Source organism: Papio anubis, chromosome 12 (assembly GCF_008728515.1).
Source record: "Papio anubis isolate 15944 chromosome 12, Panubis1.0, whole genome shotgun sequence".
Lineage (NCBI taxonomy): Eukaryota > Metazoa > Chordata > Mammalia > Primates > Cercopithecidae > Papio > Papio anubis.
Genome location: NC_044987.1, coordinates 82,863,358 through 82,935,446, shown reverse-complemented (window position 1 = coordinate 82,935,446; position 72,089 = coordinate 82,863,358).

Sequence of the window (72,089 nt, the reverse complement as noted above, 5' to 3'; positions counted from 1 at the left end):
ATTATGATTTTGTTTCTTATGGTTTCTTTCCAATTTGTTCTTGATGTCTTTCTGTCAAGAATGACCATAAGCCAAGGTAGCCACTATCTAGGAGAGCCCTGATTGGGGGAAATTTGGGTTCAGCTGAGACACAATGAGGAGTTAAAAATGCATAAAATAGCTTATGTTTGTTACTTACGGATCCCAGAGAGGATAGGAGTGCCAGTAGAGGGCCGACAGGAAATCTGCAGGAGGCTGAGAGCTCAACCAGTGGGTGGAAAGCATGAGAGAGAAAAGACCTGTACAAGTATGTCTTTATTAAGGTACATGGCATTATCCCTTAAGCTTTCTCAAGGGGGTTAAGGATAGGTTTGTTTAAAAAAAAAGTGCAGGGGTGGATACTTAATTTACATGACTCTGGCATAAACCATTAGGTTTTACCATGGTCAACACCTGTGAGATCTGTTGGGCTTTTGGTCTGTGGGTTAAGGAACAAGTGGGTTATATGTCAATCACACCACATGGGGAGAGGAAGTTTTAACTAGACCAAAGATGATAGGGTATGACTAAGTTTCAGACAACTCATGTTAGGCCTAAAAATGAATGTTGAGGCAGGAAATATATTAAACAAATTCAGGAGAATGAGATAATTCATATTTTGTTGATGGAAACGCTAATTTAAAACTTGACTGGCTTGAAATACACAATAAGGAAGTAAATTCGTGTGTTTGCCTTTGTTGCTTCTCTCTTGGCACCTCCCAAGCTTAATATTGCTTTGTACTTGGTAGTTTTACTCATGCAAATAGTGTTGTTAAGAAATGAAACCAGATACTTCATATTTAGAAATATGTTAAATATACACATAAATGGAGAAAAGATTCAGTGGTGTGACCTTGAAAAAGAGACAACCATTTGTATGGTCAGCCAGAAAATGAGTAGTACAGAAAAGCAATCGATCTATGGGCATGCCCTTGATTCATTGACCTTAAAAAAAAAAAAAAAAAAAAAAAAACTTACAAACTCAGGATTAAACTAAAGGAGATAATTGTGAGGCTTTGTGTAATGTTTCTCTGCTTAGCACCTGTCATACTTCGAAATCATTTGACTTAGGGTTTAATTGCATAGCACCCGTCATCATCACAAGCCATTTAATTGTGACTATAATTAATTTGCCCTTAATAAGGCTACATAGAAATAGATATTTCTCTGTCTACTGTCTTATTCTGTCTCTCCAAGTTTGTCACACCTTTTTTTCTCTTTATGATAATTATGGATCCTATTTAAAGGGAACTTCCAAAATGTCAATATTAGATCTGCTGTCTTCTATAATCAGATTGGTAGAGGAATGCTAGGAAATACTTTTAGGATCTAAGTAGAATGACATATATCAATTGTTGTAGTCAAGTAGTATTTATGAGAATGTTATGTATCTTTCTAATTGACTAAAATGTATTTTTAAAATATGTGAACAATGTTCCTGGCTGAGTTTTAATATGCTGATACTATCATAACTTTAAAGGATTAAATTAAAATTAGATAGCTAATGAAAATTTTCTTAGATGATATTTCAAAGCAGTTACCTTGAGGTAAGTCAAAGCATCACATGGAGCTAATTAACATGCTTTTGTAGAAATGGATATAAATTTGAGTTAGAAAAAGGGCAGCAGTCAAGGAAAGCAGAGAATGCAGTCAAATTAGAGGACTGTAGGTGGTGTCTCTATAGGAAAAAAAGTTGAGAGGCTTTTAGGAATAAAGATTGCTAAAACTAAATTTTATCATTTTATGGCTGTAATATGTAATAATATATTGCTTCTGTTGACTCAAACTGTTGATATAGGCTTCTGCCTAGCTCACAAACTTGGAATGGAAGAGACAGTTGTTTAAGAAGTCAGATACCAGGCAGATATCAAGACTATATCGGAAGTGAAAAATTATAGAAAATACAGACCTCTTCAAAATGTCAAGGTATACTAGAAACATTGTCCCGCTTTCTATTATTTAAGTGCAAAAGTCTTAAGAATAATTGCACTAAAAATTATACTTTGGGTGAGCCAAACAGTCTGAAGGAAATGGAGATGTCCAGGTAAATGGTAAATGACATTTTTTTTTTCCTTCTTTTTTGGGAGACAGGATCTCATTCTCATGCCCAAGCTGGAGTGCAATGGCGTGATCTTGTCTCACTGCAACATCTGACTTCCGGGTTCAAGTGATTCTTGTGCCTAAGCCTCCCCAGTAGCTGGGATTACAAGTGTGTACTACCACGCCTGGCTAATTTTTGTATTTTTTGGTAAAGGTTGAGTTTCACCATGCTAGCCAAGCTGATCTTGAACTCCTGACCTCAAGTGATGCCCCTGCCTTGGCTTTCCAAAGTACTGGGATTACAGGCATGAGCCACCGTGTCCAGCCGGGGTAACTGACTTCTAATGAAGATTCAGGATAGAATCTTCTCCTTAATTAGCTTCTTTGTCCTTACTCCACTCATTCTGAATTATTGGGTTTCTAGGTCTGTGGATTATTTTTTACAACTGGCTTATTTGATTAGTGATTTGCATGTAATCTAATAGACAACAGAATACCAATGAAAACCTTTGAAACACAGGGAATCACATGTACTATTTGCATTTAACTTGCTAGAATTTTCAGGGTAAAATCAGGACACGCTTTACTGAATGTTTTGATTACAGAAAAACATATTAATTAATAAGTAAAACATTTGAGAGACAAATTCATTTTTTTCACTTTCTAGTAGCGTGAAAAGACATATAGCACAATCTTTGTCACAAAGCTAAAATTGTCATTTTCTATTGAATGAGATGCCGTGACTATAAAGGGAAACTGCCATTTCCCTGGTATGGAAATTAAGTTTACAAGACAATTTCCCCTATGTCAGAGAATTTGTGGTAGAGTTAGGGCAGCGATAAGGGGAAATGGTTCAGGTCTCCCACTAGATGGTGGGAGAGAAGGCAGTTGTTCTTCATCTTTATGTGGTAAATATTCTGTGTTAAAAAAAAGTTGGTAAGGGAATTCAATAATAAGGTAATTTGTATTTAAGAAAGTTATTGATACTTGAGAAGTAGATATATATTAACTTTCTTCCTTTAATACTCTATTAATATACACTGAAATAGATTGAATGCCATTTTTAAAAGACAACAACAACTTCAATGGGGAATACAATAATTGATTCAAATAAGACTCCACTATTGGTCTATAATCCTTTAGTTCCCCTTTCCAGATCAAAATTTTAAATGAGTGGCATATTTTATACAGTGAACCTGATTAAATAATTTCTTCATATAATAGAGATTAAGTCATATGTGAAACCATCTTTCTTGTGTCTATGGCAAACTGATATTGAATAGTCTCTTCCAATCATTAACCAGACATTGTTCTTTCTTGTGAACTTTACCTACACAATCTATAAAATAGCACTATCAATCCACAGTCCCACGGTTCACTTGTTTGGCCTCAGTTTTAGCTTAGAAGGACAATGATAGCCTCTGTCTTTGGGTAGTCAAAACTTACTCCATTTCTTTTGTTCTTCGTAGTGTACATCTTACTCTAATTCTAGGTTCTCTCAATCCATCTTAATAATATTTTTGCTTATAGACATCTATGTTTAGTTAATATTCATAATACTTTTTTATCAGATATATATGAATATACATATGTGTGTGTGTGTGTGTATTCTTATTCATAGCCACAGGAAGCAATCAGCTTAAAATTAATAAATACTTTTATTCTGTAATTTTAAGGTATTCCCAAGGATCCCTCCTTGTGGAGATATACACACACACACACACACACACACATATATATATATATATATATATATATATATATTCCCACATGGCTTATATTTTAAGTCATATTGTTGTAACCCATAGTCCCTAAGTTTTTGGTTACACACTGTGAAAAAGTACCCACTTGTAATTATTACATCTTGAGTTCTTATTTCCAAGCTCGGCCTTTTCCAAGCTCACCCATGGAAAAACAAAAATTGGTCAGATCCAGAGATGCCTGAGTTGGAAATGAACTTTGGTGAACTCTCCTGATTACCATATTAAAAACCTCACCCAGGGAGGAGCTGGTTTGCCATTTTCAATACATGGGATGTATGTTGAAGCATGATCAATGACAGCACCTTCACTGCCTTCACTCCACCTCTACATACAATGACTCAGTTAATCAGCCCAATAGTATCCCTGCTTTCTTCTTGGTGTGGGGAGTCACTGCTTTGGGGACTACCCCTGGTGTCCTCCTGACTTGTTGTAAGTAATCAAATCCCCTTATTAAATCCTCCTTGGCTGTGGTCATTGGAGTGACACCCACCAAGGGATCAAATCTACCTGTTGTGTGGATAACACCATCCCAAACCTATTCTCACAACTTAGTTAGGTAACTAAACACCCAGTTTGGCTGGTTAATACAGCAATTTACACATAAAGATGAAAACATGATTTTCCTTATAGATAAAATTATTTGAGTCTGATGTCATAGGTAGGTAACACAATTTCTCCTACCATGTAGTAGTTTCAAGGGACAGACATAACATGACAAGGTGACTTTATATGCAGTAGAACACCATATGCCTATTTGAGAATAAACATTGTATGAGATGTTGGGTTTTCTCTCAGATTCTGAAAAACTTATTTAAAAGGCAGGAGTGGTGGGCTATTAAGATAAAAAAGATTAAAAGTAAAAAAAGAAAAAATGTTCTACTAAAATAGCTTAAACTATTTTGGGGGACTAATAGCTCTAAACCATGAGCGATAGCTCAGTCTTTAAATAATCACAGTAGGAGTATGAACCAAGGTAGTAATTTTCACTTAAATTGCCAGCTATATGCAGTGCTAATGCCAATTACCACAGCGGTGGTCATGGAAACCTTTGACTTCAAAATTATAGCACTTTCCACTGCAAAACGTGTGAGCATAATTTGCTTTTGCTGCTTTACTTGCTCACATCCTTTCACTTTTTAAATCCTTCCTATCTGTTTCCAACCTGATATCACTTCACAAGTACCCATCTTGAATAACACTGCCCATCTTACCAAATTTGGATGACTTTTCAACAATTCAGTTGAGCACATACATGCTTGAATACCCTTTATGTCCTAACGGCTCTGACTACATAAGTTTGCAGGGCAACAATTATTGCCCTTGAAAGACTCCTAGTGAATACTGAAAGACAGAATTACATGAATATTTACAACAATTTGAGAATGGCCACAGTGATATAAAACACTAAGGTTCTAGAGGAGAAATAGACAAGCACTGTAAGAAAAGATATGGGGGGGGGGGGGATAGCATTAGGAGAAATACCTAATGTAGATGATGGGTTGATGGGTCCAGCAAACCACCATGGCATGTGTATACCTATTAACAAACCTACATGTTCTGCACATGTATCCCAGAACTTATAGTATAATGAATTTTTTTTTTTTTTTTTTTAAAGAAAGGATTTGGAAAGTTTCACTGAAGATTTAAAACACAAGCGATGCTTTGAGAAATCTCATCCTTTTGGCAGGTGTGAGGCAGAGAAAGCTTCAGAAACTAATGGGCCAAAAACTTTACTAACTAATCTTACTAATCAACAAAACAAAACAAAATCTGTTTCAACTAACCACAGCAATGTGGTTGAGGGAAGATTTCTAGGCCATGGTTTGAAGAATTTCATTTGTTTTCCTGGCCTATTTATCAGATCTGTTTTCTGCATTTCCAATCTAAAGATTAGGCAATGCACATGTTTATATATCCTTGAGGTGTGGTTTGGGAGGGAAATTGGAAGAATTGTACGTATTCTTAAATAAATGAAATTGCTAGAAGGATGAAAAATGTTGGAGTGATTATGTATACCTACCTATTTCTGTTAATCCCTTGTCAATTTTGTGAATTTCTGGATTAATGGTTCCTAATAATAAGGGCTTCATAAAAAGGAGTGGATCCAGATTTAATGAGTTAAATTTTGCAAAATACTTGAGTTGAGAATCCAACTGAATGTCTGTTTAAAATTAGAAAGTAAGTAGAAAAAAGTCAAACAAGCAACCCAAAAATGCACCTTTAAGAACTAGAAAAGCAGGAACAAATCAAATCCAAAATTAATAGAAGGAAAGACATAATAAAGATTAGACTCAAACTAAATGGAATACTAATACTAATCATTAGGAAAATGCAAATTGAAACCACAATGAGATACTATCTCACCCTATTAAAATGACTGTTATCAAAAAGACAAAAAATAACAAATGCTTGAAAGAACTCAAAGAAAGGGGAACTATTATATGCTGTTGGTAGGAAGGTAAATTAGTACAGCCATTATGGAAAATGGTATGGAGGTTTCTCAAAAAACTAAAAATGGAACTACAATAAAATCCAGCAATCTAATGAATGGATATTTAATCAAAGGAACGGAAATTGGTATATCAATGAGATAGATGAACTACCTGTACCCCCATATTTACTTCAGCTTTATTCACAGTAGCCAAGTCATGAAATCAATCTACATGTTTATCAACAGATAAACAGATAAAGAAAAAGTGGTGTGTACATGCGCACACACACACACACACACACACAGAGTAGAATACTATTCAACCACAGAAGATGAAATCATGTTATTCATGATAATATGGATGAGCCCTGCTGGATGACATTATGTTAAGTGAAATAAGTCAGGCATAGGAAAGACAAATAGCACATATTCTTACTCATATGAGGGAGCTAAAACAATGAGCTCAAAGAAGTAAAAAGTGGAATTGTGGTTATTGGAGGCTTAGAAGGGTCATGGGAGGGAAGGATAGGGAGAGGTTGGCCAGTAGGAGAAATAAAGTCTAATATTCTGTAGCACTATAGGGTAAAAGTGGATAATAACAATTTATTACATATTTTCAAACAGCTAAAAGAGAGGATTTTGAATACTCACAACAAACAGAAATGATAAATCTTTGGGGTGACAAATGTGCTAATTACTCTGATTTTATCATTACACATTATATACATGTATGGAAATACCACTCTGTATCCATAAATATGTATAATTATTACATGTCCACTAAAAATAAAAAGAAAAAATTATAAAGGAAATCAAACAAATTAAAAATTAGTAAAACGTAAAATCACTACAAATCCCATGCAATTCAGAAAAAAAAAAACACATTATTAGCCATGCCTCACGTTTCTATAATACATTTACATGTATTATTTAACTGTATAGTTTGATTAGCTCCTCAATGACAAAAGTTCAAGAAAATTGTTTTCTATAGGTCTTACATAAAAGTAAATTTTTCTTTTACATGGTTTATTAAAACAAGATTTTATTATTAATCGTATGGATATTTTTAACCTTGAATTTGGTAATGTGAAGTAACTTTGGAGATTGTTTTCAAATTTGGGAATATTTCTGTCAAATTTCTTTCATGTATGAGCTATGAATTTGAATAAGCTTTCCAAAGAGTAAGTTCTGGTTGTCTGTATTTCAAACCTCATCCCTACTCGAGTGCTCACTTCAAGTGCTAATCCCTGTGGTACATGTTCATACTACAGCACAGCCCTTTGAGCCCTTTGGCCCCACACTTTCATGTCAGTTTTCCAGGTGAGTGTCAGATGAAGAGTGGAGAGAATCTCCAAAGTCATTTCTACACCAAGATGATTTTTAAAAACTCATCTGTACATAGATCTTACTGCAGCCCCAAAATTATGTCTTTCCATATTGAAGATGTATTCTTACCTACTCTTAATAATGAATAAAAACAAAACTAAGAAAAATTAAATACTTGGCTTAAGTTCTCAATGAATAAGTGATGAAGCTGAGAATTTTACAGAGAACTCTAGTTCCTAAACTCATGATCATCCTTCCCGTCCTAACTGAAACTTACAGTTGGTATACCAAATGGCTTATTCAACTTGGGGAGCCATAACAAATTAACATAGCCTGAGTGCCTTAAATAACCTAAATTTATTTTCTTACCGTTCTTGAGACAACAAGTCCAAGATCAAGGTGCCAGTAGGTCCCGAGTCCGGTGAGGGCTCTCTCCACAAAGTTGCAGATGGATGCCTTCTCACTCCATCCTAGCATGGCCTTTCCTTTGTGCTTGCACAGAGAGAGAGCTCTGGTGTCTCATTCTTTTCTTATATGTGGACTTTTCCCATCATGAGGGCACTGCAATCATGACCTCATCCAAACCTAATTATTTCTCAAAGACCCCATTTTCAAGTAAATTCACATTGGGGTTAAGGGCCTCAATATATGAATTTAGCGCTGGGAAGGGGGTATAATTTAGTATCTAGCACCAAGAAAATCCATCATGTCTTTAAACCTGTGTTAAATATACCCTTTCTTACTTAGGCTACTAATACAATGACTTATAACTGAATTTGCACCTTTTGACTGTGCATTTTATTTTTTAAAAGGGCTTCTTACTTTAAGACTCCAAATATTAATTTTGGAGAAAATGCACTCGGCAAGGAATATATCTCTATTTTACTTCAAATCTTATGGACTTTTAAATCACAGACTGAGATACATTATTTTACTTGGAAAGAATAAGTGCAAGGTGAAAACAGAAGATTAAAAGTTGAGCAGAGAGGAGTGAGAAGGGCTGAAAGCTGCTAAAGAGGGAAGGTATTGTACTCAGAGTATCGGCAAGAAAGAACATAAAGGGCGCTGATGAAAGACGGTCTAGAGAAGTTTGATAACAGTCATAGATATTTAGAGATTTTCCTAAAACCAATAACAAATGTAACATATCTACATAAAGTTATAGACAGTGCTCAAAATGTTTTCTTTCGAACTACTGAGAATAGCAACTGGAAAATGGAAGAGATAAAATGAAGCATGTGTTTCTTAAGAGAAAGCGAATTATTTGCCATAAAATAAAGATCACACTGCATCACTAATCAAAAAGGCAGGTGAAGCCTGGGAATCTCAAGGATAGAGCAGAACTGCAGCTGAGCTTATGTGTGCCTGTCTGCTGAATTCTCACTCACAGGACTTTCATTCAAGGAAGTAAAGGACCAGAGCCATCATTGACTGGTAATCTATAGTACTGCTGGAGAAACTGAGGTCCAGTGTCTTTTCTTCCCACTGAACTGTAAGGGTTTGTGAATATGTTTAAATTTACCTTATGCTCGGTGTAATTAAAACATACACACACACAAACACACACACATACTATATATATATATATACACACACACACATCATTTTTAAGAAAAAAGAAAGATGGTATTTCATTGGATGAAATTGATCTTACTAATTAGTTATTCTGACTTTACAGGCAAAACTCAAAGAGCATGAGGGCAAGGTAGGTATCCTAAGTATAAAATAAACTCTAACTAAATTGCATTTTGTCTGTTTCCTCCAAGCTATGCTGCTTATTGAATAATGAGTTGCAACCTTTTCCTAGCAGCCTGATAGCCCCAAAGTAGAGTAAATTAGAATAAACTACATCAATAAGCAATGACAGGATGGGCACTATCTTGTGCTACCTCATGATATTTATGATGCTGTTTGTATGCATTTTATTAAAAACTGCTATAAATTATTTTAGGAAATAGGTGGAATATAAATTATGATTTAATACAAAGGCCTGTATGATTTAATACAAAGTCAGAGACTCCGTATCACAGCTTTGTATCTACTTGCTGTGTAACATTTGGTTACTGCTTCGTATCTCTCAGTTTGTAAAATCAGTAACTGAAATAGAACATAGAACATTGAACATGCAAGGTAGACATATTGTAAATGATAGAGAATGTATTTAAAAAGATACTTGACAACTTTCTGTACGTTTATAGTAATTTGGAAAGTTCCTTTTCTCAATGCCCAATCCCTCAGTAGGTCCCTCAAATTTTATTACTCCAGGTATCTCCCTACCTCCAAGCAGGAACAAATGTTGCAGACTTTCTTCTACTACATAAATATAGTTTATGCAGGAAACTTACAATATTTGTTTGCCTTTGTTCCGTTTTAATAGCTTTTTTGGGGGATCCGTGAGTAGATGGATCAAAACTGCTTACCTGGCCAAATAACAATCTATATTTCCACGCCAGTCTTAAAGGCCTTTAGGGGAATCTGTTTCTATTTATTGTAAAGCTATTTAAACAAAGGTCCTTATCATCCCCCTTGACAATCTTGTCAAACAATAGTAAAATATGTTGTATTTAATCATTAGGAAATAGTAGATACATGCCTAGGGAACCATAAATAAAATTTATTGTTAGCAAGAATTTGTAAAGGGCTATATCCTGGGCTTTATTATTTATTTTTACAAAATACTAAATCCAATCTCTGTTTGGAAAATATCTGAAGGTGAGTCCCATTATTTTGACTTTTTAAAATGAAGGTTAAGTGTACATCTCTTCTTATACACTAATGCTTCTAAAATCCAATACAAATTTATTGGAAATTTAATATGCTCAGACATTATGCTAGCCACCAAAAATAGGGATAATTAAGGCAGACTCTATTTTAATTTAAGTAGATAGCTGGCAACTTGTAGTTAAAGAGGGAGGAAGGTATATAAACAGGATTTTTCCAGAAATAATTAGGGCCAGAATACAGCACAAGATGACTCTAAGAACAGAAAGAAGGGATAAATTAACTCTGCTTGGGAGAGACAAAGAAGTATCTTTGAAAAGGAAGAAGTCTTGAATGAGGGTAAATTTTTTTCCTGGATAGTGAAAGTGCTCTAGGAGGGAAAGGTAAACAGGGCATTCCAATCAGAGCAAATAACCATTGCAGAGATGTGGAGGAGGAGAGTTGATAGAAAATTTAGAGAATGATGGCAACTTGGTACTGTTAGAATAAAAGGTTGCTCAACGGGGAGGTGACAAGCAAAAAGCTTATAAGTGTACTGGAACAATCTTATAAAAAGGCTTATATATAAACCTAAGGATTTGAGCAATGCTGACCCTGCTTAGAACTTAGCCTCAGACTAATTTTTAAGAAGATTTAGTAGACATATTTTGATTTTGCCTACTCAACATCTGTCCCCTACTCTGCCTTTTTTCTCCCAATAATTGCACTACAATTATCCTTTGGAGATATGGTTCAGGAGAAGATATCTCCGGATTTTTGATCCAAGAGTAGGCAAGTGAACTATACCTGTAAGCCCAAAGATTACAACCAGGTGATAATGGTGACTGGTTGAGAGACAAATAAAAATAACTTAGGATTTTCCAATGAAAATTTGGTATATGGATCAGTGAACATAACCAAAAGCTAGAGAAAGACTTAATAGTGACTGAATTCATTACTCCAAAATCCAGAATACACTTGATATTTTTAGTATAAGTTTAGTTTCTTTCATGTGCAACCAAAAAATAAATCTTAAAAAAAATTGTGTGTGTGTGTGTGTGTATAACATATATATTTTGTATAGATCACCATTGCTTTGATATTAGCAGGATAGATTGCTATGATAGAGAAAGCAGAGAAAAGGACATCAAATAAACACATTAGTAGGAAAATGATGAGGGACAAAATTAAGGCAATGTTCCTGAGATTGGAAGATGAAGGCCTTGTCCATTGTGTTATTTCCTTTAGAATTCTAGTCTCCAGATAAGGTCCTACCCATATATAGTACTCAAAATTTACTGAATGAATGGCCAGTGTATGAAATCATGATGGAGACATTCACAAGAGGTATGAGTAATGGTGCAAGAAAATGAGGAATTGAGTACGAGGCTTATATTTCTAGTGAGGACAACTGGGTAGATGGTAATGTCATTATTTAAGTGAGAGGATAACGAAGGTGCTTTAAAAAAGAATAGACAACAGGCTCTTCAGGGAAAAACATGGATGCTAGGGCAGCATATTTTACAGTAACAAATATGGTGGCTTTGGATATAGTTTAAGGCTAAAGTTTACTATTAAAAATTAAAAAGTAATATATAAGTATAATGAACTTCTTTTTGAAGACGTTGCTTATTAGTAAGATTCTCATAATTTCCAAAGCCTTCAGATGTTATTTTTAAAACAAATATTTGATAAGTGCCTTCAATTGCCACACATATTTCTATGCATTGGTAGTAGTGGGTAGATAGTAGTGACATTGTTAATGCTAGAAAATGAGGATAAAAAGCTAATAAAGGTAGGGTGGGATAACGGAAAACAAAAATACAAATTGTGTATTTGAGATAATTGTTAACTTTTGACTTTTAATTTATGTTAATATTTATGTTATTATTCTTTGCCATGTGCTTAGTGTTTCAAGATAGTAGAACTCCATATACACTCACTAAAATTTTCCTGACACTTTCAGCTATATCCCAAGGCAATTCCATTTATGGAATTTTACCCAAAGTTTTAGTCTCAATTAATATTTTATTTGAAGTTATTTAATATTATATAATGATATATTTTACTGCATTCCTCATACGTCTATTTGCTTCATATCCAACAGTTTTATTTCCTGTACAACCATAGTTCCTTAAGTTAAAGAGGTATGCTTTATTTCTCTTGACATCTTTCAGGGAATTTTACCCAAAGTTTTAGTCTCAACTAATATTTTTATTTGAAGTTATTTAATATTATATAATCATATATTTTACTGCATTCCTCATAAGTCTATTTGTTTCATATCCAACAGTTTTATTTCCTGTACAACCATAGTTCCTTAAGTTGAAGAATTATGCTTTATTTCTCTTGACATCTTCCAGGGTTTCTAGAAATACGCATGGCAATTGAAGATACTTACCAAATACCTGTTTTTAAAATGGCATTTAGGAGGTAAAGCAAGATAGTGGAAGAGAAGTCTCCACTGATCATCTCCACCCATCCCCCCAAACAAGGACACCAATTTAATAACTATCTACCAAAAAAAAAAAAAAAAGCACACCTTCGTAGATCCTGCAAGCCTTGCCATGATGGGCTAAAGGGCTCCAGAGCTCTAAATAAATTCAAAAAGCAGTCTAGACCACAAGGACTGCAACTTCTAGATGAATTCTAGTGTGGAACTGGACCCAGAGATAGTGAAATAGGGGGCATGTGACCCACTGAGACACCAGCTGGGGCGGGTAAGGGAGTGCTTGCATCATCCCTCCTCTAGCCCCAGGCTGCACAATTTGTAGCTCCAAAAGAGACCACTTCCTTCTACCCAAGCAGCAGAGGCAGAAGGCTGAGGAGGACTTTGTCTCGCGTCTTTGATGCCAGTTCAGCCACAGCCAGATAGGGCGTCATTCAGAGTCCTGAGGCTCCATTTCCAGGCCCTAGCTCCTGAAAAACAATACCAGACACACTTTGAGCCAGAAGGAAAGCTGCTACCTTGAAAGAAAGAACCCAGTCCTAGCTGCACTCATCACCTGCTAACTGAAGAGCCCTCAGGCCATGAATAACCAGAAGCAATATCCAGGTACTATGTTAACGGCTTTGGGTAAGACTTTGAGACTTGCTGGCTTTAAGTCTCTGCTCAGTCACAAGGAGGTAGGGCACTAAGCAGGCTCTTGGGTATTCAGAATCTAGGACATGACTCTTAGACAGCATTTCTAGACCTTCCCTGGGCCAGAATGGAGCCCAGTGCCCAGAAGGGTGAGTCCCAGGCCAGGCAGCATTCACCACAAGCTGACTGAAAAGCCCTTTGGCCTTAAGGCAGTAGTCTAACAGTACTTCTCATGAGCCTGTGGTGGCAGTGGCCATAGACTGAGGTTCCCCAGCCTTTGGTGAAGAAAGGGAAGAATGAAAAGAAGTTTCTCTAGAGCTTCAAGTGCCAGCTCAGCTGCAGTATAGTAGGACACCATGGTAGACTTCTAAGGTTTTTAAATCTAGTCTCTGGCTCCTGAAAAGCACCTCTGGACCTGCCTGGGCCTGGAAGAACTCATTACACTGAAAGGAAGGACACAGGCCTACCTGGCTTTGCCATCTGCTAACTGTAGAATCCCAAGGCCTTGAGCAAACATAAACAGTAGCCAGGGAGTAGTTACAGCAGGCCTTGTGCGAGACTCAGTGCTGTGCTGGCTTCAGGTCTGATCCAGTGAAGTAATACTGGTGGTGGCCACCAGGGTGCTTGTGTCTCCCCACCACCAGGCTCAGGTGGCTCAGAGAAAAGAGAGAGACAGAGACTCAATTTCTTTGAGAGAAAGTAAGGGAAGAGAACAAAAATCTCTGTCTGGTAATCCAGAGAATTTCCCTGGATCTTGTCCAAGACTGTCAAGGCGGTACCTCTATGAATCTGCAAGAACCACAGAGTTACTTGGATTGGGGTGCTCCCTAAAGCAAATACAGCTTAGATCACAAGACTCAAGTTTTTAATATGAGAAATATCTGGAAATAAGCCCAGAGTGCAAAGACTACGACAAATACCTAACTCTTTAATGCAAAGACACAGATGAACATCTACAACTGTCAAGACAATCCAGGAAAACATGATCTCACTAACAAACTAAGTAAGTCACCAGGGACAAATCCTGAAGAAACAGAAATATCTGACCTTTCAGACAGAGGATTCAAACTAGCTGTCTTCGGGAAACTCAAAATAATTCAAGGTAACACAGAGAGGAAATTCAGAATTCTATCAGATAAATTTCACAAGAAGATGGAAACAATTAAAAAGAATCAAGTAGATATTTTGGACCTAAAAATGCAATAAGCATATTGAAGAATGCATTAGAGTCTTTCAGTAATGGAATTAATCGAGTAGAAGAATTAGTGGGCTTGAAGCAGGCTCTTTGAAAATGCACAGTCAGAGGAGACAACAGTACAAAGAGTAAAAAGCAATGAAACACGCCTATGGGATCTAGAAAATAGCCTCAAAAGGGCCAATACAAGAGTTATTGGCCTTAAAGAGGAGGTAGAAAATGTGATAGGGGTAGAAAGTTTACTCTAGGGGATAATAACAGAGAATTTCCCAAACCTAGAGAAAGATATCAATATCCAAGTATAAGAAGGTCATAAAATTCCAAACATTTAACCCAAAAGACACTACCTCAAGGCATTTAACAATCAAACTCCCAAAGGTCAAGAATAAAGAAAGAACCCTAAAACCAACAAGAGAAAAGAAACAAATAACATGCAATGGAGTTCCAATATGTCTGATAACAGACTTTTCAGTGGAAATGTTACAGACCAGAAGAGAGTACCATGACATACTTAAGTACTGAAATAAAATAACTTCTATCCTATAATAGTATATGCAGCAAACATATTCTTCAAACTTGAAGGAGAACTAGAGACTTTCCCAGACAAAAAGAAGTTAAGAGATTTCATCAATATCAGAACTGTCCTATAAAAAATGCTAAAGGGTATACTTCAATCAGAAAGAAAAAGAACTTAATGAATTATAAAATGTATGAAACTGAAAAATTCCTATTTTATTCATTGAGCTATTCCAAGTAGCTAGAATGAATATCAGTACCCAGTAAACAGTAATACTTGTAGAATAAATTAATCAACTGAATATCATTTAGTTATTTTATTGTTGGTCTGAAGTTACTAAATTTGCCACATTATCTACCTCCAGAGGGCACCATCTATGCTGTAGTTTATATGAAGAGCATTCCCTGGAGTTGTACAGGGAATGGCTGTCAGGGTTCTGGGACAATGTTCTGCCCCGTTGAAACATTATAAGCTCCATGAATATAGAAATGTGGGGCTGTTTTTTCCTTTACTATATCCTCAAACCTTGGAACCCTTTCTGAAACATAGTATGCACTTATTAAACTATTATTTAGTAAATAAATGAAAGAAAATTCGAATTTAAAAACTCCATTAAAAACAGAAGAGGTTTGCAATTTCCGTGTGAGCCTGAGCTATTTTTAAGTGTGTGACTAACTGCCATAAACGGAGTGAAACATGTGACAAAAGTCACTTGTCTAATTTAAGTCAAATAATAGTGAAGATCAATACAGCACAAAATAAAAATTTATGATTTGGTTGAAAGAGTGAACATCAAGAACACCCACCTATAAATTTAATGTTCTTTTATCCTCATTCACTGAAAATATATTTAATCAACTCTAGCAGTATTGGAAGAATGGTGAAAGAAAAAAGAAGATATAATTTATAAAATGCCTATTGCTCAGCAGAGATGGAGATCAAAAGAAATTTCATGAGCTAAAGCCACAAGAAACAGTATAAAAAATAGATATCTATTATATGGTGGGTCTTTGATATACTCTAGTTCTAGCCAAAGAAAGCTCCAGGTAAGACTGCCACTTTGATTTCGTCTCTCAACAGTAATAATAAACACAGTAAAGCCTTAGGTATGTGGTATGGTTTGGCTGTGTCCCTACACAAATCTCAGCTTGAATTGTATCTCCCAGAATTCCCACATATTCTAGGAGGGGCCTAGGGGGAGGTAATTGAATCATTGGGGCCAGTCTCTCCCATGCTATTCTTATGGTAGTGAATAAGTCTCATGAGATCTGATGGATTTATCAGGGATTCCTACTTTTGCTTCTTCCACATTCTCCCTTGCCACTGCCATGTAAGAAGTGCCTTTTGCCCTCCTGCATGACTCTGAGGCTTCCCCAGCCATGTGGAACTGTCAGTCCAATTAAACCTCTTTTTCTTCCCAGTCTTGGGTATGTCTTCATCAGCAGGGTGAATATGGACTCATACAGTATTACAAATAAAAATTTCTAGAAAGGAAAAGGAATATACTATGCAATAGAAACCATAATATACATGTGTGTGTTCGCACACCCACTCCCCTCCCACACACACAGAGTGAAAAACCTAAATTTTGAATAAGAAGAGGGCCTTTAGATTTATCTTCATGCTTATTTGTGATCAGGTTGCACATTCGCAAACGGTTTGCAGTTAGTGAAGAAGGGTTACGTGGGCCTCAAGTTTCTAATTCTGCATCTAATTAGATGCTAGGGAAAATAATTCTGCTTTTCAGCTTTTTACTCCATATCACTAACAGGTAAAGCTTGATGTCACATAATATCACATTGATTTTTCAGTGCTTGAACATCAGCCAATCACTCAGCCTCTTTTCAAGCTATGATTCGGTCCATTATCCTCCCATAGCAAATGGCACTTTAAATGTCAAGGATTTTTATAGGAAAATTTCCAGCATTCCCACATTAAGCAGAATGGCTCCCCAAAAATTTCCATACCTTAATTCCTGGAACCTGTGAATATGTTACAATACATGGCAAAGGGACTTTCTAGATGTAATTAAAATTATGAACCTCAAATTAGAGAAACTGTCATGGATTAGCCTGGTAAGGCTAATGAGCCTTTAAAACTTTCTCCTACTAGGTAGAAATGATGCAGCACAAAATACAAGTCAAAGAGATTAGAAACATGAGAATAACTCGACAAACATGCCCTGCTTAGGGACAGCATGATAAAGAATGGAAATGGCTTACAGAGCTGAGGAAGGCTCCAGGCAACCAGACAGTCAGAGAACAGGAACCTAAGTCCCACAATGCAAGAGGATGAATGCTGCTAACAATCTGAATGAGTCTGGATGTAAATTCTTTCTTAGAGCCTCAAGTTAGGTGCCCATACCAGCCAACATCTAGATTCTGCCCTTGTGAGAAACAGAGCAAAATAAATACTTAAGACTCCTGGATTTCTGAGATGTATTAATACAACTGTGACAAAATAAATATGTGTAGTTTTAAGTTACTATTGTTTTTGCAGTTCAATATAACAGCTATAGTAAATTAACACAATCCTCAAAATAATGAGGAGAAGAAAACCTCTTCTGCTTTAGTGAACAGACAATAGTCACTGCCTTAGAGGAGCTTATCTTCTAATTGGAGTAGTGTCTTTGTTATTTGTGCTGCTGTAACAGAAAACCACAAAACTGCATAATCTATAAATAATAGATATTTATTTCTCACAGTTCTAGAGGCTGGGAAGTCCAAGATTAAGGCACCAACAGATTTGGTGGCTGATAAGGGCCCAATTTTTACTTCTAAAATGGTGCCTGATTGTTGCATCCTCTGGAGGATAACCTGTTTCTCACTTGGCAGAAGAGCAGAAGAGAGTGGGTCCCCTCCCACAAGCCTTTTTTATATTGGCATTCATTCATTCATGAGAGCTGTCAGGACTTAAACACCCCATTAGGCCCCACCTCCCAACACCATTGCATTGATAATTAAATTTTAACCTATTAATTTTTACCTAGAAACATATAAACCATAGCAAATAGACAGAAAATAAATAATAAGAAAAACAAGTAAATTATATAGATGCTTTTAAAAACCAACAAGTAAGGAACTTCTGGTATTGGGAAAATGGAGTAAATACAGTCTTCCCTATATGCTCTATAAGTAAAACTAAAAATCTAGAACTGTATATAGAAACAAATATATGAGGATACTATTATAAACTACTTAAATTTTATTTTTTGTCACATATATCACAAAAGCCAGCAACCCAGAAATATTAATGACTTCAGACAAAAAAAACAGCTTGATATCATCCTGCCCTCTCCAGTCAATGGAACCATTAGGGTCAGAATAGCAAGACAGAATATTTTTAGTCATTAATCAACCTTCTGCAGTAAAACACCGTGGAAGATCTATGGCTGGACACACCATGACAACAGTGGAAACTGTATGGGGAGCATGGACTTTCACATTCATCTGGCAATAACAAGGCATTCCTCCCACTCCCAACTGAACATGCCTAAGGGAGGGTCAGAACTTTCATCACTACCTAGGGTTAATAAGATCATCCCTTGCTGCCTATGATATTAGTAGAGGTAACATAGCAGTAACTTATATTACATAAGGAGCAGGCATTCCTACATGAGGGGCCGGAATTTATAATCTCACCCAACAGTAACAAGGAGTCCTTACCTCAGGTATCAACTAAGGCCAGGAGGAGAAGCTGATCTTCTACCTCTGTCTGGTAATAAAGATACAGTGCCCTCCCCTTCCTTTGCTGGGAGGAAACTGGCTAAAATAGGTTTAAATAAAATTCAGAGACTCATTACATAATATCTAAAATATCCAGGTTTCAACAGAAATTATCTTGTCAAATCAAGAACCTGGAAAATTACCAATGAATGAAAAAAGACAATACATGACAGTACTGAGATGACAGAGATTAGTTAGTCAGCAAATATTTTAGAGAAGCCATCATAAAAATGATTCAACAAACAATTGTGAATGTGTGGAACAAATGAAAACATTGTCTCAGGAAAAAAAAAAAAACAACCTCCAACAAATAAATACAAGATTGTAATTTAAAAACAGGTAGAAACAATAAAACTGAAAAAAATGCAATAATGGTATTTTTAAAAGAAAAAAAAAAACCTTTAATGAACCTTATGTCTTAACCCCATAATGGAGATGAAAGAGGAAATAATCAATAAATTGGAAGTGAATAACAGAGAGAACATTCACAAAAAAATAAATAAGCAGACTCAAATAACTTTGGGAACATAGTAAATAATCTAAAATTCATGTCATCAGAGTCTCAGGAAGAGGGAAGAAAGAAGACAAAGCTGAACAAATGCTGAAGGAAATTCCCAATGAAACCTTCACAAGTTTGGAAAAAATTATAGACCTGCAGGTTCAAAACACTGACAGAATCGCAAACAAGACAAACCCCAAAAAATCCACATCACAACACATCATAGTCAAACTTCTGAAAACGACAGTAAAAAAAAATTAAAAGCAGTGACAGAGACATAAAACTTTAAGATAAAAGCAATTCTAGTCATAGCAGGTTACACATTAAAAAACAAACAAAAACACACATACACACACACAGAAGACCAGCTGAGCGCTGTGGCTCAGGCCTCTATTACTTGAGGTCAAGAGTTCCAGCCCAGACTGGCCAACATGGTGAAACTCTGTCTCTACTAAAAAATTAAAATAAAACTAGCCAGACGTGGTGGCAGGCGTCTGTAATCCCAGCTTCTCAGGCGGCTGAGGCAGGAGAACCGATTGAACCCAGGTAGCAGAGGTTGCAGTGAGCCAAGATCACACCACCACAATCCAGCCCGGTAAACAGAGCTAGACTCTATCTCAAAACAAAACAAAATACAATAAAACAAATAAGATGGAAACAAAAATAAAGTGAAAAGACATTTTTCAAGTGCTGAAACAAAAGAATTGTCAATCTAAAATTGTATATCCAACCAAAATGCTTTTAAGTATGAAACAAAAATTAAGAGATTCAAAATAAACAAAAATCTAAATAAAATTTTCTTAAGCAGACCTATCTTAGAGACTGATTAAGCACAGTTCTGTAAACAAAAAGAAACAATGAAAGAAGACACTTTGGAATTTCAGGAATGGAGAAAGAATGTTAAGAATGACCAAAGAACATAGTCAGTCAATAAATAAAACAGGCGTTCCCCAATTTCTAAAAAATATTTGAGAGTTGAAGCAAAAATGATAACACTGTCTGATGTGGATTTTAAGGTAGATAAATAAAATATTTATGAAAATTATATGATAATGGAATAGGGTAAAAGGTATAAAAGCAGGTAATGTTTCTACATTCAACTCTTACAACATCATTATACTATGGTAAATTCTGTATATATAATATAATAACTGAGAAGCCAATGAAAAAGCTATACAAAAGTTACTAAAAAGCAAATTCGAGAAAAAAATTTCAAATAACTCACGGGAAGACAGGAGAAAATAGTAAAATCAAAACAAAATAAACATAAAACAAAGAATTAAATACAATGAAAGCTTAAGCCTTATTCAATAAATATGTAATTTATAAATGGCCTAAAAACACCAATAAACGAAGAGAGATAGGCAGACTTGAATAAAAACCAAACTGCTTATTTGTGTCTACAAAAAACTAACTCCAAATATAATGATATATACTGGTTGAAAGCAAAAGGATGGAAAAATATACGTTGTGCAAACAATCCACATAAGACAAGAGATAAAGATACAGAGATAAAGGGATAAAGATACAGAGATAAAGATAAAGTACCAGAGATAAAGTGTTACATTATATATGATAACAGTTTTAATTCACCAGGAAGATATAAAAATCCTAAATGTATAAACAACAAACAGCAGAGTTGTAAAATAATGAAAAGCAAAAATACATACAAATAAAAGAAAAAATAGGCAAATACACGCTTATAGTTGGAGACTTCCTTACCCTTCTCTCAACAATAAATAAAACAATTAGAAAAAAAATTAGCAAAATATAAAGGATTTCAAACATCATCAACAAACAGAATCTAATTGACATCTGTAGAATACTACACTCCACCATAGCAGAATGCACATTCTTTTCTACTATACGCAAGGTATACATAAAGACAGACTATTGAGTCATAAGAAAATTAACATTGATTTTGGAAAATTAGTAACATGCACATTGTTTTCTCTATCCACAATGGACTGAAACTGAATATCAGTTACAGAAAGATAATAAACATTTCAAAACTAAACAATATATTTTTAAATAATTCATTGGTCAAAAGATATTCTCAAGGGAAATCAACAAATACATTGAACTGAAGGAAATACAAATGCAACTTATCAAAGTTTTCGGACACAGCAAAGTTTTGTTTAGAGGAAAATTTCGAGTACTGATGTGTACATTATAGAAGAAAAAATGTCTAATCAATACGCTGTGTTCACATCTCAAGAAACTAGAAAAAGTAGAGCAAGATAAACTCAAAGCAAAAATAAAAAAGGAATAATAAAGATAAGAACAGAAATTTATCAAATTGAAAAGAGAAAATAAAACAGAGAGGTGTTAAAAAGATTAATAAAATTGACAAACTTCTAATAAGACTCAGAAAAAAATACAGATTACAAAAATTACCAACAAAAATGAGAGAGAATATTATCAGAGAGTCTAAAGGCACTAAAATGATAGTAAGTGAATACAATGAACATTTCTACACACCTATATTTAACAACTTAGATGTAATGAACCATTCACTGGAAAACACAAAGAACTACAACTCACTCAATATGCAATAGGTAATAGATACCTCTCTACTTATCAAGAAAGTTTATTGTACTTAAAAACTCTCCCAAAAAGAAATTTTTAAGCACAGATGAATTTAGTGGAGAACTCTAGCAAACATTTAAAAAAGAATTAGCACAAAATCAACGATCTTATCCAGAAAATAGAAAAGAATGGAGCAATGCTTAGTTTATTTCATGAAGCTAGGATTACCCTGATAATAAAATCAGTTGAAGATACTACAAAGAAAGGAAACTACAGATCAATATTCCACACGTACAGATATAAAACCCCTGAACAAATACTAACTGCTAAGAAGTTAGCGATATATAAAAAGAAATATACATAATGACCAGATAGGGTTTATTTCAGATATTCAAAGAAATTTTAATATTTAAAAACTAATCAATGTCAATATGTAAAAACTACTACAATGTTACCATATCAATAAACTAATAAAGAAAATGCACACAATTATATAATTTAATGCAGAAAAAAATTGGCAAGATTTAACATCCCTTTATGAATAAAATTCTCAGAAACCTAAAATAGAGTGAGATTTCTTCAACTTAGTAAACAGCACCTGCAAAAACCCTACAACTAACATCGTACCTAGTAATTAAACTGAGTGTTTTTTCCCTAAGATTAGAAACATTACTATAATGCTAGTTTTCACTACTCTTATTCAAAACAGTGGTGGATATTCTACCCAATTTATAAGGCAAGAAAAGCAAATAAAGAGCCTACAAATTGGAAAGAAGGAAATACAGCTGCTCCTATTTTTAAATGAAAATATTTTTTGTTTTTGTGTTATACAAGATAAACATATAAAATTCAGTTGTATTACTATAACAGCAATGGATGTGTAAATATAGACGATAAAAATATAATACCATTTACAATCACTTAAAAAACAAAATAGAAATCTTACATAATGTGTATAAGACTTGAAAGCCAAAAACCCTGGAACACTGATGAAAGAAGTCAAATAATATCTAAATAAATAAAGAGACATACCATTTACATGGATTGGAGACTCAGCATAGTAAAGATGTCAGTTACACCTCAGTTGATATACAAGTTTAATAATGTTTCACCACATTCCAAGAAGGTGTTTTTTTAAATATATATACATATAGTCAAGCTTATTCTTAAATTTATATCAAAAAGCTGAGGCTTGAGAAAAGAAAATAATTTTGAAAATAGCATAAAAAGTGGTATACCTGAATCTATTTAATTTCCAGAATAATTGTATTGCTGCCATAATTAAGACTGTGTGGTACTGTCTGAAGACAGATCAAAAAAATAGGAAAATCACAAAATAGGGATCCAAGAAGTAGACACAAACAAATATGCCCAGCTGATTTTTGACAAAGATGTAAAAGGAATTCAATAGAAGAAAGAGAGCCACTTAAAAAATGGTTCTAGAACTTTTGGTCATTCATAGGCAAAACAAAACAAAAGTCTCAACACACATCTTATATCTCATAAAATGAATTCAAAATAGATCATATTTAGTAAAAAATAGGATAAAATCTTTTAGATTTTGGGTTAAGAGTCATTAAATTTAACGCCAAAGACATAATGCATAAAAAAATTAAAAATTGGCCTTTGTCAAATTTTAAAATTTTACTCTATGAAAGACTTTGTTAAGAAAATAAAAAGATAAGCTATAGACTGGAAGAAAATATTTTCAAACTACATATCCAAAAATGATGGGAATGGGAATATTCTAGAAAGAGAAATTACACATTCTTTGTTTTTGTTTTTTATATGCAGCCTCCTGAAAATATGATGTTTTAAAAATTACTTCTTTGTGTTTAGAACAATCTGCCCTAATCAAGAATGTTGCTAATTTCCTTAAAGAAAAAATGCTAAAGAGAATGGGGTTTGAATGTTTGTGCTCTTTTGTTCTGTTTGTACTTTTTATAAAACTTTACTTTCTAATGAATTAAATAACAATTTCAAAGGCAGCCTATAAAAAGACATGATACAATTGTTACATCATGTGGTATTTTTTATATGGCAGCAAAATGGTGAAATATTGATGGACTTTAAAAAAAACTGAGTTCATGAATATCTGGTATGGAACTGAAAGGAGATCAGCCCTATGAAAGCTGGAGCTAAGGGCTGGTGAAAAGTTTTTCAATGGGAAACATCTAGTGTACTCTAGGAGACAGGTGAAAGAAAGGAGGATAGTATTAGTCTGAGTGGAGATATTTAAAGTTAGAATATCATTTTACATCTGAGATATACAATATTGATATCCACTGTTCAAATAACAAAAATTAGATATCTGGCAAACACAAGGATGACAGTCATTGTTCTAATAATACAAATCAGAAAATGAATAGTTTAAGATATGTCCAAAAATAAAGAATCCCAAGTTTACAAAATGGAAAACTTTAAAAAAAAAGAGCTTTCTTAATCAATTAGATGAACATGGAAATAAATTATTTGATTAGGAGCTGTCAAAATTTATTGCATCTTCCTACTCTTAATTCCTTACAATAATAAGAAAAGTTATAATTTATCATTTTACATACCACAAAATTACACAGCAGTGACTGAAATATGTGCAGCAAGATGTGATCAAGATTTTCTTGTGAGAGAAAGAAAATGTAAAAATTTTAAAAACGTGGTTTTTAAATCATTCATACACATTTAGCATAGTGAATTATTATTGATTATTTTAATGTAGGCAACTAAATGGATAAGAAAGGCAGTAATATAATACATGTTTGAAATGTGTCATTTTGAAGACTTGATTTCCAACAATGGATTACAATTGAGTATACTTAAGTAATTTTCTGCAATTATCAGCAAAGCTAAATGTTCATTTCATTTTCTTCTTTGTAGTTGAGATAGCAGTAGAGTATTTCATGGTATTAAGATAATACAATCATATGTGAAACTGAAGGACTTTAAATTCTATTCTTACAGTTTGTCTACTCTGTGACGTCAGTGAAGTTAATTGAGCTCTCAACTGTAGTTTTCTCATGTATAAAATAGGCATGGTAATAGCATATGCCTTCTAAGGTTGTTGTGAAGATTAACTGAGGTAATTAACTGAGACAATCCAAGAAGAATGATTAAGACAGTGCCTTGAACATTGAAAATCTCAAAAATGTTAACTTTTATCATCATCTGCTCTCTTTTCTACTTTGCATACGTCTCATCTGTGCCAGTAATATTAAGATAATATTGTACCTCATGTTTTGCATTATCCTGTATGAGCAACATTGCTTTATAATAAAAAACCCTGAATGCAAATGTACAGGTTTTTAATTATAGATCTTGCATTTATACAGGATAAGGCTGAGAAAGTTGTTTAGCCTCATCTTCGTTTTCTTATTTATTTATTTATTTAATAGACTATTTTTAGGGAAGTTTTGGATTTATAGAAAAATTGAACAAATACAATATGATTTTCTGTTTTTGCCTGTCTCTCTAAATTTAGAGGCAGTTTACCTTGTGTCCTCAATTCTCCAATGAATCTAAGAAGAATTGTTGTCTTTCAATTTGTTCAGATTTTTTATTTTTGTGAGAGTGAGAGTGATGACATCCAAGCTCCTTATATTTTTTCAGAGGAAACTGGAAATCTCTCATTTGTCTTAACCTGTTAGAGTTCTCTGCCACTATTCATAGATCTGAAGCCCACTCCTTAGGTATCATTTACACAAAGGGACTCACGCTGGGGGCCATTTTCAATGCCTACCATGCTGAGTAGTAGCAAAGATCCATGGAATCTACCAGAACTAATAATACCTAAGCCCCACTCTGTCAGGATCTCCAGGAAACCAAGGGAATTTATCTTTGTGTAACTGTGTCCTACTTTCTCAATTTACATAACAGATATGCGAGTCCAGAAAGATGTAGCCTCAGAATCCTTTTCAACCCGGTACTCTGAGGAGTCACTATCAAACCATTTGCACTGGCTCAGGAGATTGAACTAGTTCTCCATTTCTCCTTAAGACAATACAAGGAAACCTATATTAAAATAGGGATTCTTTCCTCACAATGTTACACTCTGGCTCAGGTAACAAATTGAACACAATAAGAGTACAATGCAAAGCAGTTGTTTTACTTAGGAAAACACTAGACTCTGGAAGAGACAGACCTCTAAATCTCAATAGCTTAATATAAAAGAAGTTTATCTTTTTATTCATGTAAAGTCAGGATTATGCATTCCTAAGCAGTGGGAACTCTTTATCCAGCATGTTTTAAAAATCCAGGTTTCTTCCCTGAAGTGGTTCTTTCATCTTCCAAAATAAGTTGTTTATCGGCAACGAGAGAATAAAAAAGAGTGTGGAAGATCACATTTGGGAGAGTTCTGGGTACAGATGAATTGGACCTAAAAATTAGCTATACTTATTATATAACCTGTATGGCTTTTACCTAGCTATTTAAGTTTTCTGAATCTATTTTGGTTCTAAAGTTGATGCAATGATACCCAACTTTCAAAGATTATAGCTAAAATTAAAGAACGTGGCTAAAGCCCCTAACAAGTAAGGGTTAAACACTTACTAAATAAGCATTAAATTAACACTAGTATTATTTCCCTTCTTTTTTAAAAAATAGGTTTTTACTAGATTGTGTAGACTATGTATAAATAAATATATGTGTATACAAACATCCACACAAACATACATGTAGGTAACTTTCTATATGTAGTTTAATTTAGAGCTTTTTGTATCATTACTTAATAGCTTTCTAAAGCACTTTCAAATCCCTTGAATCTCAGAAAAGTAAAGAAGATAATAGGTGATGTGTTCATAGCAAGTATATTAAATTGAAACAAATTATTATTTTTAAGTCAAAAATAGTTGTTAGCATTTTTGCACAGTTCAACCTAGTCGATCACATTATAATTAGGGAAGGTTATAGAGAAAGAAGCTGTACTGGTTTCGAAGGATGGATAAGATCAAGATACACAACACTTGAAAGGAAACATCTTTATACAGGCCAGAAATATTCTTTGTTCACAGCAGAAACATTTGAAATAAAATAAGCCAGTTGCAGGTTGCTCGGTATTGCCCAAGATAGAGGCAAAAATACACCCTCATTGCTCATCAAATATATTCAAACTTTATAAAAGGAAATGACTTGATACGTATCAGTAGCTGCTTTAATTACTTTTATTCATTCTGGTTCACTTGTGAGCAGCTCTCAGGATACTTGAAAGGACAGTATAAAGTCAATGAGTTCCTGCTCTTCATGAATAATCTTTTTATTCTCTAAACAGTCATTTTATAAAGGAAGACCCATATGAGTACAGTGCTTAATTCCAATCAAGTTGTCCACTTTAATTTGGGAGGTGTGAAGTGTGCTCAAGCACTGATGTAGGACTATTCACCATGCCTCTTATGTCTCCAATAGAATTATATGGTGTATAATTTAAATCCCATGATGCAAATGACAAAAAGCCTTATATCCAGGTCTGATGTTTAAAGTTAATGAGGAAGTCTGCTATACAAGGGAGAATTTTCATGCTAAGAATATACTGTGACAGAGCACATGTAACATAGACTTTGGACTAGAACCTTTCAGAGTGAAAACTGCTCTCTTATATATTAACTTGGACATTTAACCCCTTGCCTTGCTTTCCTCATCTATAAAACACATGTATACAGGTATTTGATGTAAAGCTGAATGAATTTATTGGAACCCCAATTAAATAATATTCATAAATATTCCTTATAAGTGGTAAAGTACATTGACATATAAGCTTCATTTGGTAAATGTCATGCACGTACCAGTGAAGAGACCACCAGACAGGCTTTGTGTGAGCAACAAGACTGTTTATTTCACCTGGGTGCAGGTGAGCTGAGTCCGAAAAGAGAGTCAGCAAAGGGTGGTGGGATTATCATTAGTTCTTATAGGTTTTGGGATAGGTGGTGGAGTTAGGAGCAATGCTTTACTGGCAGGGGGTGGATTTCTCAAAGTACATTCTCAAGGGTGGGTAGAATTACAAAGAACCTTCTTAAGGGTGGGGGAGATTACAAAGAAACTTCTTAAGGGTGGGGGTGATTACAAAGTACATTGTTCAGTTAGTGTGAGGCAGAAACAAATCACAGTGGTGGAATATCATCAGTTGAGGCTATTTTTACTTCTTTTGTGGATCTTCAGTTGCTTCAAGCCATCTGGATGTATACCTGCAGGTCACAGGGGATATGATGGCTTGGCTTGGGCTCAGAGGCCTGACAGTAAACAGATACTAAGTACTTACTAGGTACCAGGCAGTATGTCTAAACCTGGAGACACAAGAATAAATCTTAATGAGAGACAGGACTAGCTGAATTTCCTAGCCCGACTAAGAATCCCTAAACCTAGCTGGGAAGGTAACTGCTTCCACTTTTAAACACGGGGCTTGCAACTTAGGTCACACCCTACCAATCAGATAGTAAAGATAGCTCACTAAAATGCTAATTAGACAAAAACAGGAGGTAAAGAAATAGCCAATCATCTGTTGCCTGAGAGCACAGCAGGAGGGACAATGATTGGGATATAAACCCAGGCATTCAAGCTGGCAACCGCTACCTTCTTTGGGTCCCCTGCCTTTGTATGGGAGCTCTGTTTTCACTCTACTTCACTCTATTAAATCTTGCAACTGCACTCTTCTGGTCCATGTTTGTTATGGCTCGAGCTGAGCTTTCGCTTGCTCGAAAGCTCATTTACTGCCTTCGGAGACCTGCCGCGGACTCCCATTCCTCCGGATCTGGCAGGGTGTCCGCTGTGCTCCTGATCCAGTGAGGCGCCCGTTGCCACTCCCCATCAGGCTAAGGGCTTGCCATTGTTCCTGCAAGGCTAAGTTCCCGGGTTCCTCCTAATCAAGCTGAACACTGGTCACTGCGTTCCACAGTTCTCTTCCATGACGCACGGCTCCTCATAGAGCTATAACTCTCACCACATGGCCCAAGATTCCATTCCTTGTAATCCCTGAGGCTAAGAACCCCAGGTCAGAGTACACGAGGCTTGCCACCATCTTGGAAGTGGCCCACCACCATTTTGGAAGTGACCCACCACCATCTTGGGAGCTCTGGGAGCAAGGACCCCCCAGTAACTATGATCCCATGTAGCACTTTGGGAGGCTGAGGTGGGTGAATTGCTTGAACTCAGGAATTAGAGACCAGTTTGGGCAACATGGTAAAACCTGTCTCTACAGAAAAGACAAAAATTAGTTGGGGCATGGTGGCTCATGCCTCTACTCCCAACTACTTGTGGGCTGAGGCGAGAGGCTTGAGCCTAGAAGGGAGAGATTTCAGTGAGCAGAGATCTCACCACTGCACTCCAGCCTGGGTGACAGAGTGAGACCCTGTCTCAAAAAAAAAAAAAAAGAAAAGAAAAAAGAAAAAAGAAAAAAAAATCATGATCCCTGCACTCAGAATTCTTAATCTGGAATATAATTCAGTAAAAGGTAATTTCAATTTAATATGGGAAGGTCTATTTTAAGAATTAACATTTTGTTGCACAACTAGTGAAGGGTAGAGCTGGGAAATAACTTCTAATCCATTTAACTTTAGAGCCCTTGTATCAACCACTGCACTAATTTGCAGTGATAGTGATGCTGCTAGCATGCTAAGAAAGCATCAGATGTAAAAACTCACCCAATCTTACCATTAAAGAGTTTATAGAACATATTTCCTGGAAAACATAAAAATGAGTTTCTCATGTGAAAAAGAGAGAGAAATAATTGCAAACAGACAAAAGAGAACTAAGAAAAGCAAAGAAAGCTAGAAAAAGGAAGATGTGCTCTGAAAACATCAGTAAGGTTTCTGATGCTAGAGTGTTAGTTGCCGGTTGCTACAACAACAGATTACCACACATTTAGTGTCTTAAAAAAACACTATCACAACACTTAAAACTTACTATCACACAGTTCTGAAGATCTGAATCTCGATGTAGCATAGATTAAAAGGGTACACTGTTTAGAATTTTACAATGCCAAAACCAAGGAATCAGTAGTCTGCAATCCTTTCTGGAAGCTCTGAGGATAAATCTGCTTCTAAGTTCATTTAGGCTATTAGTCAAATTCAGTTCCCTGCTGTTGAAAGCTTCCTGTTTCCTACCTGGTTGTCAGCCTGGGAGCCAGTCTTTGCCTCTAGAGGATGCCCACATTCTTTCTCATGCTTTTCATTTGACTCACACTCTCCAGCCCTTCTTAGCAATGGTGGATCAAGCCACCTTCCTGTCTGCCCAGGGCAAAGAGCTAGTGCATCCCCCTCCCCCACCTCCCACCCCCGCCCCCGACTCCGCCACTCCCCTGTAGGAGAGATTTCAGCGCATCTTACCCAAGCTCTCCCTATCACCCCTGTCAGGACAGGTGTTTCCACTCTTCAATGGGGCATGGGTGTGTCGGCTCTTACTCACAAGTGCCGTCTACTGGAAGGAACATTGAACTGCAGAACCAAATTTAAAAACCTGCTAACAGAAGGGAATAGAAGTCGGGAACAAGATAATCTTCCTGAGACCTCTGTACTCCCAGTCCCACAGAAGATAGCGAGCCTGAGCATATGTCCACTACATTACTACTATAATCAACATTTGAGAAAGCCACCACTCAACAAAAAATCTATCTATAACCAAGGAAGTATATACAGAGCTTTTGCCTGCTGAAAGCACTCAGAATCAAAGCCAATTGATCATATAAAACATAGGTTACAGTCACCTTCAAGGAGGAAAAAAAAAAAAAAAAAACACCTACCATCCAAATGAGAATAAATTGGCTGGATGTGGTGACTCACATGTGTAATCCTAGCACTCTGGGAGGCTGAGGAGGACAAATTGGTTTAGCCCAGGAGTTGAAGACCAGACTGGGCAACATGACAAAACCCTATCTCTACAAAAAATACAAAAATTAGATGATGGTGGTGGCACGTGCCTGTGGTCCCAGCTACTTGGGAGGGTGAGGTGGGAGGGTCACTTGAGCCTGAGGGGTCGAGGCTGTGGTTAGCCACGGCCATGCCACGATCATGCCACTGCACTCCAGCCTGGGTGACAGAGCAAGACCCTGTCTCAAACACAAAATAAAAGAAAAACAAATAGGAGTAAACTGAAAAATAAGAAGTAAAGGCTTCTTCAGATGAGAAGGAATCAATACAAACAAAACAAAACACAACAGTATTTCCACACCCCTAAAGAGCACACTAGCTATCTAGCAATGTACCCTAACCAAATTGAAAATTCTGAAATGACAGATAAATAATTCAAAACATGGGTTGTAATAAACCTCAATGAGATCCAAGAGAAAATTGAAACACAAAATTGAAAATACAAACCATACAAACAAAACCCAAAAGGAAGTAGGTATACTTAGATAAAACAGATTGTAAGTCAATTAAAAATTACAGTAAAAAATGACAAAGATTATTATATAATGATAAATAAATCAATTCAAGAAGTTGTAACTATTCTAAATGTGTATGCACTCAACACCAGAGCACTCAGATTCATAAAACAAACACTAATAGACCTAAGAAAAGATGTAGAAGATAATACAGTAATTGTGGGATATTTCAGTACTGCACTGACAGCACTAGACAGATCACTGAGGAAAATTAACAAAAGAACCCCGGATTTAAGTTGTATTCTACAATAAATAGACCTAACTGACATTTGCAGAACATCCTGCACTACAACTGCAGAATACACATTATTCTCATCTGTACATAAAATATTCTTAAAAATTTCCTATATATTAGGTCACAAGTCAAGTCTCAATAAATTTTTAAAAAGTCAAAATTATATCAGACATGTTCTCAGGACACAATGGAATACAAAAAAAAAAATGCCAAGATTAATTCTCAAAACTATACAAATACACGGAAATTAAACAACTTACTGTGACTATAAATAGTGAAATCAAGGTAGAAATTAAAAATTATTTAAAATAAATGAAAATAAACACATGGCATACCAAAATCTCTGGGAAACAGCAAAGCAGTGCTAAGAGTGAGATTTATTTCAAAAACATAGAAAGATCCAAATTAACCTTACTTAGCACTTTGAGGAACTAGAAAAAGAAAAATAAACAAAACCCAAAGCTAACAGAAGGAAAATTATAACAAAGATCAAAGCTGAACTAAATGAAATTGAGACCAAAAAAAAAAAAATACTAAGAATCAATAAAATAAAAAGATGGTTATTTGAAAAGATAAAAATGACAGACTACTAGCTAGATTAACCAAGACAAAAAAGAGATTCAAATAAGCACAATCAGAAATGATAAGGGTGACATTACAACGACTAATACCACCGTAATAAAAAAGAGTATTATATACCACTATGAGCATATCTGCCTACACAAACTAGGAAACCTAGAGGAATGGATAAAGTCCTGAAAACATATAACCTCCCAAAATTTAACAAGGAAGAAGTAGAAATCTTGAACAGACCAATAGCAAGTAATGAAACTAAACCAATAATAAAACATTTCCTGACACTAAAAATTCCAGGACCAAATGGACTTATAGCTGAATGCTTCCAGACATGCAAAGAATTATACCATTCTCACTGAAACTCTTCCAAAAAAGATTGAGGAGGAAGGAATCCTCTCTAGCTCATTCTAAGAAGGAGTATCACTCTGATACCAAAGCCAAGTAAAGATACAACAACAAAAAAAGAAAACTACAGGACAATATTTTTATGAACAGAGATGCAAAAATCCTCAACAAAATACTAGCAAACTGAATGCAGCATCACATCAAAAAGATAATGCACCATGATTAAGTGGGTTTTATTCCTGGCGTGCAAGGATGTTTCAACACATGAGAATCAATAAATGTGATTCACCAGGTAAACAGAATTAGAAGTAAAAATATTATGATCATCTCAACAGATGCGGGAAAGCATTTGATAAAATACAACATTCCTTCCTAATAAAAACCCTCAATAAACTAACCATCCAAAGATCGTAACTCAAAATAAGAAAAGCCACATGTGACAAACCCTTAGCCAACATCATTTTGAGTGAGGAATAGTTTAAAGCAGCAATTCCCAACCTTTGGGGACAGGTTTCGTGAAAGACAATTTTTCCACTGACTGTGCAGGGAGTGGGGAATGGTTTTGTGATAAAACTGTTCCAGCTCAGATCATCAGGCAGTAGTTAGATTCTCATAAGGAGTGCACAAACTAGATTCCTCTCATGTGAAATTTACAACAGGGTTCATGCTCCTATGATAATCTAATGCCACTACTGATTTGATAAGAGGCTGAGCTCAGGAGGTAATGCTTGCTTGCCCACCACTCACCTCCTGCTGTGTGGCTGGGTTCCTAACTGGTCATGGACCGCTACTGGTTGGCAGCCAGGTGTTTGAGACCCCTAAGTCACAAAGGATTAAAGGATTGCCCCTAAGTCCTGGAACAAAACAAGGATGCCAATTTTTACTACCCCTACTCAATTTAAAACTGGAAGCCCTAAGTAGAGCAATCAGGCAAGAAAAATAAATAAAAACCTTCCACGTCAGAAAAGAAGAAGTCAAATTATCTGTTTGCTGATAATATGATTCAACACCTAGAAAACACTAAAGACTCCTACAAAAAGATGCCTAGACTTGATGTAAAGTTTCAGGGTACAAAATCAAGGTACAAGAAATCAGTAGCATTTCTGTATACCAATAACAACCGAGCTGAGAACCAAACCCAAAATTTGATACTATTTATAATGTCTATAAAAACATAAAATACCTAAGAGTACATTTAACCAAGGAAGTAAAAGAACTCTGCAAGGAGAAATAGAAGACACTAATGAAAGGAATTGTAAGTGACACAAACAAATGGAAAAACATCTGATGCTCATGGATTGGAAGAATTGATATAATTAAAATGACCATACTGCCCAAAGCAATCTCCAGATTCAATGAAATGTCTAACAAATTACCAATGTCATTTTTTGAAGAATTAGGAAAACCAATTCTGAAATTCATATGGAACCAAAAAAAGAGCCTGAATAGCCAATGAAATTACAAGCAAAAGTACAAAGCTAGAGATGTCACGTTACCTGACTTCAAATTATATTACAAAACTACAGTAGCCAAGACTGCAAGATATTGTTATAAGAATAGATACATAAATCAACTAAGTAGAATAGATAACCCAGAAATAAAGCCACATACCCACAACCGACTGATATTTGACAAAGTCAACAAAAACAAACACTGGGGACAGAACACCCTGTTCAATAAATGGTGCTTGAAAAAAAATGTTTAGCCATATGCAAAAGAATGAAACTGAACCCACATCCCTCACCATACATAAAAATTAAGTCAAAATAAATTAAAAACTTAAATGTAAGACCTGAAACTATACAAATCCTAAAGAAAAACCTAGGAGAAATTATTCTGGATATTGGCCTAGGCAGAGAATTTATGATCCACTTCTCAAAAACAAATGCAACAAAAACAAAACTGGACAAATTAGACTCAGTTAAGTTACAAAGCTTCTGCACAGCAAAAGAAACAATAATCAGAGTAAACAGACAACCTGCAGAATGGGAAAATATATGTAAACTATGCATTTGACAAAGGGCTAATATCCAGAATCTGCAAGGAATTCAAACAACTCAAGAAAATATATGAATATAAAAAATATCCCCATTAAAAAATAGACAAAGGACATGAACAGACATTTTTCAAAAGGAGATATACAAGCAGCCAGCAAACATAAAAAATGCTCATCATTACTAATCACCAGAGAAATGCAAATTAAAACTACCATCATACACCAGTCAGAATGGCTATTATTAAAAAGTCAAAAAATGATAGATGTTGGCTTGGATGTGGAGAAAAGGAAATGCTTATACACCATTGCCGAGAAGGTAAATTTGTATAACCTTTATGAAAAATAGTATGACGATTTCTCAAAGAACTGAAAATAGAACTACCATTTGACCCAGCAATCCCACTACTAGGTATATACCAAAATGGAAAGAAACCATTATACCAAAAAGATATCTACTCTTGTTTATCACAGTGCTATTCACAGTAATAGAGCCATAGCATCAACATAAGTGTCCATCAACAGATGACTGGATAAAGAACATGTGGTATATCTATAAACTATAGAATACTACCCAGCCATAAAAAAATGGAATCATGTCTTTTGCAGCAACATGGATGGAACTGAAGGCCATTGAGGCCATTATCCTAAGTGAAATAACTCAGAAACATGTGTTCTCATTTATAAGTGGGAACTAAACAGCAGGTACACATAGACATACAGAGTGGAATAATAAACACTGGAGATTCCAAAAGGTGGGAGGGTGGGAGGGGCTTGAGGGCTGGAAAATGACCCATTTTGTACAGTGTTCACTACTTAAGTAATGGGCACACTAAAAGCCCAGACTTCACTGCTTGTAATATATGTATATCAGAAATATGCACATATACTCTCTAATACAAAAATAAGAAAAAGAAATAAAAACTTGGTGAGGGACTACTGAACAGTTTGAAATAAGAGAGCAAAGAGGTCAAACCTTCCTCTTAGAAAATAAAGCATAGTAACTACAGATGAAAATGACATAAACACCAGTGATAGTGGCTCATACTTGTAATCCCAGCGTTTCGGGAGGTCTAGGTGGGAGGATCACTAGAGCCTAGGGGTTCAAGACCAGCCTGAGCAACATGGTGAAACCCTTGTCTCTACAAAAAATCCAAAAATTTAGCCTGATGCCTGATTGTAGTCCCAGCTACTCGGGGAGCTGAGGTGTGAGGATCACCTGAGCCTAGATTATGCCACTGCACTCTGGTCTGGGTGACAGAGTGATACCTTGTCTAAAACACAAAGAAGAAGAAATAAAATAAAATGACATAAGAAGAGAAACTAGGGGTAGAGACTTTAGTTTGAAGAACACTGGAAATGTTTAAATTAAGAATCCTAAAATGGTTTAGCTGGATGATTTCAGTTCAGGGTCTCTCATTAGTTGCAGTCAAGATGTTGAACAAGGCTGCAGCATCTAAAGGCTTGACGGGGTCTTGAAGATCCATTTCCAAGATGATTCACTCATGTGATTGTATCTTGCCACATGGGCTCCTTTATAAAGTTCCTTACAACATGGCAGTTGGTTTCCATCTTGGTGACTGGCTACTATCACTTTATGAAATTACTGGTGCTCAAAGTTGCTGAAAACTGACCTGAAATATGGTAAATAATCTGAAAATGTCATCTTTTATTATTTTCATTTTTTCTGTAATACTATGTAAACAAATTGCTAAGGAAGACAACACAAGTGAAATAATTAAGATGGCTGAAATAAATGGAGAAAAATATTAATAAGTGGGTTACATCTAAGTTAGTGATTGAATTTAATAAACAGACATGGAAAAAAACTCATTTGATGGAATAAAATAGTTTAAAATGTCCATTTTCAAAAGAAGGAAGGATATGCACACAGACAATTCTAGAGACTTGTGAGGTATATTGTGGGAATGGAGAGAAAAAGAGGTTAAAAACAAAAATCAACAAGATCAGTCAGAATCAGATTTTGAAGGGCTACAGCAAGGCATACTAAAAGCACACAATGGTCTATTTTGTAGAATAAACAAAAATAACTCAATTGAAGGTCTTGCCTTTGAATATAGAATATAGTTAAGAGCTGTATTCAAAAGATGGCAAAAATCTTTATGTTTAAATATCATACTATATAATGTGGAGCTATCAAAAATTTATTAAAATCATTATGTAACAATACATTTATTTTATCAATAAAATTTAAAAATAAATAGAAATTTCTTATCAAGTAACTCCTGAAGTAAGTATACCTGGTTAAAAATTGTGATGTAACTTATTATCACAGACAAAATTATTTAATGTTTCAGAGGTGTTCATTTAAAATAATGTTAAACAACTTGCATGGTATTTTTAGTAATATGAGTCTGTAATGTCCAGGTAACAAAAACATAAGTTTGAAGTATCTCTTAAAGTTTATTTTCTAATTAGAAACACCAAGTTGTACCAGTCTAGGTGGGATGAGATATGGCTCAAATCCCTGAAAAGTCATCAGACTCTCCAGAAACCTCACATGCTCATATTTTGTGTTTTCCTAATACAGTAAATATATGTCCCATTACTCTTGTAAACAATGAATTGATTCAGTTGGCAAACCACACAATTCCCTGGAAAGTAACACTGCAATATGTCACACTGTCTTTTTAATTACTTTGCTGCTGCTTCTAACAACAACAGAAAAACATTGTTCACTTTGTTTGTTTTCTCATTGCAATAACCTATAAACTCAGATGTGAAAATGGAATTTCACTGATAGCACATCCATATTTCCACATTTATGGCTATTCACTTGAATTTGAGGCACAGACTAGTCCCAGCCTTGATCCTGGGACTGAGACCTAAAGAAATGCAGCCTCTCATATAGGAAGTCAGATGGGTATTGTACAACTGGAGACCTTGCTTTTTATTGCAATGCCTCTGAAAGGATTAATAAATTTTTTAGAAATAAGAACTGCAAATAAATATTTAAAACAGTGTTAATTTCTTATAGATATATTGCATGCTTTTAATAGCATTTATATGTAATTATGGAATACACATTTATTAGGTTTTTTTTAAGAAAAAGTCTGATATTTTATGGCTGGGTGAAAACTAACAAACTTTCTATTGAGCTATTGAAACAAATAAATTGCATAATACAACATGCTAACAGGGAGTAATGGGGAGTTGATCTAGGAAAAGTAAATGCTATAAAGTGGAGTAGCAATAATCCCATTTTATAATTTTTCAAAATGATTTTTAAAAAAACTGGTATTTGTTTCTAATTTCTAAAACTGTATATATTTTATATATGTTTATAAAATATATCTAGGAAACATAATTATAAGAGTATATACCAAAGGACTTCTAATTTTTTAAAGAAATTACTTGATTTTGCCTGGTGATTTATCATTGTCTACAGGGAAAAACATTGTATAATATAGAAGAGGACAATAAAGAATGGCTGAGAAAATGAGGAAAAAGTCTAGGAACATAACAGTATGAGGACAAAAGAGACAGAGTAGTCTATGTAAGAACTTACAAATGTGACATCAAAAATAATAACAGGATGTCATAGAGTGCTGATGGTACCTAGTATACTCTAGGCACAGAGTTAGCAGATTTTAAAAAAATAAATAAAAATCTATGAATGAGCCAGGCACAGCGGCTCATGCCTGTAATCCCAGCGCTTTGGGAGGCCCAGGCGGGCGGATCACGAGGTCAGGAGATCGAGACCATCCTGGCCAACATAAGGAAACCCCATCTCTACTGAAAATACAAAAAATTAGCCGGGTGTGGTGGCAGATGCCTGTAGTCCCAGCTACTCGGGAGGCTGAGGCAGGAGAATGGTGTGAACCTGGGAGTAGAAGCTTGCAGTGAGCCGAGATCACGCCACTGCCCTCCAGCCTGGGTGACAGAGCGAGACTCCGTATCAAAAAAAAAAAAAAAGAAAAGAAAAGAAAAAAAGAAAAAATCTACAAATGAATGCTAAAAAGCAATTTAAAAGAAAATGAAATAACAAAACTCGCTGATAAAATGATAAAAGTAAATATATAGCCAAATACAGAATAATGTAACACCATAACAGTGATGGATAAATAACTTTTATTTCTAGGACAAAAGTGAAAAGAAAATAATATTTAAAAAGCTGTAAATTTAAAATATGTTAGTGGTTACACAAGATAGAAAATGTAAATTGTGATAATAATTACAAAGTATGTAGTCAGACAAGTAAAAGTGTAACATCTTTGAATGCAATTGAAGTTATCAGCTTAAAATAGAATATTATAATTGTAAGATGTTTTATGTAAGCTCCGTGGTAACCCCAAAGAAAATACCTATAGGAAACATACAAAAGAAAAAGAAAGTAATTAAAACACAGCAATATGAAAAAAAAATCATACATAAAGGAAGATAGAGAGGAAAAATGGACAAAAATAACCACAAAACAAATAGGAAACAATTAAAAAAATGGCAATAGTACATCATTCAGTATCAATAATTACTTTAAGAGAAAGTAGATTAAACTCCCTAATCAAACTATAGAGATAAATGAATAAATAAAAAACAAAACATAATACACTGTCTACAAGCCATTCACATTAGATTTAAGGATTCAAGTAAGCTGAAAGTGAAGGGATGGGAAAAGGTATTTCATGCAAATAATAAACAGAGGAGAACAGCAGTCATTATACTTATATCAGACAAAATAGACTATAAGTCAAAAACTGTTATAAGAGTGCATTTATAAAAATAAATGGACAATCTACCAGGAAAATATAATAATTATAAATATAACAAATATAAATACAAGATATCCCCTTAAGATCAGGTACAAAACAGGGATGCTCATTCTTGCCAATTCTATTCAACACAGAACTGGAAGTACTAGCCAGAGTAATTAGGCAAGAAAGAAACCCTACATGATTACCTCATGTAAGCTGCTATGGAACACATGGAGGTTCTTAAAAAATTAAAAATAAAACTACCTAGCAATCACACTTCTGGGTATATATGCAAAAGAATTGAAAAAGAATTTCAAAAATATATCTATACTTTTATGGTGATTGTGGCATTGTTCATAATAGTCAAGATACGGAAACAACCTTAAATGTCCATGGGCAAATTAATAAAGAAAAAGTGGTAAATACATACAAGAGAATATCATTCAGCCTTAAAAAAAAAAACAGGAAAATTCTTCAATATTTGACAATATGGCTGACATTGAGGACATTATGCTAAGTGAAATGAGCAATTCAGAAGACAAACACTGCATTATTCCACTTGCATGAGGTATCTAAAATAGTCAAATCATGGAAATAAAAAATAAAATTGTCATTGCCAGGAACAGCAGAGAGGGGAAAATGAGAGTCATTAATCAACTGGTATGAAATTTCTATTGTGCAAGGATAAGTTCTAGAGATCTGTTATACAACATTGTGCCCATAGATAACAATATTCTATTGTATGCTTAAAAATCTGTTAAAAAGATAGAACCCATGTTGTTTTACAACAATGAAAAAAGGACAAGAATATGGTTGTTTACATATGAAGAAACACGTCTTAAGTGTTCTTACAATTAAAAAAAATAATTATCAGGATGCATTACAAGGATATGAGGAAAGAAATTACATTTAATACCTACTTTTTTAACTACCTGGAAAAGGAGTTTATAATGATGTAGATTTATATCACTAAACTTCAATCTTCTCATAAGGTAATTGGTATCTGTAATTCTAAAATAAGTCAGTATTCTGCTATAATTTTGCTATTCTTGCCCCAAAATCACAAAATATAGTTATTTATAGTATATATGTGTGTATGTGTATACATATGTAAAAATTTATCAATTTGTTGTGTGTGTGTGTGTGTGTGTATATATATATAAAAAATATCTTTCTTTTAAAATGGAACAAATTTAATGTCCCCAATAATGATATAGATCTAGAATGAAAGAGCATGTTTATGGCTCACTCATTTAATCCGTTTTTTTTTAAATGTGTATTCCAGTTGAACCAATGATTGAGTATAGGAAGCATAAACTGGACGTTGATGGGTAACTGCTATGAACTAAATTCTGTCCCCTTCCCATTCATATGTTTTTGTTTTTGTTTTGTTTTTGAGATGGAGTTTTGTTTTTGTTGCCCAGGATGGAGTGCAATGGCATCATCTCAGTTCACTGCAACCTCTGCCTCGCAGGTTCAAGTGATTCTCCTGCCTCAGCCTCCCGAGTAGCTGGAATTACAGGCACCCACCACCATGTCTGGTAGTTTTTGTATTTTTAGTAGAGACAGGGTTTCACCATGTTGGCCAGGCTGGTCTTGAACTCCTGACCTCATGATCCGCCTACCTCAACCTCCCAAAGTGTTGGATTACAGGCATGAGCCACAGTTCCAGACCCCATTCATATGTTATATTCTAGGGCCCAATGTGACTGTATTTGAAGATAGGACCTATAAAGAAGTAATGACGTTAATTAAGTGAGGTTGTAAAGGCAAAGCCGTAATCCAATTGGATTAGTGCTCCTATAATAAGAGGAAGAGAGACCAGAATACTCTAGCATCTGAGGACACAGAAGGCAGCTGTTTGTAAGCCAGGAAGAGAGCCCTTACCAGAATCTGAAACTTGACAGAACTTTGTCCAGCTCTATAAGGCTCATTTATGGCTTTGCTTCTAAATAAGAGCAAGTATGTGTTTGACTAGCCTCCAGCCATCATTTTATTGTAATTCCAAACAACCACTCTGAACTTTGGGCTGCAGTTTACAGGCTGACAACAGTCTTAAGACAAAAATGACTTCAGCTGATGTGGGTCAGAGTGATTGTCAAGAAGGTGAGCTCCTGCTTCTCTTTAATTTCTAATCACAACAGAAGGGGAATTAGAGACCTTTGTCATAAACTTATTTGAGAAGAGGAGTTGATTACTCAGTCTTGAAGAGCACAGAGTCAAAGAAAAATCAAAAACAAGATACAGAGTTAAATAAAGTCAACTGATCAAGAGTAAACACACTTATCTTTATTCCATGCCAACTCTGGGGTGGTAAATCAGATGGTATTTTCAGTTGCTTTTGTAAACTAGAATAACATTTTAAGCTGATGAGGTAATTATATAATACGTATGGCATATTAGTTAGAGTGTTTTCAGTTGCCAGTAACCTGAAGACCAAGTTCAAATTCACTTAAACAATAAAGTAAATTTGCTGGTTCATGTAGCTGGAAATTACAGAGTTAAGGTAAGCTTAATTGTCATTTTGATCCAATTATGTCATGCCAATTTTTTTATTTTCCTCTGTTCTACTTTATTAGTGGCATTTTATTTTGGGGCTTGCTCTTCATTTGGTTCCACATAGATGCTATCAGTTTTGCTGTCCTAATATAGACAGCAAGCTCTGTTTTCCATTTTACAAACTTCAACTGCATGTTTTTTCCTACTCTTTATTGTCTATTATTGTTTGCCCTTTTCCTATTTTTTATTTATCCATTGGAGTGAATTGAAAGGACATACTTATTTTAAATCCATTTAAAAGACACCAAAGCATTAGTGAAAATTTAGCAAAATAAAATTTAATATCAGCAAAAAAAAGCATAATGTCTAAATTTTTTCAGAAGGACACCTTCTTCCCACATATTGTGTGTATCACAACTTCAAGAAAATATATCTTACTGGTAAAAGTCACACTTTTCAATTTGGTTATATATGGGTAATTCTAGAGAAAAAGTAAAATTATATGGGTAGGTGCTTTAGAAAAAATATATAATAGTCTTTGTATGTTGGTCCAATTATTTTGATTCCTGTATTTTTTCAAGTTTCCATTAGCTCTCTTAGCTTTGTAGATTGACTAGATTGACTTTTCTTTAACTTATTGATTTCTGGATTATTTAAAATAAAAAAAAATAAGAAAAATTAAAAACAAAATTCTGGAATAAAAAAGTTGTCTCGGAGGATAGGAGGATAACTCACTTATAATTATCTTTGGCAATTTTTATGAAAAACTATTTTAAATAAATTTTAAGCTCAAAGTTAATACCAAAAGTGTTAGAGGAGGGGAGCAGGAAGATTGAATGCTACGTATACATTTATCTTTTGTTAACAAATATTAAATGTGCATTACTTTGAAGTAAATATGCAGGTTAATTTTAGGAAGTAACTAATTCTTTTCCTAACCCTTTTACAAATGTGCTCTCATTATCTGCAGTTTTAGAATTTCAAGTTTTATTGTATGTGAATCATTTTATCTCATAACAAATCAATTTTCCTGGAGCAATGGATTATAACCTGTATTGAGTAAATACAGTTAAAAGCATGCTCACTTTTATTTTTATTATTAGATGTCTAACTTCAATTTTATATTAGCTATGATTATATATGTCTTTGGAAATGAACTTAGTGAGAACAGGCCATTCTAAAGAGAAAAAATACTTTCAGAAATTTTGGAGAACTTGGAAGAGTTCTTACCTTTTGTCTGAAGTGTTTCACATTCATATGGAGAAATTCCATTATGTTCTCAGATGCCTGCAGTGAAATGGCAAATGCACTTCAGCTTACAATTTGGGGAGCTAATATATGCCTCATTAGAACTAACAGTGCTGCAACAGAGCTAACTTAGATAAGAAAGGATAATAACATTTCACAGATCTCAGATTCTTTTAGGCATGCTGATTAGGTATAGAGTATCCAAATCATAAGGAAAATGTTTGAATCCTAGCAGACAGAATCCTAGTTATCTTTTATTAGCCATGAGAAACTGGCAATTTACTCAGCATACCAAATAAAGATGGCATGATTTACTTCAAAAAGTTGTGATTAGGTTTAAATACATTTAATCTCTCTATCTAAATATGTCTTCCCTGTTATATTTTAAGGGTGCCTCAAATGAAATAAAAGATAGTTATTGTTTATTTTGCTTTGTGTGACAAAAAATATAAGCATTAGAAAAGCATTCTCTAAAACATAGGAAATAAGACAACATGACCATACCGTGAGGAGTATCTACATTCCAGTTAACTAATTTCCATGGCACTTGAAAAATCAACTCAGTTTTTTACGATTGAGGTCTAATTATTCAATGGGCATAGGTGAAGCTATGAGATATTTGAAAATGTTAAGAAAATCTTATTTCTCTCAAGGAGCCAAGATTATGTTCTAGAAGCTATATGTCTACCTAAATACTCAAATACCATGCAATAATAAATGCAAAGAGTTGGAAAAAGTCAGCAATCTCAGCCCTACAGCTACAAGACATAAGGGTCTTTTTTTAGGATCGACACAGAAGCTATCAGATCATTTATGCAGTGATTGAGCTGGTTATTAGAATTGCTGAACTCATTCTTTTCTGCCATCACTTTGTCTAGCAATATTAGGACCAACCAACCAGCTTCATTATATTCATTAGATTTCAAAAATTGTTCTTAAATATCATATTCATGGTTACTCTGCTCTTTGCTTCCTATAAGTGATTAAGAGTATCCAATAGAGCTATTTGTGTATATCTATTTTCGAGTCACGCCATAGACTATTATTGTTCCTTTTACTCCTGGAAATAGAGTCATTAGTGTCTTTAAGTCTAATCAGATTAGAAAGACAATCCCAGAACCAATTTAGAAAAAACATTCTTAAAATTTTGTTACTTTAGAATCAATCTTGGTACTGAAATCTATATTAGTTAGTTTCTCCAGAGAAAAAGAAACAATAGGGAAGATGTATGTTAAGGAATTGACTCTCATATTATGGAGGCTGAGAAATCCAGACTCAGGAGGGTCAAAAATATAGTTCCAGTCCAAGTTCAAAGACCTAAGAAGCAGGAGAGCCAATAGTGGAATTTGGATCCAAGTCTGAATCTGAAGACAGAAGAAGACTAATGTTGCAGCTTGAAGATCATCATGCAGAGAAAGAAACAATTCTTTTTTATTCAGTTTTATTCTCTTGGGACTTTAAAATGATTGAATATGGCCTGCCTATATTAGGGAGGGCCTAATTCAAATACTAATTTCATTCACACACACACACACACACACACACACAAAACACTGCAGACACATCCAGAAATAATGTCTAATAAATATCTGATCTCCTGTGGTCCACTAACATTGGCACATAAAATTAATCACCACAGGAAAGATAAATTCTGACTGAATGATTTTTTATTAAAGATTTTTAAAAACACAAATAAGCAATTAATATATTTCCTTCTGTTTTTTAAAAACCAGTTTCTGAAGGGATGCCAAGATGGCCGAATAAAACAGCTCCAGCCTCTAGCTCCCAGCGTGAGTGACACAGAAGATGGGTGATTTCTGCATTGCCAACTGAGCTTCTACTGCTGACACCCAGGCAAACAGGATCTGGAGTGGACCTTAAGCAAACTCCAACAGACCTGCTGCTGAGGGTCCTGACTGTTAGCAGAAAAACTAACAAACAGAAAGGACATCCACACCAAAACCCCATCAGTAGGTCACCATCATCAAAGACCAAAGGTAGATAAAACCACAAAGATGGGGAAAAAGCAGTGCAGAAAAGCTGAAAATTCAAAAAATCAGAGTGCCTCTCCCCCTCCAAAAGAACGCAGCTCCTCACCAGCAATGGAACAAAGCTGGATGGAGAATGACTTTAATGAGTTGAGAGAAGAAGGCTTCAGTGGATCAAACTTCTCAGAGCTAAAGGAGGAACTACGAACCCAGCACAAAGAAACTAAAACACTTGAAAAAAGATTTGATGAATGGATAACTAGATTAACCAATGCAGAGAAGTCCATAAACGACCTGATAGAGATGAAAACCATGACACGAGAACTATGTGACAAATGCACAAGCTTCAGTAACCGACTCGATCAACTGGAAGAAAGAGTATCAGTGATTGAAGATCAAATGAATGAAATGAAGTGAGTAGAGAAGTTTAGAGAAAAAAAGAGTAAAAAGAAATGAACAAAGTCTCCAAGAAATATGGGATTATGTGAAAAGACCAAATCTACGTCTGACTGGTGCACATGAAGGTGACGGGGACAATGGAACCAAGTTGGAAAACTCTCTTCAGGTTATTATCTGGGAGAACTTCCCCAACCTATCAAGGCAGGCTAACATTCAAATTCAGGACATACAGAGAATGCCACAAAGATACTCCTCGAGAAGAGCAACTCCAAGACACATAATTGTCAGATTCACCAAAGTTGAAATGAAGGAAAAAATGTTAAGGGCAGCCAGAGAGAAAGGTTGGGTTACCCAAAAAGGGAAACTCATCAGACTAACAGCAGATCTCTCGGCAGAAACACTACAAGCCAGAAGAGAGTGGGGGCCAATATTCAACATTCTTGAAGAAAAGAATTTTCAACCCAGAATTTCATATCCAGCCAAACTAAGCTTCATAAGTGAAGGAAAAATAAAATCCTTCACAGACAAGCAAATGCTTAGAGATTTTGCCAACACCAGGCCTGCCCTACAAGAGCTCCTGAAGGAAACACTAACCTTGGACAGGAACAACCGATACCAGCCATCACAAAAACATGCCGAAATGTAAAGACCATTGATGCTAGGAAGAAACTGCATCAACTAAGGAGCAAAATAATCAGCTAACATGATAATGACAGGATCAAGTTCACACATAACAATATTAACCTTAAATGTAGATGGGCTAAATGGTCCAATTAAAAGGCAGAGACTGGCAAACTGGATAAAGGGTCAAGACCCATAAGTGTGCTGTATTTAGGAGACCCATCTCATGTGCAGAGACACACATAGGCTCAAAATAAAGGGATGGAAGAAGATCTACCAAGCAAATGGAAAAAGAAGAAAAAAAAAGGCAGAAGTTGCAATCCTAGTCTCTGATAAAACACACTTTAAAGCACCAAAGATCAAAAGAGACAAAGAAGGCCATTACATAATGGCAAACAGATCAATTCAACAAGAAGAACTAACTATCCTAAACATATATGCACCCAATACAGGAGCACCTAGTTTCATAAAGCAAGTCCTTAGAGACCTACAAAGAGACTTAGACTCCCACACAATAATAATTGGAGACTTTGACATCCCACTGTCAAAATTAGACAGATCAACGAGACAGAATGTTAACAAGGATATCCAGGAATTGAACTCAACTCTGCACCAAGCAGACCTAATAGACATCTACAGAACTCTCCACCCCAAATCAACAGAATATATGTTCTCCTCAGCACCACATTGCACTTGTTCCAAAATTGACCACATAGTTGGAAGTAAAGCACTCCTCAGCAAATGTAAAAGAATAGAAATTATAACAAATTCTCTCAGACCACAGTGCAAACAAACTAGAACTCAGGACTAAGAAACTCAATCAAAACCACTCAACTACATGGAAACTGAACCACCTGCTCCTGAATGACTACTGAGTACATAATGAAATGAAGGCAGAAATTAAGATTTTTTTTGAAACCAATGAGAACAAAGCCACAACATGCCAGAATCTCTGGGACACATTTAAAGTAGTCTGTAGAGGAAAATTTATAAAACTAAATGCCCACAAGAAGAAGCAGGAAAGATCTAAAACTGACACCCTAACATCACAATTAAAAGAACTAAAGAAGCAAGAACAAACACATTCAAAAGCTAGCAGAAGGCAAGAAATAACTAAGATCAGAGTGGAACTGAAGGAGATAGAGACACAAAAAACCCTTCTAAAAATCAATGAATCCAGGAGCTGGTTTTTTGAAAAGATAACAAAATTGATAGACTGCTAGCAAGACTAATAAAGAAAAGAGAGAAGAATCAAATAGACGCAATAAAAAATGATAAAGGGAATATCACTGCCGACCCCACAGAAATACAAACTACCATCAGAGAATACTATAAACGCCTCTACGCAAATAAACTAGAAAAACTAGAAGAAATGGATAAATTCCTTGACATACACACTCTCCAAAGACTAAACCAGGAAGAAGTTGAATCCCTGAATAGACCAATAGTAGGCTCTGAAATTGAGGCAATAATTAATAGCCTACCAACCAAAAAAAGTCCAGGACCAGATGGATTCACAGCCGAATTCTTCCAGAGGTAGAAGGAGGAGCTAGTACCATTCATTCTGAAACTATTCCAATCAATAGAAAAGGAGGGAATCCTCCCTAACTCATTTAAAGAGGCCAACATCATCCTGATACCAAAGCCTGACAGAGACACAACAAAAAAAGAGAATTTTAGACCAATATCCCTGATGAACATTGATGCAAAAATCCTCAATAAAATACTGACAAACCGAATCCAGCAGCATATCAAAAAGCTTATCCAGCATGATCAAGTGGGTTTCATCCCTGGGATGCAAGGCTGGTTCAACATTCGAGAATCAATAAATGCAACCCAGCATATAAACAGAACCAAAGACAACAACCACATGATTATCTCAATGGATGCAGAAAAAGCCTTTGACAAAATTCAACAGCCCTTCATGCTAAAAACGCTCAATAAATTTGGTATCGATGGAAATTATCTCAAAATAATAAGAGCTGTTTATGACAAACCCACAGCCAATATCATACTGAATGGGCAAAAACTGGAAGCATTCCCCTCAAAAACTGGCAGAAGACAGGGATGCCCTCCCTCACCACTCGTATTCAACATAGTGTTGCAAGTTCTGGCCAGGGCAATCAGGCAAGAGAAAGAAATCAAGGGTATTCAGTTAGGACAAGAAGAACTCAAATTGTCCCTGTTTGCAGATGACATGATTGTATACTTAGAAAATTCCATCGTCTCAGCCCAAAATCTCCTTAAGCTGATAAGCAACTTCAGCAAAGTCTCAGGATATAAAATCAATATGTAAAAATCACAAGCATTCTTTTACACCAATAACAGACAAACAGAGAGCCAAATCATGAATGAACTCCCATTCACAATTGCTTTAAAGAGAATAAAATACCTAGGAATCCAATTTACAAGGGATGTGAAGGCCCTCTTCAAGGAGAACTACAAACCACTGCTCAATGAAATAAAAGAGGACACAAACAAATGGAAGAACATTCCAAGCTCACGGATAGGAAGAATCAATATCATGAAAATGGCCACACTGCCCAAGGTAATTTATAGATTCAATGCCATCCCCATTAAGCTACCAATGACTTTCTTCACAGAATTGAAAAAAATTACTTTAAAGTTCATATGGAACCAAAAAGTAGCCCACATTGTGAAGATAATCCTACGTCAAAAGAATAAAACTGGAGGCATCACACTACCTGACTTCAAGCTATACTACAAGGCTACAGTAACCAAAACAGCATGGTACTGGTACCAAAACAGAGATATAGACCAATGCAACAGAACAGAGACCTCAAAAATAATATCACACATCTACAACCATCTGATGTTTGACAAACCTGACAAAAACAAGAAATAGGGAAAGGATTCCCTATTTAATAAATGGTGCTGGGAAAACTGGCTAGCCATAAGTAGAAAACTGAAACTGGATCAGTTCCTTACTCCTTATGCAAAAATTAATTCAAAATGGATTAGAGACTTAAATGTTAGACCTAAAACCATAAAAACTCTAGAAGAAAACCTAGGCAATACCATTTAGGACACAGGCATGGGCAAGGACTTCATGTTTAAAACACCAAAAGCAATGGCAACAAAAGCCAAAATTGACAAATGGGATCTAATTAAACTAAAGAGCTTCTGCACAGCAGAAGAAACTACCATCAGAGTGAACAGGCAACCTACAGAATGGGAGAAAATGTTTGCAATCTACTCATCTGACAAAGGGCTAATATCCAGAACTCACAAAGAACTCAAACAAATTTACAAGAAAAAAACAAACAACCCCATCAAAAAGTAGGCAAAGAAAATGAACAGACACTTCTAAAAGAAGACATCTATGCAGTCAACAGACACATGAAAAACTGCTCATCATCACTCGCCATCAGAGAAATGCAAATCAAAACCAGAATGACATACCATCTCACACTAGTTAGAATGGAGATCATTAAAAAGTCAGGAAAAAACAGGTGCTATGGAGGATGTGCAGAAATACGAACACTTTTACACGGTTGGTGGGACTGTAAACTAGTTTAACCATTTTTAACTGTGGAAGACAGTGTGGCAATTTTCAAGGATTTAGAACTAGAAATACCATTTGACCCAGCCATCCTATTACTGGGTATATACCCAAAGGATTATAAATCTTACTGCTATAAAGACACACGCACATGTATGTTTATTGCAGCACTATTCACAATAGCAAAGACTTGGAACCAACCCAAATGTCCATCAATGACAGACTGGATTAAGAAAATGTGGCACATATACACCATGGAATACTACATAGCCATAAAAAAGGATGAGTTCATATCCTTTGTAGGGACATGGATGCTGCTGGAAACCATCATTCTCAGCAAACTATCACTAGAACAGAAAACAAAACACCGCATGTTCTCACTCATAGGTGGGAATTGAACAATGAGATCACTTGGACATAGGAAGGGGAAGATCCCACACCCGGACCTGTTTTGGTGTCAGGGGAGGAGGGAAGGATAGCATTAGGAGATATACCTAATGTAAATGATGAGTTAATGGGTGCAGCACACCAACATGGCACATGTATACATATGTAACAAACCTGCACGTTGTGCACATGTACCCTAGAACATAAAGCATCATAAATATATACATATATATATATTTCCTTAAAACACGCATGCATTAAAGATGTTTTGGTTTCATTTTTGTTTTTAATTTACAAGAGAATCAATATAGAAATGTCAGTGTGTACCTTGTTTGTGTGTGTGTGTGTTTCTTGTTTTTTTAAATATTGTTTCCTAGGGTCGAGTGTACCTTTTTGATAGCTGTAAAAGCTTCGATGTAACTTATTCTTTCAGGAGGGTTTTTCATGGTCTGTTTGATTGCATTGCTATTCAAAAAACCAAAAGGAAGACATTTTAAACATTTTTTAAATTGAGCTCTTTTTATTTGTGCACTTTTGAATATGTAATTATTTCCAAATACAAATTTTTAAAACTAAGTCCCCATGTTGAAAGCAACCAGTAGGAAGACAAAAGGAAACTAAAAACATATTTTTAAGGACTCATCTAGGCAACCTATTCAAAGGGCTTTTCTTCAAAACACAAAGGACAGACGTGTTTCAGAGGATCCTCAATTTTTGTTTCACTAATATTGTAACAAATTATTAGGTAAATTGTGTTTTGAAGATATTTCAGGCTAAAGTTGAAGCTCGCAGACTAACACGAATGAAAAACTAATGCTTTATATTCTGAGAACTTAAAACATTTCATTTTCCCTCAGAAATTCTAAGCAAGCTTCTCTTTGGAAACCGTGGAAACCAAAGGTGATCATTTTACATTTTTCTGTAACTTTAGTCTTTTTTATTTTATATTTTTTATTTTTATTTTTTGAGACGGAGTCTCACTCTGTTGCCCAGGCTGGAGTCCAGTGGTGCAATCTCCACTCACTGCAAGCTCTGCCGCCTGGGTTCATGCCACTCTCCTGCCTCAACCTCCCGAGTAGTTGAGACTAAACGCTCCTGCCACCACGCCCAGCTAATTTTTTGGTATTTTTAGTAGAGATGGGTTTTCACCATGTTAGACAGGATGGTCTTGATCTGCTGACTCGTGATCTGCCCGCCTCAGCCTCCCAAAGTGCTGGGATTACAGGCGTGAGCCACTGCACCCAGCCTCTTTTTTTAAACTTTAGTTACAGACATCAAAAATCTAATCAATAGAGGTGCCATTTTGCAACAAAATATATACTCTTTCGATCTCTAAATAGAAGTTCTAAAAAGTTAATTTTGAATTTTTTTGCAAGATTAATAATTCATAAAGCTTAGCGTCATTTATGCAACAATAACAGAGAGAAAAACATATTTCCCTTTCTTTCAACTTCATCCAGATTACTCCTTACTTCACCACCACCTCAACAAAGCGAGAATGCACCAAATGTGATCTAACTTGCGATATGAATAACTATACTTCGTATGAATAATGCTAGAGTGCGACATTATATTTGCAGAAATTTAATAATTTCATTAATATTTAATGTGTCGTGATTTTTATTTCATTTCAGTGCTGAAATTATTTTTTAAAAGAATATGTATTTATTAAGACATAAAAAGCAAACACTGCCATTCCTTTGGAATTTGAATAGACTTGATTTGCAGTTACATGTTGAATTAGTAATGTGGCAACGCCAGACAACATTAACAAATGCCTTTCCAGTAAGCAAGTATAAGAAACTAACATTAATGCCAATGAAACTCACATAGCTGATTTAATTTTCTATTCTTATGGTTAAAATATTGGGCAGTCAAAAGTTGCCTTTGTGAAGATGTTCTATCTGCCTTGTTTTGCCATGACCAATTACAAGTGTTGTTTGCAGCTTCAATTTAAGGAATAGGTACCTAAGGGAATTAATGCTCAGATTGGTTAATCCAACCCATCTTTATCAAATTGCAATAAAATTATGGTGACATACACAACAGAAGACTCCTAATGAAAATATGACTTTTTCTATTTCTCCACAGAAATGACATTATTATTATTATTATATTAGTAAATGAAAACTATTTTATCTCAAGTTTATGCAGATCAAATATTTTATTCTGCATTTTTGAGCAAGAAATTACACATTGTGCTTCAACTCCAACACCAAAGAATACCACTTTAAACAGTAAAATATGCAATACCATAATGATAGAGAAGTGCTTGGACTACTCAGATCCACCAAGCCATGAAGCCAGTTGAGTCTACTCTGCTATTAAATGACAGAGTGTATTTTGTTGTTGTTATTTTTCTCCATGAGATACGAGATTTGCCTTCCCTCAGTTCTAGGCTCTCATCCTTCTAGTCTCATGATCAGAAAATAAAGAGGGTTTTCTTTCTTTCTTTTTTTTTTTTTTTAAGTCAATTAAAAATAATCCTAGGGAAGAATCCCAATTGGAATGGGTTGTAAGAGGTTTTGCTATTTCTTTGAGTAGAACTGCTCTCAGAGAAAAACAATAGCCAACTTAAAATTGTTTTTCATACAATGCTTGCTATATAGTAAGTCAGTAAGTGCTTAATACATGTCAGAAAATGTAATTACTGATTCTCAGTTAAGGACAGGAGGAGTGTAACCATATGTAGAACTGGCAATCTGACATTTTAGGTTTTAATTCCAATTATTTTGGAGATATGAACTTGGGTAAATTGCTTTGCAATTCAGAGCATCAAATTTTGGTGGTAAAATCATCTTGATAGAGAACTCCGAACTCACTGTTTTGCTTTTCATTTGTTTGTGTTTTGAATGAGACAAAAATTGCCTTTTGTGCATAGTATGAGGCCTATCCATAGTAGTCAATAAATGCCTGTTCAATTCCCTTTTCCATTTATGAGTTTTGGGATATTAACACAATCCTTACCTTAGGAAAACATCAAAACTTTCTGTCTCACTTTCTCTACCATTGATATTCCTTCCTGACTAGACTGTGTTTTAGATAAAATGAAATTGTGCATGTAATGGAACTTCAAGTAGTTAAAGGCCTTTTTCAGTTGCAAAGGCTTATTATAGTAGATATGGTTCCAATTTTACTTTGTCACTGGAGACCTTTTAAAAAGCTAACAATAAGTCAATCAGCAATTGAGAACCAGAAACTAAAAAAATGCATTCCACTTTCATATAACTTGACACTATCCTAGTGCTTTCTGAGATTGATAGCAGATTTCAATGTCATTATATAAATTATGAATGTTATATAAGTAGGTGGTTAATGTGATTGAGCCTATTTGTTATGGAATAAAAATGACTAGAAATAAGTATGATCATAGCAAAAGCCTGCAGATGCTACTTCTGCTGGAGTCTAAGGAAGCTTTCTCCAAAAATGAAGTGTGTTAAAAGGTTTTCAAGTGCAGCTGAGCTCTTTACCGATTTCATAGTTCTATTCACATGATAAATTCTTAATATCTTTTTCATTTTATACATATGTAAAACCAGGAGGAACTATTTTTCACAAATAATACTAATAAAGCCCTCTCCTCCATGATTTTTTTAAAAAGCCTAGCTACTACAGCAAGGAAGATTCTAGAAATGAGTTATTTAACTAGGACCATGGGAACATATAAGAATTTTATTAGCAGCAGGATTCAATTATAACCACGAGGACTTATATCTTTAAGGCCTTCAAGAAAGAAAAAAGACTGCAATTAAGGTAAAATAGTCAAAGCCATGCATTGGCATAAACTGTTTTTGAGCAAATCTATCTTTCATTCAAATAATTCTCTATTAGAAGAAAAAAGGACGCACAGTGATTGAAAACACTAATTAATTTATTACAAAAATGGAGATATTATAAAGGAAAAGTGATACTTGGCAATGGAATTTTATGGATAGGCTAGTAAATCATAGAAAAACAAGCTGGCTTCTCTTTTGTGAAGTGACTAAAATTTTATAAAACTTTTTTTTTCAGGTATGTATCTCTGCCACTGATTTGCTACCCAGATTTCACATATCATAGACTGCCCTTCTTTTATATATTTGTTAATTTGGCTATTTTATTTTATTTTATTATTATTTACTTTAAGTTCTGGGAAACGTGCAGAATGTACAGGTTTGTTAGATAGGCATACATGTGCCATGGTAGTTTGCTGCACCCATCAACCCGTCATCACATTAAGTATTTCTCCTAATGCTATTCCTCCCCTTGCTCCTCACCCCTTGACAGGCCCCAGGGTGTGATGTTCCCTTTCCTGTGCCCATATGTTCTCATTGTTCAACTCCCACTTATGAGTGAGAACATGAAGTGTTTGTTTTTCTATTCCTGTGTTAGTTTGCTGAGAATGATGGTTTCCATCTTCACCCATGTCCCTGCAAAATACATGAACTCATTAAAAAGTCAGGAAACAACAGATGCTAGAGAGGATGTGGAGAAATAGGAACACTTTTACACTGTTGGTGGGAGTGTAAATTAGTTCAACCATTGTGGAAGACAGTGTGGCAATTCCTCAATGATCTAGAGCTAGAAATGCCATTTGACCCAGCAATCCCATTACTGGGTATATACACAAAGGATTATAAATCATGCTACTATAAAGACATAGGCACACTTATGTTTATTGCAGTGCTATACATAATAGCAAAGACTTGGAACCAACCCAAATTCCCATCAATGGTAGACTGGATAAAGGAAATGTGGCGCATATATACCATGGAATACTATGCAGCCATTTTATTAGTATTTTTTTAACATGCTTAATTCACTTTATTTTTCGTGTATAAAAACCCTATGTTGTAGCCACAGCTAGAGCCTGAGTCCTCTCCACAGAGCCTTTGGCATGGGTCTTGACAAGATGGTCAATAAATTCCTGATAGGGAGACTTGGTGAATATACTCTCCTTCCAGAGGCCAGGGTCAAGTAGCTGTAAGTCTTGGAGATGGAATAAAAGGTGGCCTTGGTGAAGTAGCCAAGGGTAGCAGTGCAATCCCTGGCTGAGCTGTATCAGTCATCAATACTGGCCATCAGCAGAAGCTTCTTGGGCACTGGGTTTGAGACAATGCCAGTGCTGCTTGGTGCAGGGATGAGGCACACCAGCACAGAGCCACAGTGACCTGTCACCTTGCAAGGGACAGTGTGGGTCTTGTTCCTCCAGTAGCCTCTGTGCATGGGGACAGTGGAGAGCTAGGCCAGGATGTTGGCCCATCGGATGGCAGTGGCAACCTCTTTGGAGCATTTAACATCCAGACGGACATGGCCATTGTAGTCCCTGATGGCAGTAAACACCTTCAACCTGGTGCGCAGGCCGGCGCGGGTCTGCTTCTGCACCAGCATAATCTTCAAAACTACATCATTGAGAGAGGCCCGCAGGAAAAGATCAATGATCTCAGACTCCTTGATGGGCAGAGAGAAGGGGCAGATCTCCTCCAGGGATTTGATCTTCACGTCTTTGACCGGGTGGCCCAGCTTGACGAACAGCATCGACTCCTTGTCCTCAGCCTGGCCTCCTTGAACTCTGGGACTTCAGCCCCTACCTCAGGCCCAACCATCAAGGTGACCCAAGCCCCAGATGCCACTGACAAAGCCTCAGGGGAAGCCACCACATTTCTCCATCCCAAGGCCCCCAGGGCCTCCAGGCTCCCCCGCCGCACCAGTGTCATCCGGGCATCTGCTGTTTCCTCAGAGAAGCAATTTGATTATTTTAAGTGTCATGTATTATACTTCAGCTTTTCTTTTCTGAAATGTACCTATACTTAACATTTGTTTGATAGTCTTTTTAGCCTTTATGCCATACCTGGTATTTTAAAAGTTATTTAGATTGAAAGTAACAGGATAGAAGAAGTTGCCATAATAAGAACTAGAATGGCTAAATTAATGTCAAATCAAATAGACTCTACAATAAGAAATAACTCTAGAGACACAGAGGAAACTTCATAATCATGAAAGTGTCAATCAGAAAAATATAATATTTATAAATTATGTGCAACTATCAACACTGCTCCAAAAATATAATGCACAAACTGACACTATTTGAAAGAAGAAGTAGACAATTTAATACCGATTTTTGAGGACTTTGGTATCTCACTATAAATATTTGACAGGATTACTACAGAGAAATTTAGCAAGAATAGGCCTGGCATGGTGGCTCACGCCTATAATCCCAGCACTTTGGGAGCTGAGGTGGGTGAATCATCTGAGGTTAGAAGTTCCAGACTAGCCTGACCAACATAGTGAAACCCTGTCTCTACCAAAAATACAAAAATTAGCCAGGCATGGTGGCAGGCACCTGTAATTCCAGCTACTCAGGAGGCGAGGCAGGAGAAACGCTTGAACCCAGGGGACACAGGTTGCAGTGAGCCAAGATTGCACCATTGTACTCCAGCCTGGGTAACAAGAGTAAAACTCCATCTCAGGAAAAAAAAAAAAAAAAAAAAAAGAAAGAAATACACTAAAAAGAAAAAGAAAGAAAAGAAATTCAGCAAGAATATAGAACACTTGAGTAACACCCTCAACTAAGCTGATCTAACTGCTATCTACAGAACACACCATGCAACAAGAGTAAAATACATATTACTTTTCAGCCACAGCAGGAATATTTTCCACGAGATACCATATGCTTGGCAATAAAGCAAACTTCCACAAATTTAAAAGTATTGAAATTGTCCAAAGCATATTCTTCAATCCCAATGGAAAAAATTAGAAATTAAAAATAATTTGGGGAATTATCTAAGTGTGTGGATATTAAAGAACATATTGCTAAATAACACATCAAAGGAGAAATAAAGATAGAAATTAAAACTATTCTGAACTGAATGGAAATTGCATGACAACATATCAACATTTACGAAATGCAGCTAAAGTAATGCTTAGAGAAAATTTTATAGCTTTAAACCCCAACATAGAAAAAAAAGTCTTAAATAAAAAATCTAAACTTCCACTTAAGAAACTTGTAAAGGAATAGCAAATTAAACCTAAAGAAAGAAGAAGGAAGGAAATAATAAAGATAAAATTCCAATAAAGATTGGAAACTAAGGAAACAGAAAACAGGAAAACAATAGAAAGCAATTAAAACAAAAATAGTAAGAAAGACTAGAATACTAGAATCTGACAGAAATCAACACCATTCATGATCCAAGGTTGTGCTTGAAGCCAGATTGTCTTATGGTGCCTGCCTGCACTCACAGGAGTTTGATGGTGTATTATAGATCTCTACAGTAACATGATACAGCCACTCTGTCACTACATGCCTTAATGAATAATTTTATTCGTGATCCAACTGTTAACCAATGATCCTCTCTCCACACCTATAGTTTGAAGTATGTAAAAAAAGAAATCTGGATAGCCCCATTTGGTCTTGATCATCGCATAGGCCACTACTCAGAAATAAACTGGGATCGTTTCTGGCCATGAGCAAGAAACAACCCAAAATACTGGTTTAAACAAAATAGAAGTTTATTTTTCCCACACTAGAGTTTACTAGAACTAGTTTCCATGATCCAATTGTGTACATCTCTTCCCAGCTCTACATTCAGTGATACCATATGATAGGAATATTTACTCCTCATAAATCAAAAAGCACTACAAATCAGGTCATTATACCTAAGGAACTGGTAGTTAAGCATTTACCAGCACACCGTTGTGGGTAGGGTTCCAGATCTACTGTGTTGGTTGCACATGAAAGAGCCAGTATTGTTACTTTCTTGTTGCTCTCCAAGGTCACATCATGGTGCCAGATGCTTGATAAGTTTGCATCACTATAGTTGTATTCCACAAAGCAATAAGAAGGAAAAACATAAGTTGAAGGGTATCTCTTAATCAAACCCAACAAAAACTCCACACAACACTAATCCTTCTACCACACTGTCCAAAAAACCAGGCAATAGGCAAAGGAAAATATAAAGAGGCCTGCAACTTGTAGCAATGTTCACCACTAAAAATGATGACTTTTGGTTAAATCAGAATGTAGACAATAGATATTTGAAGACTATTAGAATTGCTTGAACCAATCATTTAAATTGATCATCTTGCTGCCACATGTTCACTCTATATCAAGCAGCTGCAGTGAAGAGAACATGGCCAGCAAGAGAAGCACATGGACTGCTCCCTCTGCAGAGGATGTGATTAGGCAGTTTATCTCAGAAGCAGGTTGTGGGTAGAGCTGCCACTATGACTGGTCTGCCCAAAACAGAGATATTGGCAAAAGAAGTTGGAAGTGAGGTAGGGAGTGACAAAAAACTGATGATATACCTTTTGCCCTTATTAAGTTTGCACAGAAGATAGAGCATAAAAATCTGGTTCTTCAGGACAAATACAATTATTACAGCCCAAGCTACAGTAGACATTTGAGTAGTGTGGCAGGCAGAATAATGGCCTCATAAAGATGTCCAGCTTGTAATTCCCTGGTAATATGATATGTTCCGTAGCAAAGGGGAATTAAAGTTACAGATAGAATTAAAGTCGCTAATAAACTGATTTTAAAATAGGAAGATGATATGGTTTGGCTGTTTCTCCACTCAAATCTCACCTTGAATTACCCCATCTTGTGGGATGGACCAAGCTGGAGGTAACTGAATTGTGGGGGCAGGTCTTTCCAGTACTGTTCTTATGTTAGTGAATAAGAGTCATGAAATACGATGTTTTTAAAAAGGGGAGTTTCCCTGCACAAGCTCTCTTTTTGCCTGCTGCCATCTTCATAAGATATAACTTACTCCTTCTTGCTTTCCATCATAATTATGAGTCCTCTCCAGTCATGTGGAATTATAAGTCCATTAAACCTCTTTCTTTTGTAAATTGCCCAGTCTCGGGTATTTTATCAGCAGTGTGAAAATGGACTAATACAGAAGATTAGTCTGGATTGTACAGGTGGATCCAATATAATTACAAAGATTCAGCTCATAGTAATATGATGGGAAAAATAACTCTGTGTTTACTCCCCCTCCTCATCCAATGCATCTCTTCATTTTTCTTCGATATTATGGTTGTCCTGATTTGTATCCTTAATAAGAAAATATAATCATTAATTATAGCATTTTTTGAAGTTCTTTGGGTCATTATAGAAAATTATCACACGTGAGGGGTATTATGGGAACCTCTGAATTTGTAGTCAGTCTGTCACTAGTGCAGGTGGCCTGTGGACCCAACTTGTAGCTGGGATTTGAAGTGAGGGTAGTCCTACAGAGGAAAGAGTCCTTGTGAAGTCTCTGCTAAGTCTGAGTGGTCAGTACACAAGTTGAATTTCAGTACACACTGGCATTTGAAACAGGACACTACCAAATAAAGTTTGAAAAGGGTAGTATTAAGATAAAAATACCATTTTATAAACATCCATGTAATATTTTTATAAGCTGTATTAGTTAGAAGTGGAAAATGAAAACCAAGGCCTAAAAAAGGAAAAATTACTTTAAACATGAATATGAAATTATAGAGGCTTGCACCCCATACTTCTAAGATACCAATTTAGATACTGTAGGATACATTTTTCTTTAAGGCACTTAGCCATTAGTATTCCTATGGACTCCTGGGAACCGATGCTGACTATTCTGTAACATTGAAAGGCGGTTGTTAAATCACTAGTAGCTTGAAAATCAAGTGGTGCATTATTTTATTTACTTGGATAGACTGTCTTGAGATGCAGTCCACATATCTCCTGCTTAAAAATCATAATTTGATCCTGAAAACAAATGCAATAAGTAAAAATCTTTTAAACAGAAACTTGTGTTATTAATTGTAACTGAAAAACTTCTGATGTATTTCAGCTCAACCCAAGTTACCATTATTTTCTCTGCATTGTTCACATTACCAAATTCTAAACATATTGATTGAAACTCCCAGTTTGCATTCCAACTGCACTTAATAAATAAACCTATTATAGGACCACTACTTTTAGGGCAAAATAAAGATGATTATATGTGTAAATAGTGAAAGTGTATGACATAATGAACAGATCTAGAAGAGGTTACCTCTTTATTTCATTTGATTGGCATAAGTACATGAAGAAAAATATTTGGAGCTTATTTAAACATGAAACAAAATTTACATTTATCTTATAATGGCATTCTCAGACTAGAAAGTGGAATATAAAGTACATTTGTGAGTGCATTACTGCCTGAAACCATAATGTCAAAATCTTAATTTGTAGAGTATTAACTTTGGGGATTTTATGTTAAAAAGTTACTACATTTGAAAAATAAAACACATCCAAATAGTAGTATACTTGTCAAGAACTGTCATGGGGAACATTAGTTGAACATTAACTGAACAGTTTTTGTACAAGATAAGTGTGTAGTTCGTTGGGATTCTCTAAAGCCAGTCCTATGTAGTTTAGCCATCACTGGTATTTGAGCCAAGTAGTATCCTGGCTCCCTGGAATTTTCTCTCCCTCATTTCTTGCTACAATTTTTTTTTCTCTCATTTCTGCATTCTTGAAATTATAATCTCCAGTAAAGTATTAGCATATTAACTTTGTTCCTGATCAGTTTTCTGAGAACCCAGCAAGATGTCTTGGCCCAATAAAATTGAGACATTATTTCTTAATGTTTTATTGGAAGCCAGATAGCTAAATAAATTATTCTTTCATGGTCAATTTTGAAATAAATGTTTAAAGACTTTTTTAAGAAAAATAAGAAAAGCTGACTCTTTCACACTATTAAAAGCAAGTTGGCTATATCTATTTCTGTATCTATACATTTGTATGTTACTGCCTGAAATCATAATGTATGTGTCTATCTATCTATCTATCTATCTATCTATCTATCTATCTATCTATCTATCATACGTGGGTATATGCATATACATAGACAAATACACATTATATAGACATTTATAGTTGCATATATATACACACACAGACATGCATGTGTGTGAGAAAGAGAGAGAGATAACATATACAACAGTAGCTTACTTTTAGACCTAAGCAAGAATGGTTAAAAGTGGAAGGCAATCGAAAACTGAGCAAGAAAAAGAAAGCATTTTCTGATAGCTTTCTCTGGGAGCTTGTTTGACACTTAAGGTAGATCATAGTGTTCTCCTGTAGAACAAAAACAAACTCAGAGATCAATAACTACAAAAATGCCACTCTGTGATCATGATAGAAAAAATACATACAAGCTTACTCTTCCTCAACGACACCCACTTCATGTCAGAGTGTAAACAAATTGACAAAGCTCACAGATGCCTTATTCACATATTTCTGCTTTATGAATAGTAAGTGCCTAGTAAAATGCCACCTTTATTCCTGTACTTTTTTTTTTTTTTTTTTTTTGGTGAGATAGAGTTTCACTCTTGTCATCCAGGCTGCAGTGGGGTGGCACAATCTCAGCTCACCGCAACCTCTGCCTCCTGGGTTCAAGAGCTCCTCCTGCCTCAGCCTCCCAAGTAGCTGGGATTACAGGCATGTGCCACCACGCCCAGCTAATTTTGTATTTTTAGTAGAGATGGGGTTTCTCCATGTTGGTCAGGGTGGTCTCGAACTCCTGACCTCACATGATCTGCCTGCCTTGGCTTCCCAAAATGCTGGGATTACAGGCGTGAGCCACCACGCCCGGCCTATTCCTGTACTTTTAAAAACCCTGAACATCACTTGCCAAAAATGTCAGTGATCTTTGATGGTGGCTCCTAGCAGAGCAGCAACTGTAATAAAACCGTCCTAGTTTTCAGCTGAGTCGCCACGTTTTGAGATGTGTGCATGTATGTGTACCCATTTGAAAGTTATCAAAGTTGAGATACTTAAGTCCCCAGGTACAATTTAACTCCAGGAAACAGAGTTTACCAAACGTGTACTTTTTCAGAAATGAAGCTAGAACAATTCAAAAAGTAAGTCAGCAATGAACTCAAAAACAAAACCAGGACTGTTATTGTAACATATTAGATAAATTTCTGCCAGATTTGTGAAGTCCTATAGTAGCTTGCTCAGGCCTTCTTTGTCTCTGACTTTAACTAAGTAGAGGGAGAGAAAAGGAAATATAATGAGTTTTTTTCTTCTTTATTTTCTGTGATAAAAGTTTAATCCTCTTAACACATAAATACTCATCAGCTGTGCTGGATTAACATGTTTTTCTAAATGGATGTGGATGGAAGAGAGAAAAGCTGAAAAGCTGACTTACCCAGAGTCATGCAAAGTGTCAAAAATAAAATTAATAGCCCTTCTCTAAGAGAAATAAAGTGTCACTTTGTAGGACTCTATTCATGTGTTCTGACCAGCACAAATGATCTCCTTCTACAGATGACATGTTTTCACTATTGGGGAATTGAATTATTTCCTCAAAAACCATTCTAACAAATGACAGTACACTGCAATCATACTAGGAGCTAAGATTATAGAGATGTTCTTAAAGACCTTCTCATTTAGCAGAGGAGGAGGAAGAAAGAAATCAATGGTGATTAGTTATAAAGTACAATATTCAAATGATCTGAATGGAGACAATACAAATAACTGGTAGTGTCATCAGTGAATAGGTGTGTTTGGAGGTGAGAGGGTGGTGTGCCATAGGATACAGTTAAGAGCTCAGATCCCAAATTTCAACTAAGTTACAATCTTGGTCTTTCCTGGTGTTTGTGTAAACTTGGGCCAGCTACCTGCTTTTGTGGAGCTTATATTCTAGCCAGAAATAGAAATAATAATAATAATAATAAGTAACAAGTAAGTAAATAATAAAGATTTTAAAAAGGAAGATCAGAATAAAGGATGGGAATTTCAAGGTTGGAATGCTGCTTACAACAATAAGGAGGATAGTCATTAGTAATGGAGAGGGTACTTATAGAGAAGTGAGTATGAAAGTGATTAAGGTGGCAGAATCATGTAATATGTTTAGGAGCAAACCACAGAAATTTACTGTGGCTAAAGCTTGGTTAGCGAGTGGAGATTGGTAAGATTTGAGGTCAAGGAGCCATGGGCGGCCAAGTCTTATATGACTGTTTCAGAAGTTGTAAGAACAGGAGCAGTCATTTCAGGACTTTGGTCAAGAAGAACTGGCATTCTTTTAGCAAATATAAGAGAAACATTCTTAAGTCATCAACCTATAGATAAGCTAAAGAATTCTGATCATAGATCACTTTATGATTTTCAGCATGTAATTTTAAAAGGGTTTGGAGCAATAAATGTTATTGCTATAAAAATATACCTTTTAACACCATCTAGGTCAACATATGAACATTATTTTATTACATGCATCTACAAAGATGCAAAATGTTTTATATTATCATTGAAATGTGTCTTCTTTGAAAAATAATCAAAAATGATCCACAGGCTAATTAATTACAAAATTAACCAATAAAAATACCTGTGTCAACATCTTAGGGGATGTGTTTCCAATAACACATTATTCCCACGTTTAGTCAAATGATAACTAAATTCAGATCTTAAAGTCACAATAAAAAAAAAAGATACTTAAGTATATATACATATTGTTGTTATGGAGGAATTGTAATAAGGTGATTAAAAATATATTTTCAAGATAAAAAATACATGTATATTACATTAACATAAATTTGGTAGCAGAAATAGAATAGAAATATAATTCAAGGTTAAAAATGGGAAATTTTGAACTATTACATAGATTTTTAAATGGATGATGGCACATATCAAATCTCTATGGTATTTATATTTCAATGAATAAATTTTAAGGAATATTGTCAATTTCATTTTAGAACATAAGCATTTGGAATAAAACAGAAAAATATATTATTTACAACTATTTAAATTTATAATGAAAAATTTTTGTGTTAATAAACTGTTGTATATAAAAAAAAAAAAAAAAGTTTTACAAACTTATTTAGGAGTGAAAGGGAAGAGTTCCAGGCTGGGCGCAGTGGCTCATGCCTGTAATCCCAGCACTTTCGGAGGCTGAGGTGGGTGCATCACTTGAGGTCTGGAGTTCAAGACCAGTCTGGCCAACATGGGGAAACCTCATCTCTACTAAAATACAAAAGTTAGCTACTCAGGAGGCTGAGGCAGGAGAACTGCTGAAACCCGGGAGGTGGCGGTTGCAGTGAGCAGAGATCGTATCACTACGCTCCAGCCTGGGTGACAGAGTGAGACTCCGTCTCAAAACAAAAGAAAGAGGAGAGTTCCCTGATTCCCCTCACAGGACATGTGACAGCGATGTGGCTCATCTGTTTCGTCACTGTTCAAACCCCTTACGGGATGGGGAGCACGCAGACAGACAGGTGCAGGAGCCCAGGTGGGTGCGTGTTACAATGCACCCTTTTAGCCTTGCTATCCGTGGACAGCTTAAGTGTTAACCAGCTCAATGAAGCCATTGCCTTTCTGCAAGGGCAGAGGGCCAGTGTGACAGTTTTCTGTATCCCGAGCTCTTGTTCAGCGTCCTGGAAGAATTGGGTCACACACAGGCTATAGGAATGGTGAATGTGAGGTTTTATTGGGTGGCGGAGCTGGCTCTTGGTGGGATGGATGAGGAGCTGGACAGGAGATGAAGTAGGAGGGTGATTTTCTCCTGGAGTTTGCTGTCCAGGGACCAATTCTCCAACTGTCTCCAGCCAAACTCCTCTCAACATTCAGATGCTCCTTCTCTTCTCTCTTTCTCTGCCACGCTGTTCATCTGCTCATCTTGTCTTCTGCTTCTGGAACCTAGGGGTCAGGGTTTATATGTGTACAGGATAGGGGGTGTGTCAAGTCAAAAAGTGACTTTTTGGGTGCAAAAACAGGAATGCCTGTTCTCACTTAGGGCCACAAGTATCTAGGCTTGAAGGAGAGGCCTTTGCCAGGAAACCACCCTCTTCTGCCAGTGTTTACTTGTCTCCTCTCCATATCAGGGACACTCATATAAAGTGTTGAAGCCCCCCACAAATTAATAAATGGCAATAGAATCACCATTGTCTTGTGTCCACTCTTTAAAAATGCATTAAAAATTTCTCTATTAAATATATTTGCTTTAGGTTTTGAATCTAATGTGTTAACTTTCATTTTTTAATCTTTACCTTGTTTAATTTTGTTCTTGTATATTGTCTGACTTCCCACTAAGTTATTTGTATCTAAAAATTAACATTCATGTTCTATTCCTGAAACCTGAAATAGTCTGGAACATTTTACATTCTAAATAAAAATTCATTAAATAAAGTAATATAATTAATTAATATTTAAATAAATATTTAAATGACTTTTTAAATGTAATTATTGATTCACAAGTGTTTGTTTTCATAATTATTCATGAAACAGTCTAGACTACCAGAATTTGTACTAATAACATTAATAAAAGAAGCGTAATAATGCTAACGTAAAATAAAGTTGATGAATACATTAATTAGTAAGAACAGTAAGAAAAAACAAAGTCATCATTTCATTTGTGATGAAATGGAATTTACTGGCATTATAAGTTACAGGTCAATTTTGGAGGCAATGATATGGGGAAAAATTAAACCAGAAAAAAAGCAATAATGTGTTTGTGTTAAACCTGTGGCTTTTGAGATAAATGTACCCTAAATCCATTTAGGTATGTGTTGAGCATTTGCATATATTAAATAGAGGCTAATCACAGAAGGAGTGACCCAATGTCTTTCTAAAGTTCACATTACTTGGTGAATATAGTTATTTGCCCACCAGCATACATTCATGGGTACCTACAAACCTATTTGATTCAGACATCTGGTAGATATTTGATATGAACATATGTTTGAGACACAGAAATCAAAGACAACATTCCTTTATGCAAAGAGCTCAAGAGTCCAGAGGAGTCAGATATGTAAACCAGCAATTACTACTTAGGCTAATGGAGGTAAAGAGGAAAATAAGAGATAGAGAAACAGAGAGAAAGGTAGTTGGTATTCAGAAATGATACAGTTGCTTAGGTGATGCCTCAGCTTGTTCTTAAAAGACATATAAAACAATTAAAACTAAAGTGTAGAAATGGAGTTCTAGTTCTATGTTTGTTAAGGAAGCTTCAAGAAGGATCATGGAGTGTTTGGTGAACAACAAGAGGTCTGGTGGTCTTTAGAACAGAGGAATATTCATTCTACTTTATACTCCTTATTGTGTAGGCCATGTCCTATTGTGTAGGACAGACTAGATCTTGGAGAGTCTTGTATACCTGTTTAAATTTGGATTTTATTATTCATGCTAACAGACATGTATGACAGTAGCATAATCAAATCTGTAGTTTATAAAGATCATTTTTTCCTGAGAATGGAGGACAGAATGAAAAAAAGTGGGAGTTAGTGACAAAAGCAACAAAGATTATTCAAAAACTAATGCCAGACTTCTTCTTCTGACAGAATATCAGAGACTGATATTACACCCTCAAATGACACAACTAAACAGGAAAAAAAAGTAAGTATATGGAACAACAATTTTCATACATTTATTAACAGGCAGTGTAGAACAATGCTCCTTGAGAGAAGAGTAATAAAGGGAAACCAGGAGTTGGACAAAAGAAGAAGAATACTAACAGCAAATTTAGGAAAATAAAAAAATAATTATTATTTACGAAAATAAACTGGATTTTAGGTTTTTTTTTTTTAAACATAAGTCAAAGTACAATGTATGAAACAATATCATAAAACTTGGGAAAAGAGAAGTATATATATTGTTGTGAAGTTCTTAAACTACATGAAAAGTAGTTAATATTGCCTGAAGATACATTATAAAATACTTTAAATAAAAACCTTCTATTGCCTCATAAAATTTAAAATATTTTCTATATTATCCTTAGCAAGAAAAAAAAAAAAAAGTTGCTGAGTCCTGCTATAAACCCTAAAGTAACTACCAAAATCTGGGAGAAGGGATAAGGCAATATATAAGATAAAATGAAGTCATAATATATATTCAATTAATTCAGATGAAGGTAGAAATAGAAAGAAAAGGGAATGAAGAACAGATTGAAAAATTTGAAAGTACTTAAAATCTGAAAAAAAAGTAACAACAATAATTTTTAAAAATAGAAGTCAAAAGAGAAAAAAATCAATGAAGCCAGTGGCTTAAGGTTTGAGATGATCAATAAATCTGATAAATGCTAGATAGATTAATTGGTTGAAAAAAATATGAACTCCATATACTAAGATTGAGAATATCACTTTAAATCCCCATGAAAATTAGGACAATAAAAAGAGAACATTATGAACATCTTTGAGCCAATAATTTTGACAAAGACAAAATATTTGAAAGATTAACAAGTGTCGGCCGGGCGCGGTGGCTCACGCCTGTAATCCCAGCACTTTGGGAGGCCGAGGCGGGCGGATCACAAGGTCAGCAGATCGAGACCACGGTGAAACCCCGTCTCTACTAAAAATACAAAAAATTAGCCGGGCGCGGTTGTGGGCGCCTGTAGTCCCAGCTACTCGGGAGGCTGAGGCAGGAGAATGGCGTGAACCCGGGAGGCGGAGCTTGCAGTGAGCCGAGATTGCGCCACTGCACTCCAGCCTGGGCGACAGAGCGAGACTCCGTCTCAAAAAAAAGAAAAAAAAAAAAAAGAATCGGCAAAATTTGACAAATAACAAGGGTCACCCAAAAAAAAAAAAAAAAAAAAAAAAAAAAAACACCATTCTGTTTACTTTCTAGTAAAAAGTCTTCCACAAAGCAAACTTCACCCTGAAAAGGAAAGTTGGGTGGAGAGAGAATGTAAAAACAGACCTAAAATTTAAAGCATATATAATTAAAAAATAATAATAAAAAAATGCAATGTGTATAATGGTCAAGAATTTAATCTAGAATTTGGGTAACCAAAACCAAGAACAGAGTTGAGAAGATGTAAAAGTTTCAAACTTAAAACTTGAATGCTTAGTAAGAACTATTCACAAATCCCAAAGAAGTTGTAGACATCATCCCCAAATACAAGACATGACAAATTTAAGCTGGTTTATTTCAGCAAGTTCAATGAAAGATTTATTTTTGTAAGTCTGAATGGGAGTTAGAGATAAAATAAGGCAATGATACTGGCTAGTCACAGTGATAAGCAGTTGATCTCATTCTAGCTCTCAAAAAGCAAGGGTAGAAGCAGTTACCATAAAGAGACCTGTATAAAAAGAATTCCCATGTATGCAGAAGGGTCAATGAATAAAGCCCAAGGTGAAATAAAACTGTCTGTTAATCCAAGATAAGCCTCTGCCTCTTCATCTAATTGTATTATTTAAATTTCAATCCCACGTTCCTTCTTTGACTACAGCTTTCAGAATTCACTTGACCAGCTTCCTGCTGTCCTGTAGAGGGACCAGGTTTTCGGTCCAGACATGTGCCTGTGACTCTCCCACAGTACCGTGCATATATTTCCTTTACATCGGGTGTTATTTGCAGCAAAGTCCTATTTAAGTCTGTTAGACTTAAGATGCGGAAATGTTACATTTCACGGCAATAACTACAACCTACATTATAGGACAGGCAGTTTGTATCCCAAGCACATTATGTTACTCATTTTATTTTTCACAACAGTCGTATTATTATGTCCATGATTCAGAGGAGGAAACTCAGCTGTGGAAAGGAAGTTGAGCAGTAGCCCAGTACTGGAGTTAAAACGCCATACCTATAGCCGAGATTTGTACTCAGGTGGTCAGGCTCCAGAGTTGGAGGATTAAAGTTAACGTTATGCTGACTAACTCAATGGTTTTTTTGGGAATTTTCTTCAGGTTTTGAAATAAATACATTGATATTTTTCCATTGTTGATTGTTGCGAAGAGAAACAATTTTTGCTCATTTTCTGTAACAAAGTAACGGTGAGATCATAGATATTGCCCGTGTGTTATTTTCCACCTAAGACTTCAAAGAGCTCAATAAATATTATTTTATTAGCTGTCTTATCATCTCTTTATCAAACAATCTGTCATTGAATTAGGTAGATAATTAAAACCAGATGAATTAAATGACTTCTCCAAGGTCAAGACACAAATTTGGAAGACAATGGAGAAAAAAATAAAGTGCAATAAATGTCCACATCCTTGCCACTGTTACTAAATATCAGCTGAAATTATTTCTAAGATACTGTTCTTATCATTAAGTTTCTGAATGGAGAGTTGGATCCTAGGTCAGCAAGTACTTCCTTCCTATTGCAATAATACAAACAGCCCTTTCATTTGTGTGATGTTTTATAATTTTGTCTCATACTTTGCTTATATGTGATTTCACATCAGTATTTTGACTCTTACTTTACAAACTGGGGGACTGTGGCTAATAATAATGAGAACTGCAGTTTACCGAACATTAACTATAGGCTTGATATTTTGTGTATTTTATCTATTTGTTAACAAGCAAACTCCACGCCACCTATACTAGTACTATTTGCATTTTATAGTTAAGTAATTGTCACTCAAAGAAGTTAAGGAGCCTATCTAAGACCAGACTTCCAGTAAGTGACAAAGCTGGGATTTTTAACTCTGCCTGTCTAATGCCTAAACTATGCACAGAATCACACAGAATCAGGTCACATATCTAGTGAGTAGTAAAACCAAACACAAATCCAGGCACTGAGTGAGAGAGAGTGAATATAGCAAATCTGGGTCTAAATATGATCTCCAATGCTACCACTGCCCCACTGTTGGTAACAGCACCATTATCAGTAGTACTTATTGAGAATGAGTTATGTGCTTGGCACTGTGATAAGAACTTTGCACACACCAAGTCATTTAATCTTTACTACAACCCTGTGAGGTAACTGCTCTTATGAGTCTCATTTTATTAATAATAAAGCTAGCTAAATCAAGGCAACATGGCTACTAAGTGATATCTCCTGCACCAAATCACTTTTGTTGACTATACTCAAATCCCCAAACCGAAAAGCAGCTAATTCCTCTCCCTCCATCTTATTAAAAGTAAGAACTTAAAGTATAATAATAATAATAAATAAAAACTATTTAAATTACCTAATTCTGTCTGAATGTAAATTTTGAAAAGAAACAGAAGTCAATGATACCTAAAAGCTGTGCTAGCATTCAGAACAAGACAGGCTGTAGTACTGCACGTTTGAACACAGTCTCACAAAATACCGTCATCTGACAAGGTCACTCTGAGATGGTGATCAAGTAAGACAAAGACAAAATAAAACAAAGCAAAAAACAAGTCCACTTCATGATATTGTCTGAACACTGACAGAAAAGAAGTTCCCTGCAAACATGTCCTCCCCCACCCATTGTGAGTGATGAATACAAAATTACCAATCATAGCTTTAGCCTAACTCTATTCTTTCTTCCTGCCAGGTAAAATGCACCAAGATTCTCATTCATTGAACTGCTCTAAGCCAGAGCAAAGCACCACTTTCTTGACTCTTTCCGAAACTACCTAATAGAAGCTGAGTCCTATAATAAATTTTCCTCATAATAAAACAATCTTATTGAGATGTCTCTTGGTATTCCATGATATACATTTCTCCTAGATGCCAGAAGTAATAAACTCAAATTTGTTCAATTACAGGTGTATTTCTGGTGGTCTTTCATTGAAGAGCATTGACTATCTGAACCTATTATTTTTAGCTACTCCCTCTTCTGTGTATAGTAAAACTTCCATAATCTGTTGGAAAAAAACATATATCAAACTTAAGCTTCTGAAAATAAGTTGCAAAAAGCCCTGTGAACTTTTAAAAATAGAGTTTGGAAATGAGGAGTAGCAAGAAGCCTGAATTATGTATTTTATTTTTAGGTTTTTATGTTTTGCTCAGTCCATGCTCAAATAAAGAAAATCCATGCTCAAAAAAAGAAAAATATGAAGAAATTCTGGGTCCTACGAGGGCATAAATGCTACATCTTATTAATCCTTATTTTCTCCTCATTAACTAATACATTTCATTTATAAACCTTAAATTTAACTTAAAAATTGATACTGAGAAATTATGGAATTACAATGTGCAGTAAATTGGAATTCCTTGTCTGTATCAGAATTTCAGCTTCTGGATCATATTTCATGGTGGCTTTAGGGATGTCGTTTAGCCTCCGTGTGTTTCTTTTCCATCGATTATAACAGCTTTACTTCCCCTCCATCCTTCAAAAGTATCAGAGTGCTAATCAAGCCAAGGTATGTTATTAGAACAAAAAACAAAAAAATCTGTGTAATCAATTTCTTTCAAAGGTGCATTACCTATTTTCCTCTGATAGTTTTTTCATTGAATAACTGAGATCTAACATAAACCCTAGTTGTTGTTTAGTGAGTAAGATGATTGCCTTAGACAGCGTAGAAAGAGAGTATAATGAATTACAATTAAAAATAGAATATCAAATGGACAAAAAATTGACAATAAATACTTTCTTATTTGGGAGTTGAAGTGTTGAAGTATCACTGTGATAAATCCCACAAGGCAATAAATGGAAAGAATAGAAATCTCAATATTTGCAGTCTAGAATGCAGCTCAAAAGCACAGCAGCTAAACTTCAAGGCAATACAAACAATGGGAATGAAACTTTGGGACCTATTTCAAGTGAATGAAACCAAAGTCTGTCATGGAACAAACTCACACCTAGTTCCTACTACTGGAGAGAAAATGAAATGATAACAGCTTCCATTACTTTCAAATTTCATGAAAGCAACAGAAATAGAGTGAAGTAGAATTTCAAATGTGATCTGAAAAAACGTCAAATGGCATATTTGATGTGGTCTGCTTTATTATTGGTTAGCATGTATGATTTCTTTCAGTTCTCACAATAGCCCAACCTTGGACCTGGCTTTGGGTTGGGAAAGTCTCTGCTACATATGATCAAGAATCTATGATTTTAAAAATCGACACATATATATGTATATATGTATTTATGTATCTTGATCACATAGCTTATATATCTATGTATAATATCTGAATTATATAAAAATATATCATATATATTTTTATTAACATGTAGACATTTGGTCATTATATGTTTTATGTTATATATACACACATTATGTAAAAGCGCATGTGTCTACAACATTAACTCATTTTTCTTACAAGAAAAATACTCATTCAGTATTCAATGGGTGATTATTGGCTTAGTTTTATTTATTTCAGTATCATATATAGATGCAAGTGTGGAAGATCTGATTTGAGGAAACAGATGGCTTTGTCAATCTCATTATAACCTCTTGGTTTTTTTTGATCTGAGCCTTTGGATTAAATGCACAATCAACAATTGCTTGTATGCTTTTATTTCTGGGTTTCATGGAAGAATAACAGAAAACCCCGAGGCAAGTGCATGACTGCCCCCAACCAATGAAGAAATAAAATAACCTGTGTCAATATTCTCTTCAGTGGAAGTTCAACAATGTAGATTTTTCTATAAGAAACTACATTTAAATAAAACCAAAGTAATACACTAAAAATAAAAGTGAAAAATAGGCAATGTAACCACCAGGAAATTGGTAAAATAGTGTTTCAAAATTTTTCATTGAAAAAATTTAAATTTGAATCTTAGATAAGTTAGAGCATGCCTTGATTGTATGGTCTGGTT